Source organism: Lycium barbarum, chromosome 6, assembly GCF_019175385.1.
Source record: "Lycium barbarum isolate Lr01 chromosome 6, ASM1917538v2, whole genome shotgun sequence".
Classification (NCBI taxonomy): domain Eukaryota; kingdom Viridiplantae; phylum Streptophyta; class Magnoliopsida; order Solanales; family Solanaceae; genus Lycium; species Lycium barbarum.
The window spans coordinates 109,050,311-109,122,399 of NC_083342.1; the positions used below are offsets into that span (position 1 = coordinate 109,050,311).

A 72,089-nucleotide genomic window follows, 5' to 3' on the forward strand; every position below is an offset into this window, starting at 1 on the left:
TAATGAATGCTTACCTTCCTTCTTCACTTCCTTCAATAGTTAGGGTTTGCAATTGGGCACAACTAGTGGTTGGATGACCCAAACAACTCTTCCACGTTACTTAGGGACTTCTAAATAGTTGATTTATACCAAGGAAATAATTTTGGGGTGGCTTGATTTGGATTTGGTTTTTCTTGGTTTGTAGCCGAGAGGGGTGTTGAAGGTGGTCTTCAACTCCTTGATTTTTTTTTCTAAGTCTTGCAATGGGGAAAAGATGACTACTTGGTCATACTTTAGGCTCATATAGTTGTTGTCCAAGTGTCCTTGGCCCACACATGGAGTGGACCAATTAAAATTGGCCACATAATGTGTGGGACCAATTCCCATTTACATGGCCACCAAGGAATTTATTTTTTATTTTTTATTTTTTTGCACAACATTTTAATTCCAATTTATGAATTGTGGTCCCAAATTTTTCCTAAGTGTTCAATGCCAACAATTCCATATATAACTTATGCCTCGAAATAAAATCAAAGGTCAAAAGTCCCGACTTCGAATCCCGGAATAGTCTTGGCTCTAAATTATCATAATTAATCCGGGTTGTCCCAATGTATAAAAATACGGGGCGTAACATCCTCCCCCCCTTAAGAACATTCGTCCTCGAATGTTGAATTAGTTCTACGGATCTTACTCAAATCCGGGGGAGTTGCTTTTATAGCCATCATATACAAATCATTCATAAATCAACATAGTCAGACAAAGAATTTGAATTACCTGAAGGTACTGGGAATAAGTGAGGATACTTTTCCTTCATCTGCTCCTCAGCCTCCCAGGTCATTTCTTCGCGGTTATTATTCCGCCACAGCACTTTAACCGAAGCCACATCTTTATTCCGCAACTTTCTCACCTGACGATCCAATATGACTATAGGCTGCTCCTCGTAAGATAGCTCCTCTGTGACCTGTATCTCATCTGAAGGAAAAATTCTGGAAGGGTCACCAATACACTTACGAAGCATGGAAACATGGAATACCGGGTGAACCGCTCCCAAGTCAGCTGGCAAATCCAATTCGTAGGCCACCTTGCCTATTTTGCGAATAATCAGATAAGGCCCAATATATCTCGGATTGAGCTTTCCTTTCTTGCCAAATCGCATAACACCTTTCATCGGTGACACTTTCAGGAACACCCAATCGCCAATCGGAAACTCTAACGGTCGACGTCGCTTATCGGCATAAGATTTCTGTCGGCTCTGGGCTGCCAACAATCTTTCTCGAATACGTTTCACCTTATCCACGGCCTGCTGGACCACATCTGGGCCAATCAACTCAGTCTCCCCGACATCAAACCAACCGATCGGTGATCTACACTTCCTGCCATACAAAGCCTCATATGGTGCCATCTGAATACTGGAGTGGTAGCTGTTATTATACGCAAACTCAACAAGCGGTAAATGATCGTCCCAGCTACCCCTGAAATCAATAGCACAGGCACGCAACATATCTTCCAATGTCTGAATAGTGCGCTCGGCCTGTCCGTCGGACTGGGGATGGAAGGCTGTACTCAGGCTCACCTGGGTCCCCAATCCCTCCTGAAACGATCTCCAGAACTTAGCTGTAAACTGGGCACCTCTATCGGAAATAACAGACACAGGAACTCCATGAAGTCGTACAATCTCCCTGACATAAAGCCTGGCATAATCCTCAGCTGAATAGGTGGTCCGAACCGGAAGAAAATGGGCTGATTTCGTCAGCCGATCAACAATAACCCAAATAGAATCATACCTCCGTGGAGTGCGAGGTAGACCTGTAATAAAGTCCATATTAATGATCTCCCACTTCCACGTCGGTATCTCTATCTCCTGTAATAGCCCACCGGGCTTCTGGTGCTCAATCTTAACCTGTTGGCAATTTGGACACTGAGCAACGAACTCTGCTATATCTCTTTTCATACCGTCCTACCAATATAGGCATCTGATATCATGGTACATCTTCGTCGACCCTGGGTGAACAGAATATCGGGCGTAATGTGCCTCGCCCATAACCTGTCGCCGCAACCCTGCAACGTCAGGTACACACAATCTGCCTCTGTGAAATAACACTCCATTAGGTGAAATCTCAAACGGAGTCTTCTCCTGTGCCAGCGCTGCGTCTCTGTACTTTGCCAGAATAGGATCCTCATACTGATGCCGCTTAATATCTTCTGTAATAGAGGACTCAGCAATACCTCGAACAGAAACCCCAACATCTCCAGAATCAGCCAAGCGAACTCCAAGACTAGCCAACTGATGAATATCGCGAACCATTTCTTTACTCTCTGATGGCACGTCTGCTAGGCTGCCCATAGACTTGCGGCTGAGTGCATCCGCCACAACATTAGCTTTCCCAGGATGGTAGAGAATGTCAACATCATAATCTTTCAGCAACTCTAACCACCTCCGCTGCCGCAAGTTCAGCTCCTTTTGCCTAAAGATGTACTGAAGGCTCTTATGATCTGTATAAATGTCAACGTGAACCCCATATAAATAATGTCTCCACATCTTCAAAGCATGAATGACCGCGGCCAGCTCCAAATCGTGAGTAGGATAATTCTTTTCATGTTTTCTGAGCTGCCGGGAAGCATAAGCTATCACCCTGCCGTGCTGCATCAACACACATCCCAAACCAATACCAGAGGCATCACAATAAATCACATACCCATCTGGACCCTCCGGAAGAGTCAGGACTGGAGCCGTAGTCAACTTCTCTTTCAGCAACTGGAAGCTACGCTCGCAAGCATCTGACCACTGAAACTTAGCTCCCTTCTGAGTCAGCCTTGTCAAAGGCGCTGAAATGGAAGCAAACTTCTCCACGAATCTCCGATAATAACCAGCCAATCCCAGAAAGCTACGCACCTCTGTCGGCGTCGTAGGTCTAGGCCAATTCTTTACGGCCTCGATCTTCTGGGTATCCACCCGGACGCCATCAGCCCCAATAATATGTCCCAGAAATGCCACTGAAGATAACCAGAATTCACACTTAGAAAATTTAGCATATAATTCCTGGTGCCGAAGTGTGCCAAGTACCGTCCTCAAATGGTCTGCATGCTCTGCTTCTGACCGAGAATAAACCAGAATATCATCGATAAATACGATCACAAACATATCCAAGAACGGTCTGAATACCCGATTCATCAGGTCCATAAATACTGCTGGGGCATTTGTCAGCCCAAAAGACATAACTCTGAACTCATAGTGCCCATATCGGGTCCTGAATGCTGTCTTGGGAATATCAGCCTCTCGTACCCGTACCTGATGGTAACCCGATCGCAGGTCTATCTTCGAGAAGTACCTGGCACCCTGCAGCTGATCAAACAAATCATCAATCCTGGGGAGGGGATATTTATTCTTGATGGTTACCTTATTCAACTGCCGATAATCAATGCACATCCGCAGCGAGCCGTCTTTCTTCCTCACAAATAATACTGGAGCTCCCCAGGGTGACGCACTAGGCCGAATGAAACCCTTCTCCAATAAATCTCTCAGCTGCTCTTTCAATTCTTTTAATTCTGCAGGTGCCATTCTGTACGGAGGAATAGAGATAGGCTGAGTGTCTGGCAACAGATCAATAGCAAACTCTATCTCCCGTTCGGGAGGTAGACTCGGAAGCTCATCTGGGAATACATCTACAAATTCATTAACCACTGGGACTGACTGAAGAGTCGGTGCCTCTGCCTCTAAATCATGAACACGGACCAGATGATAAATATACCCCTTTCTGATCATTTTCTCAGCCTTGAGGTATGAAATAAACTTACCCCTCGGTGATACTGTATTACCTGCCCACTCTATAACTGGCTCCCCTGGGAATTGGAATCGGACTATCTTCTTTTGACAATCAACAGTAGCATAGCAAGAAGCTAGCCAATCCATACCCATAATCACGTCAAACTCGATCATATCTAACTCTACCAAATCCGCCTTAGTGCAGCGGCCACAGATAATCACGGAACAATCTCTATAAATCTGACTGGCTATAACAGAATCCCCTACTGGTGTAGCTACCTCAAAAGGCTCTATCGGTTCGGATTCTATCCCAATTTTATCAGCAACGAGTGGAGATATAAATGGTAATGTAGAACCAGGATCAATCAATGCATACACATCACGAGAGAAAACCAGTAATATACCTGTGACGACATTAGGCGAAGCCTCCTGGTCCTGTCTGCTGGCTAAGGCATAAATGCGGTTCGAAGGACCGCTAGAACCCGAAGCTCCGCCACGACCCCTGCCGCGGCCTGCTGGTGCTGGAGTACCTCGCCCCGCAGGGCGCATCGCCACCGAGGCTGAAGATGAACCACCGGCTGACCCGGTAGACTGAGTTGAACTGCCTGTACCACCTCTAGCCGGACAGTCTCTCATCTGATGGCCCTGACGGCCGCACACAAAGCATGCACCCGTAGCTCGGAAACACTCTCCCGGGTGCTGTCTCCCACAGTAGGAACACAAAGGTCTGGGTGGCCTCATCTGACTGCTGGAACCTCTGTTCAACTGTGAACCTGAAGCCCTGGAGCTCGGGCCTGCCCCTGAATATCCGACACCCTCAGATCTCCTGCCGGTAAACTGTGGGGGTGTACCCCGGCCTGACGGAGGAGGATGTCTGCCTGACTGCTGCTGCTGAGGCTGTCCGCCTCGAGAATCTCCAGAATAACCTGCGAATCTGGCCCTCTTGGGCGGCCTCCTGTCCCGATCTCTGCTAGAATAATCAGCTCTATGTCGGTCCTCCATACCTAGGGCATAAGCCTGTAGTCGGGCAATATCCATGTCTGCCTGCAATGCCACCGCCATACAGCCATCAATCAAATAGCGGTCTAACCCCATCACGTATCTGTGCATCCGATCGGCCATATCTGCTACTATGGCAGGTGCATACCGGGCCAAAGAATCAAACTCCATATTATACTCACGGACGCTCCGACCCCTCTGCTGCAGATGCAAAAATCGGTCAACCCGCGCTCGCCGTAACTCTGGGGGCAAAAAGTGGTGAGTGAAAGCAGTCACGAACTCGTCCCAAGTAGCTGGGGTAGCACCCTCACCCCTGGATAGCTCCCAGGACTCATACCAGTGAGCAGCAACATCCCGTAGTCTATGCGAAGCCAACTCAACAGACTCAGTCTCTGAAGCCCTGACCAAATCTAGTGAGCGCCGCATCCCCCGAATAAAGTCATGGGGGTCCTCGTCGGGCTTAGACCCGTAAAACTCTGGAGGGCCACATAATAGAAACTCTCGAACCCTCAGGCTGTCACGCCTATCGTCATCATCATCATCTCTCCGCCCGCGTCTGCGAGCCTGTCCCGCTACCAGAGTGGTCAATAACTGCACAGCCTCTCTCAGTGTCCTGTCCTCCGCCCCTTGCTGAGGAGCTGGAGGCGCGGGAGCTGAAGCCCCTGGAGCTAATGGTGAAGCTGCTCCAGACTCCTCTGACGATGAAGACGTAGCAGAGTCGGCTGGCCGGGACGTAATATCACGCATCATCTGAGCAAGGGTCCGAGTACCCTTCTGAGCCCGGCTGGTCTCTCCTACTACGCCCTTTTTCTTCTGGGCGGCCGTCGCCTTTTTCGGAGGCATCACTGAAAGAAAAACAACAACAGATCAAAACAGAATCATCCTAATAGCACAGTTCTATCGCACGATCTAAGATCAGAAGAAAAGACAACATCCTAAATGTCCTGTAGCCTCCTGTTTATAGATGTGGTGCACAACACACCGATAAACAAGACTCTACTAGACACGATCTGTGGACACTCCGAGGACAAACCGCTCTGATACCACTTCTGTCACGACCCAACCCCGTAGGCCGTGACTAGTGCCCGATCTGGGCACCCGAACCCATCTATTAAATATTATCTCAAATTCTATCAACTCATTCTAGTATATGGCGGAAGCCGACAAGGCTTTATTTCAAATTTAGGTAATTTCCAGAAAAATTTCGGCAGAGTTTCCTTTGTTTTACGGACTATCCAATATACCCTGCACGCAGAAAATACCAACGAAAGCCACACAGGGCTAACCAAGCAATATATATAAACATATGCGGACCGGCCGCCTCGGCGTATAGGGTCGCCCAAACAACATATGCGGACCGGCCGCCTCGGCGTATGGGATCGCCCAAACGACATGTACATACATTCATACAGAAAGACCCTAACCCACAAACATGTCCACAGACCTCTAAACAGACCGACAGAATCATATGACGGGACAGGGCCCCGCCGTACCCATGAACGAATATATACAAATGCACTAATAAATATATATACCAAAAGTATAAGCTCCGGAAAGAGAGGAGCACTCCGAATAGCAGAAAGGGTGTCCTAAACAGGTGGATCACCAGGCTGGGCGTCTGTACCTGCGGGCATGAAACGCAGCCCCCGGAGAAGGGGGTCAGTACGAAATATGTACTGAGTATGCAAAGCAGAAGGTACAGAAATAAATCTGAATAATAATCGAATCAGATATATAGAAAATAATACATATCAAAATGTTTATTCCCAAAGTATAAATTATGCATAGGGCACTGGAAAATGTGGTCGCCCGCCTGTCGATGGCGCCACAACACAGCATAACACCAGAAAGTTTCAAATCTCCGAATCCCCGTCACACATCACAACACAGCATAACGCCAAACACAGCATAACGCCAAACATAAGTGGAACCCGGCCCTCGAGCAAGGAGCACGGTGAACCATAAACACAGCATAACACCGGAATATATCAAAAAGCGCACGACAACAGAACCGGCCCGGGACTCGGCGAAGGGAATAACAAAATGCACGAATAGAGTCGTGAGTAGTCATATGCATAAAATCAATATCATAAATTCAAACATAAGCAAAACGATCATATTTGAAAATTGAATAATAGTCTTAACATATTCTTTCAAAATCTCCCGAATTTCATAAAAGGAAGTCGCGGGACCCACGGATGGGAATTTACCCAAGTCGGGCCTGCTTATGGAAAACATACTCGTTATACGTAATGCAAATTTTTATAAAAATATATTGGAGCAATCCGAGCATTTATGTGAAAGATATGACATTCGGATATTTCGAAGTTCCTTAAAGGGAAACCTTTTTGCGCAAAGTTCGAAAAGCGATTTTTCAAATACATAAAGGTTCATATTTCATCAGATCATACATAAGAGTGCCAAAGAACATATACGGATCATAACATGCTCGGATTTCGGATTTGAAAGTTTCCTTGAGGCTCTAATTTAGCCTATAAAAACTAAGACATGCCAAAAAGAAAGGAAGTTGCCTTACATACCTCAAACGCTCTCCAATATGATCCAACTCAAGCTAAGTCCAAACTATGATTCGGGCTGCCCAAGGTCTACAAACAAGCCATAAAATGCCAAACATTAGCTAAAGACTTTTTGGGCATTAAATTCCAATTTCGCCCTTAATTCTACAGAAATCCGGGCAGCATTTCCCCTGTAAATAGGCTACCCCGAGAATTTAACTCGCTCAAAATCAACAACAACAACCACAATAACCAACCTAGTAACATTGACAACCAATCCGAAAAGCAAAATAATAATGGTAGCTCTCTTTTACGCCATTTGACAACTTCCCAATTATTCAATTCCATGGCTTACTTTAAAGCCACAATATCGTTCGTACATTTGATTATTAACCCAAACCCATACTAACAACATTCAAGGGCATTCTAAGCAATTCATACCACATTTCCAACAACCCGATTTTTTTTTTTTCCAAGCTGGCCGAAAACAGCCCCAACCGAGACAGCCCTTTAAAAATTTTTTTCGTCATTTCCAAATCATGGTTTGTATCCTCAAATTACATTCTAACAATGCTATCTCATCAATATACCAATTACAATAAATATACAATAACCTCCAAAAAACAGTCCGCACATTAACAACATCATTTTGAGTCAACAAACATTCATTTCCAACATAAGATTCATAGCGACGGCGATTAAAACATTAAGCGACGTTCATTCGTTCATCGTCATATAATGTGACCCATTTCAATCAACACTATATATACACATATATGGAGGATTCTCAATTGTTCTTCACCTTACAATGATCCCAATCAACTAACTAAACATTAATTCATAATTTCAATCACAACACAACAACACCCATCACACGACCCACTCCCAATCATACTATATTTCATGATTTCCAACCACTATAAGATACTACAACATGAATATAACCTTCATAACACAAAAACATAATGAATGCTTACCTTCCTTCTTCACTTCCTTCAATAGTTAGGGTTTGCAATTGGGCACAACTAGTGGTTGGATGACCCAAACAACTCTTCCACGTTACTTAGGGACTTCTAAATAGTTGATTTATACCAAGGAAATAATTTTGGGGTGGCTTGATTTGGATTTGGTTTTTCTTGGTTTGTAGCCGAGAGGGGTGTTGAAGGTGGTCTTCAACTCCTTGATTTTTTTTTCTAAGTCTTGCAATGGGGAAAAGATGACTACTTGGTCATACTTTAGGCTCATATAGTTGTTGTCCAAGTGTCCTTGGCCCACACATGGAGTGGACCAATTAAAATTGGCCACATAATGTGTGGGACCAATTCCCATTTACATGGCCACCAAGGAATTTATTTTTTATTTTTTATTTTTTTGCACAACATTTTAATTCCAATTTATGAATTGTGGTCCCAAATTTTTCCTAAGTGTTCAATGCCAACAATTCCATATATAACTTATGCCTCGAAATAAAATCAAAGGTCAAAAGTCCCGACTTCGAATCCCGGAATAGTCTTGGCTCTAAATTATCATAATTAATCCGGGTTGTCCCAATGTATAAAAATACGGGGCGTAACAGGCTATTTCGGGTTCGGTTTTTTGAAGGTGGACACCGAACCAAACTAGTTCGGTTCGGTTCTTTCGGTTTTAGTTTTTTAAAGTTCGGTCCGGTTTCGGTTTTTTCAATTCGGTTTTTTTGATATAATATTAGAAGCGGTTCCATTGACACTAATTCTTATTCTCAAAAGCAATAAAATATAAAACTGATAAATTGAAATCAAAATCAAACAAACAGGATACACAAGAACAGAAAACTATAATCATAATATAGGATTACTAGGTGTTATATACATACCGTAAGAATAATTAAGAAAACACATAAAAGACATACATTAATCCTAAAGACACATACTAGTTACCTTTCTTTGTTAAGGATATTTAATTTTCTCAATTGAAGTAAAAAATTAGGGATATAAATGCAAAAGAGGATTTATTACAATTGGGTTTTTTATGCTTTAAACATAATGAGCCTGAACTATTTTAATTTTTTTTGGGTAATGTATTAAATTTCGTTGCATGTTCGGTTTTTCGGTTCGGTTTTATCAAACTTCGGTTCGGCTATTTCTGTTTCGGTTTTTTGACGGTGGACACCAAACACCGAACCAAACTAGTTCGGTTCGGTTTGTTAAAGTTTCGGTTCGATTTTTCGGTTTTCGGTATTTATGCTCAGTTCTAATTTTATCCTTAATTTGGAAGTGTTGGCGCGAATTCAAATTTAATCGGACTCCCGTACATGTATCTGTAACCGACTGTAGAAAAAAAAAGATCTCTTGGATTTTTTTTTGAAACTAACCATATTGCCAATTGACTGCTGATAAAAAAGATGTAATGATTGATGAGAAACAGGATGGAACAAAAAAATATTCATAAGAAGACAGGTAAAAACCTAAACGATGATTACAAGTCTAACACTTAAGCGGACCCAGAATTTTTAGTTTATGAGTTTGAATAATAGTAGTAACTTTTTTTAGTTACATAGATATAAATACAGGAGTTTGATTCAAAGTTACTGGTAACTCGAATGGCCCTTTAATTTTAAATGCTCGTCATGGCATCCGTCAGGCCTTCTGAATTCCTGTATATAAGTTTCTGATGAGTAGAAGCATTACATGAAAAGACAGAATAAGAAATAGAAAAAAAAAAAAAAACCAGAGTGGAATGCAAGCAGTGGCGATGGCAGCTCAACCAGTGATCAAGGTAGTTGGGCTCTGCGGTTCCCTCCGTGAAGCTTCCTGGAATCGGGGTCTCCTCAATGCCGGTACAATCTTATTTTCTCTGTTTCTTTTTAAAGAAAATTTGCATTTGGTGTTTTGAACTGGTACAGAGTAAATTTTCTTAAGTAATAAAACAGTAGAATTGGAATTCCGTGCTTGTAATTGCTACTCATGTTGTGTGATTGATGATTGTTGGATGTAGCAATGGAGATATGCAAGGATTCTATAAAAGGAATAGAGTTTGAGTACGTGGACATATCGCAGTTGCCGTTTACGAACGAGGACCTTGAGGTGAAGGGAACTTATCCCTCAGCTGTGGAGGCTTTTCGTAAAAAGATTGAAGAAGCTGATTGTTTCCTTTTTGCTTCTCCTGAGTACAATTACTCCGTCACTGGTATCCTTCTTTTTTTCTTTTCATTTGCTCTAATTGATGCTCCAATTAACTATCTTGAACCTAATTTAGACTTAAAATGATTCTTCTTTTTGAACATCTTACATTGTTACTCAACATTTGCGCAAAAAGTAGAGTAGTTTACAAGGTTCCTGGAATTAAGATTAGTTTAACTCTCTCCTCAGGGGAAGCAGAATATGAACATAGTTACTCGATTATTTACTCTGTTTTTATGTCTGCTGTAGCTCTGGCAATTCCAATCTTTAATCCGTTCTTTTATGGCAACTATTGATTGACTATGTGCTACAATTGGTCTGAGGTTTGATTACTTTAGCGCTATTTTAACTTTCTATGCACGGAGAATCTGAAAACATCAATAATCATGATTTATGATGCTTTATCTTTGGTGAGAAGTGAGAACAGAGCTTTCAGTAATTACAAAGGAATAAAGGGAAGAGAAGATTAAGAAGAAGAAAATTGAAAGCTGGCAAAGGGAAAATAATTGGTGTTCAATTGAGATTCTAAATGGTCATGGTGTGTATTAGGGCCTATGATCACTAATGCTAATTAAGCAAGCCACTTTATTCTGTACATCTTTAACTTTTGTTTAGTGGAGGTTGAACCAGAAAGATGCTTGAAATGGTTCTTTTGTAAAAAGTTATGGTATAAATAAGCTGTAAAAAAACTATATTTACTAAAGAAAAAGTTTCTCATTATCAGAACAATTAAAATGATATACTATGAGAAATATTCATTTATCTAAAATATTATCTCATTCAGATTATTTGTAGGATGATCTTCTTTCTTTCAAGAGATTAATAAGAGCAAACTTATGAACTTGAAAGGGATAATTAAATGTATTTGGTTGTAAAACAATGTGCGAATGAATGTTGTAATTAGATGGAACATAAGTCGTCTAACATCTGTGTGACATTTGAATACTCCAGAAGAACTGTTCAAGTTAACTGCTGGAAAGATATCTTATTAGCTCGTCTTTCAGGTTGATATGTTGAAAATTTAGTTTTCCCCTCTTCTGTTCGTTTAGGGGTTAACTTGGTTCATTTAATTGGAGGAGTGAGTGTTAAATGAGTTAATACCTTTGGGTTTTTACGTGTTTTTATTTAGTACTGCTAATTTGTTTAAGAAACCAATATCTATTAGTATCTGTTATGGTAATTAATAGGTGCGACTGTAAGAGTTGAAGTAAGCATAGCTTGTACGTCTTAATTCGAATTAATGATTTGATTGCCTTGTTTGGGTCCAAGCCCTTACCGTTTAAAGTATCATATGTTAAAGACTCTGGATATGCAGCCTTACCCCTCAGCCGCCCAATTGTCGTGGTACACAATGTTGACGTACTATGTTAATACGGGTGCAAATAGTGTGATGGATTTTCACTTCTTGCGATGATACATTTGGCACTGCTGACTATCCTTTCTTGCTCCTTGGATAGCACCCTTGAAAAATGCAATTGATTGGGCATCTCGACCTCCAAATGTTTGGGCTGATAAAGCAGCAGCAATTGTGAGTGCTGGAGGTAACTTCGGTGGAGGACGATCACAATATCACCTTCGACAGATAGGAATCTTCATTGATCTTCATTTCATTAACAAGCCTGAACTTTACGTTTGGGGCTTCGAGTCACCACCAAAGTTTGACAGTGATGGTGTGCTGATAGATGAAGAAACCAAGCAGAGACTCAAAGCTCTTCTTTTGGCTTTACAGGCATTTTCCTTGAGACTGATCAAAGGCAAGTCTGAGTAGCTTCTACTGGTAAATGTGATCCATTTGTTCATCCAATATGGGATGGTGAAAATTGTATCCAGTCAATATATCCAGCTCTCAGGAAAAAGGGGTTCTTGTACTTGTAGCCTTGAAGCATCTTTTCAGTTGATTTGTTAAGTTAGCAGGATTGAAAGTGTGTAAAAGTTTCATGTAGTTAGATGAATAATTGCTGGATAAGTAAAATCTCTACCTAAATTAGTAGTTGTATTAAGTTACTCGGACTTAATGTTCACTCTCGAATTTACTTTCCCGTGATTCTTTTCCGTTTGGCCCTGTTGTCCTTTTCAACTTCTATTAGGAATTTAATTTGTTTTTTCTCTTGAAAAAATTGTGATTGCAGTTGGCATCACCAAATCAGGAAGGCTTCAATGCCATGCTATTGCACGATCTGAGTTGGAAATGTGTAGTCGAATCCCTGTGTTACGTGTGCTAAAATGTCTGTTATCAATGGCAAATAGTAGCAGATTTTTTCTTTCACGTTTCCTTGTCTAGAGAGGTCCCTATATTTATAGCCCAGCCCAACTCTGTCGGTCGGTTGGCCCGCCAAAGCCTTCCATTTCGCCGGATTGAAAGAGATGCTTTATCCATTTGTATGTGGAAATTTAAATGGCCACATACGTAAGTGGTTCCTGAAAGTTGTCATTAATTTTCATTTATATACTTTTTTGTTCCTATTATACACTTCAAGATATGTTAAAATGTACCTATCAAACACACAAAAAGTGTTCTGCATTTCTTTTAGGTGCATGAATTGATAAAGAGAATAATGTTTTACTTTTTTCTTTCTTAAAAACTCACATTTTTTTTAATTCTCTAGGAGCAAGAACCCATTGTTGCACCTCATTTTTACCCGAGGTTAAACAAAGCACACTTATGGAGCTCCGAAATGATTAATTATGTACAGAGTCGCCACCTAGCATTTAAGGTATACTAGGGTACCTATAAATTATTAATATATGCAATTTAATATAGTCTACGAAAATAAGTGAGATTCTAGGTAAGGGTTCAAATTATTCCGAAGGGAAGGTACTAGGCATCCTTCAGAATCCACAAATGTGGTTCCCGGCTGGACCAATTTAAACTATACGAGGGATGTGTAAAAAGGCTTTATTATTTACAAAAATTAATAGAATTTAGACTAAAGAATAATATGAATATTCACATAAATAATCATGCAATACGTATTTTATACATATGTGATATAATAATTATTATAAAAAAAAGTTATGTGCAACTTAGAAGCTTGGGTATGTGACAAACGTATAAAAAATAGGTATGAAATTATTTTGCACTCGAAGTGAGTTAACTAATTTAACTAACTAAGTATGTACGCTTAATCAATTAATTATGAGAGTATATTCTAAAGCCTAAATATTGAGGCAAATCACCCTATTTATTTACTTAAGTGTGCTAAGCTATCGAATTAAAACTCTAGCAAAATATGATAACTATAAGAATATAAGCTACAAAAATAATAACTGTCTAATATTAATTTGTCTAAAACACATAAAATTTAAATCACCTAAGCAGATCATAAATAAATACCACTAACCTACACCCTAAAAAAAAGTAAAGTTTCACTATATTTTATGCTTGCATAATTTAAGAATGCAAAAAAAAAATATAAACAAAGAATTTAAGAAGCTATTTGAACTTCTTTTGAGTGTCATCTTCAAAAAAAAATATTCGGATACCTGCATGAGACTTAATAAAAATGTTAGTAAGAGAATAAATAATTATCGGATAAATTAAAAAATAATGAATAAACTTAAAATAAAAATCCGTCTTTGTACATGGAAGGCCTTGGAAATCGACGGAAATTTCTTCAATCGGCCAAAGTACTCACATTATCCCAAAAATTCAAATTCCAAAAAAAAGAGTATTAAAGAACAAGTTCCAATCTTTTTTTTTCACACCCTTCTGACCTAAACTTAACCACCTATGAGGATGAATCCTTGGTATAGCAATCAATGATATTATAATAAAAGGTGCTAGAGAAATAACCCCAAGTGCAACAGCAACATAACCGACAATTGTCAAATCAGTATAATTAACAAGTGACATAAACAAAGTTGATCCAAGAATTGCCAATTTTCTTGGAACCCCACTAGAGAGAACTGGAAAAATCTTTTCTAAATAACTAATACACAAAACTGGAAAAAAAAAAAAAAGCAATGTTTATAACACCAGTAAGGAACTTCCAAGTGCCCATTAAAGAACCCCAATACACCAAAAATTTATGAAAATTACACCAACTGAATTCCCAAGTTCCAGTCTTTGGAATCTTTACATCAAATTAACAAGTCCAATATGTCAATCAAAATTGCAGTGAAAACAGCGTGGACTTGAGCTTAGAACCACAGGAAATTTAATCAGATTTCAGATACTTAGCAAAAACTCAAGCTACTGCATTCAACAGCAGCTTTCCCCCCCTAAAATAGGTAAAAATAAAGTTCAGATGAGAAACTACAATGAAAACGAAAGCAGGGGGTCTCAATAAAATTAGTGTGCTTGAGCAGAAATTCTGGCGCTCAAATATAAACAAATTTTCAGAGCCAATTGTGACAAGTGACAGAGGAAAGTTGTAATAAGAGAGAGATGAGATCCCTGAGCTAAAAATGCAATTAGAAAATGTACTTTCTGGATGGGTTTATTTTTATTCTTTTGTACTCTGGTTTTTGCTTTACTCTTTCATTCGTTTGTTGAGCTGACGGTGTTATTGACGGAGAACAGTTAACTGCGGCGGCGCGTGGGATTCAATTGCTTTGTGTTGCTGCTGAAAATTGCTGTAGATTGTGGGTTTGATTGGGTTGTGGTGGGGATTCGTTGGAGCTCGGAGCTCCGGCGTGGAGGAGGCTGGCGGAGAGGCGGCTGGAAAGAGAGAGACGAGGCGGAGGGAGTAGAGGGAGACGACGAAGGAGGTGAGGGGGTTGTTTGGGGTGCGTCGCCTAGTGGTGGAGGTGAAGTTCACCGTCGGCGGCGATAAGGGTGGTGGTCGGTTGAGGGACGAGGAAGATGAAGTTGTGGGGCAGTGGGGATTCGCGACTGGTGGGTTGCGTCGGAGTTCGCCGGAGCTCCGGCGTGGAGGGAGGCGGCGTTGTTTAGAGAGAAGTGAGGAGAGGCAGAAAAATGTTTAGGGTTTTTTTAGAGAGAGAGAGAAAAAAATCTGATATGTGCTTGTGTGTGTAAGTGTGTGTTTGTGTAGAAGATTAAATCAACCCCCCTTTTCCTTATAATGTGAACAAACCTTCCTTTTTGTCCAAAAAATAATGAAAGTCATACCCCTTTGTCCCCAACCCATCACCTCAAAATGTCAACTTTTTTTAAAAAAATGTGACAAGACCTTGACTTGATCGAATTTTGCTCTGTATTTAAAAATTAATTGCTCTAATTTTCTCTGCATTGTCGGACTGCATTAAAATATAATTAATTAATACATGTATAAATATTAATGTGCAAGATACGAAAAATGTATTTCTATAAAATTAAGAAACAATTATTAATTGCACGAAAATGGTAGTATTATGCTATACATGTGCAAAATAATGATTCTTGAAAAAATGACAATAAATTGATAAAAATCCCAAAATAATAATAATCATCAATAAATTGTTGAAAAAGTGTAAAAAAGTGTACAAATGTATTTCGTGCTCTTTAACGAATCAGGAGCCCCAAAACGTTAATTTTAAGCACGTCGAGCCAAAATTAGGTGTCAACAACTTGTCCCTCTTCGACCGGAGATGATGAAAGAGTTTTCGGGCGAAGACGTTGACATGTAGCTTATTTTGGCTCGATAAAGAATTGCTAAAAGGATATGTACGGAGAAAGAGGCCAGACGTTGGTAGAGCTTTGACAATACTCTTAGTCCGTCGGCGGGGTTGCAATAAAAAGAAAAATGATAAACGGGAAGGATTGTTCAGGGCCGGGAAAAATAAAATAAAAAAATATTCGCATACCCACGTCGTCGCTTCCAAAATTGCCCAGTATCGAGTTACGAGATACTGGGAGGGTGCAAGATTTCATACTTGCTGGGAAAGAATGATTCTTATCCCAATGTGACCGAGCTCTGCATAGAGCTTCCTACATATCTCGTCAATCACGAGAATCAGGTCAATGTAGTTCGAAAGGTGATAACTAATGGACGTTTTTTTTTTTTTTTTTTTTTAAGGCATGATGCAATGCGTTTGAAGGGTATCTGAAAGTGATAATGCAATGCATGTGCAGTGTGTTTGCGAGCATTCGTAAAGTAATGATGCAATGTATGTGCAGTGTATTTGCGAGCATTCGCAAAGTAATGATGCAATGTATGTGCAGTGCATTTGCGAGCATTCGCAAAGTAATGATGCAATGTATGTGCAGTGCATCTGCGAGCATACGCAGGGCGTTTAAAACAAACAAATGCAGGTACGGTGCAATGCGTCTGCGAGCATACGCAGGGGCATTTGAAAACAATAAAACAATGCAGGTGCAGTGCAATGCGGCTGCGAGCATACGCAGGGGCATTAAGAAAATAATAATAAAACAAGGCAGATGCGGTGCGATGTCTTATGCAGAAATTTTCAAAGGGCGGTGCTCAGCCTTATGCAGAAATTACAAAAGGGCGGTGCGCAGCCTTATGCAGAAAATTGAAAGGGCGGTGCGCAGCCCAAGCAACATATGAAAGGCGGTGCTCAGCCTTATGCAGAAATTACAAAAGGGCGGTGCGCAGCCCATGCAACATGAAAGACGGTGCTCAGCCTTATGCAGAAATTACAAAGGGCGGTGCATGGCCCATGTAACATATGAAAGCGATGCAAAGGGCGGTGCGCAGCCCATGCATCATATGAAAGGCGGTGCTCAGCCTTATGCAGAAATTACAAAGGGCGGTGCATGGCCCATGTAACATATGAAAGCGATGCAAAGGGTGGTGCGCAGCCCATGCATCATATGAAAGGCGGTGCTCAGCCTTATGCAGAAATTACAAAGGGCGGTGCATGGCCCATGTAATATATGAAAGCGATGCAAAGGGCGGTGCGCAGCCCATGCATCATATGAAAGGCGGTGCTCAGCCTTATGAAGAAATTACAAAGGGCGGTGCATGGCCCATGTAATATATGAAAGGCGGTGCTCAGCCTTATGCAGAAATTACAAAGGGCGGTGCATGGCCCATGTAACATATGAAAGCGATGCGAAGGGCGGTGCGCAGCCCGTGCATCATATGAAAGGCGGTGCTCAGCCTTATGCAAAAATTACAAAGGGCGGTGCATGGCCCATGTAACATATGAAAGCGATGCGAAGGGCGGTGCGCAGCCCGTGCATCATATGAAAGGCGGTGCTCAGCCTTATGCAGAAATTACAAAGGGCGGTGCATGACCCATGTAACATATGAAAGCGATGCGAAGGGCGGTGCGCAGCCCGTGCATCGTATGAACGGCGGTGCTCAGCCTTATGCAGAAATTACAAGGGCGGTGCATGGCCCATGTAACATATGAAAGCGATGCAAAGGGCGGTGCGCAGCCCATGCATCATATAAAAGGCGGTGCACAGCCTTATGCGAAAATTTAAAAGGACGGTGCATGGCCCAGCAAATATATGAAAGCGATGCAACGGGCGGTGCGCAGCCCATGCATCATATAAAAGGCGGTGCACAGCCTTATGCGAAAAATTTAAAAAGGGCGGTGCATGACCCATGTAATATATGAAAGCGATGCAAAGGGTGGTGTGCAGCCCATGCATCATATGAAAGGCGGTGCACAGCCTTATGCAGAAATTTAAAAGGGCGGTGCATGGCCCAGGCAATATATGAAAGCGAACTAGCCTAAACTGTCCTATTAAAGGCGGACTAGCCTAAATGTTCAATTAAAGGCGGACTAGCCTAAAATGTCCAATTAAAGGCGGACAAGCCTAAAATGCGGTACTTTTGCGAACAATGATGTTGCCTCTGCATGGCATTTGAAAGTGATAATGTAACGCAGGTGTGGAAGATAACGCCTTTGCTTCGGCGCGAATGCAGTGCAGAAGGTAAGGTCCTTGGGCCATGAAATGGTGCCTTTTAGGCCATGAGAATGATGCCTTCAGACCATGATGCCCTCGGTGTCCTGTTTTGGGGATGGACGAGCCAATGCAGCGTCCTACTGTGGGGCTGGACGAGCCAATGCAGTGTCCTACTGTGGGGCTGGCTGAGCCTGTGCCTTTTCTCTCAAAATGTGCCATTGGTGGAATTTTTTAGGGCCCCCTCAAAAATTCTGTCCCAGTTTAGAAAACAAACAAAAATTTGCATACTTCCCGCGAAATGCGATGTGCACTTGCGTTTTTTTTTTTTTTTTTTAAGCTACTCAAAAATGTTCTCCCAATTTCATGCTTCAGCGGAGAAATACGAGGATCTTTCATGTAAGACCAGATGTCGATACCTCCTAGAGTTAGTAACAACACAACAACCTTGAACTATATTTACTGTGCAATAATAAAAAACAAAATAAAAAAAATAGCAAAATAGCAAAATCATGAGAGAAAAATCTAGCAAAAACAATTTTTTTTTTAATAACAATGATTGATATAACATTCCTCAACTTTAATTGGTACGAACAATTAGTATTGTGCATAAGAATTCACCATTATTTATCGTCCAACAAACCAAGATCGACTTATTGGTAATTCCAAAGCTTCAAGTGGTACCTCAGACATACCTAAGGATCGACAAGATTGGTTCATTGTGTTTCAAACAAAGATTTTGAACTATACCTATCCTCATGTTTCAAGTGCCCTCACCAGAAAGAAAGTCCCTTTTTCACACATATTCAATATTTTTTTTTTTTTAACTTTGGGATGTCTAGAGAAGTACACTCATACTCATAAAGATGTTCAATGCATGCAATTGTAATACCATAAGCTTGGTCGTCATGTAAGTATCCACTAATGAGAGAAACTTTAGCATAGGATCACGTAGGGCTTGTTATGGGGTTGTAATGTAGGCTTCGGAAAAGGGTAGGATATTATTTAGGTAAGGAGTGACTAATCCTTCCCTAAGCGTTGCACTGTGTCTGTGCTTAGTATCTGTGTGCTCTGACACTTTGTTTTATTGTCCCTTTCTTTTGTACTTGTGCGACCTTTTTTGCAAGTTAAAGCCCTTTTTTTCGGTTTTTTTTTTTTTTTTTTTTTTTAGTTTAGGGTTGCATGCCCGAAACTCTGTGGGGATTAAGAGAATTGACCTGGGTTGCACGCCCGAGGTCTTGATAGTAATTCCAGATTGTATGCCTGAGTGTAAAAAATAAAAATAAATAACGGGTTAGATGTCCGAGATCCCGAATGACTGAGTTTTTTTTTTTTTTTATGTGTGGGCTCCTTGCTTTGGAGGTCATTCTTAGCCTTTGTTTTGCTGGGACGGTCGAATCCCCTTTTTTTTTTTGAAGCTTCAGCTCAGATCTCTATCCGCAGTTGCACGTTTTTTTAGTACGCTCAGGAAGGTTGGGCCAAGAGAGAGATAGTGCATGTAAGCACTCAGAAATGGTATAGGCTTATGATGTGGTGGCCAAAGAAAAGGCTTTAGGCTCAAAGGGGGAATGCTAGGGATAATGTCATTTGGTAGGTTAGAAAGGCTCAAACAGGTCAAAGAAGGCCTACGATCCTTTTCTATGCTGAGTGTTACTCATAATTTCGCCTTAACAGACATTCAAGCCAAGTTCTAGATCACAATGCAATGCAATTGAACGCTATCTAAAGCTCACCACACAATGCACATGAAACAATGAGGTTGGTTTTGTTCTTGTCTTACAAGCATGCAAGAGAATTTTTCGAGTGTCACTTAAAGTGTGAATGAGAGGTACCAAAAGAATCTATAGTTTACCACGAAGTCAGTCCTCTCCATCATATTGATTGTTACTTGTTTCTTTCCTATGCACATTCTAACTGTGTTGGTACCACCAAGTTAAAGATATGAATCTAAAAAATATTTTTTTGTATTTTTTGAATAAGGGTACCGAACCCAAAAAGGGTTGCCTACGTATCTCATCTTTAATGAGAATCAGGTGCGCGTAGTTCGTTTAAATAAGATAGAAAGAAATAAAATATTTTTGTGATTTTTCAAAATAAAGGATTTTTTTTTTTTGTGATTTTTTTTTAATAATGAATAATGAATACCGAACCCAAAAGGGCTGCCTACGTATCTCATCAAAGAAGAGAATCAGGTGTGCGTAGTTCTTGCAGATAGGATAGAAAGAAATAAAATATTTTTGTGATTTTTCAAAATAAAGGATTTTTTTTTTGTGATTTTTTGAATAATGAATAATGAATAATGAATACCGAACCCAACTCTCCTAAAATTTGAATTCTACGAAAAAATTCGCGGGTGTGCAAAACACACCTCGCGTGTACGTGTGATAGTGTGAGTTTTCCAGAAGTGGAGGAAATATGAACGACATGCCATTTTATATAAACCGATAACACATATGAATATTAATATAAAACCACCAAAAGATAGCAATCAAAGAGAAACAGTAAAAGCAAGATGCATAATTTACAATAAAGTAAAAAAATGAGTATGGTAAATAAAACTTGCTAGTAAAAAAAAAGGCAATAATACAGTGTATGAAATTAAAAGCAGATGTGTACGTAAACAAATAAGGGAACAAGGGGAAGGATATACATGACGAATAAATACAGGCAAGTAAAATAAAGGAAAAATTCAAATAAAGATAACATACCTCGAATAACAAATTGAGTCCATATGGTTAGAACCTAAGTGTCCCCAGCAGAGTCGCCATGTTGTTGCACCTCATTTTTACCCGAGGTTAAACAAAGCACAACTTATGGAGCTCTGAAATGATTAATTATGTACAGAGTCGCCACCTAGCATTTAAGGTATACTAGGGTACCTATAAATTATTAATATATGCAATTTAATATAGTCTACGAAAATAAGTGAGATTCTAGGTAAGGGTTCATATTATTCCGAAGGGAAGGTACTAGGCATCCTTCAGAATCCACAAATGTGGTTCCCGGCTGGACCAATTTAAACTATACGAGGGATGTGTAAAAAGGCTTTATTATTTACAAAAATTAATAGAATTTAGACTAAAGAATAATATGAATATTCACATAAATAATCATGCAATACGTATTTTATACGTATGTGATATAATAATTATTATAAAAAAAAATTATGTGCAACTTAGAAGCTTGGGTATGTGACAAACGTATAAAAAATAGGTATGAAATTATTTTGCACTCGAAGTGAGTTAACTAATTTAACTAACTAAGTATGTACGCTTAATCAATTAATTATGAGAGTATATTCTAAAGCCTAAATATTGAGGCAAATCACCCTATTTATTTACTTAAGTGTGCTAAGCTATCGAATTAAAACTCTAGCAAAATATGATAACTATAAGAATATAAGCTACAAAAATAATAACTGTCTAATATTAATTTGTCTAAAACACATAAAATTTAAATCACCTAAGCAGATCATAAATAAATACCACTAACCTACACCCTAAAAAAAAGTAAAGTTTCACTATATTTTATGCTTGCATAATTTAAGAATGCAAAAAAAAATATAAACAAAGAATTTAAGAAGCTATTTGAACTTCTTTTGAGTGTCATCTTCAAAAAAAAAAAATCGGATACCTGCATGAGACTTAATAAAAATGTTAGTAAGAGAATAAATAATTATCGGATAAATTAAAAAATAATGAATAAACTTAAAATAAAAATCCGTCTTTGTACATGGAAGGCCTTAGAAATCGACAGAAATTTATTCATCGGCCAAAGTACTCACATTATCCCAAAAATTCAAATTCCAAAAAAAAGGGTATTAAAGAACAAGTTCCAATCTTTTTTTTCACACCCTTCTGACCTAAACTTAACCACCTATAAGGATGAATCCTTGGTATAGCAATCAATGATATTATAATAAAAGGTGCTAGAGAAATAACCCCAAGTGCAACAGCAACATAACCGACAATTGTCAAATCAGTATAATTAACAAGTGACATAAACAAAGTTGATCCAAGAATTGTCAATTTTCTTGGAACCCCACTAGAGCGAACTGAAAAAAAATCTTTTCTAAATAACTAATACACAAAACTGGAAAAAAAAAAGAAGCAATGTTTATAACACCAGTAAGGAACTTCCAAGTGCCCATTAAAGAACCCCAATACACCAAAAATTTATGAAAATTACACCAACTGAATTCCCAAGTTCCAATCTTTGGAATCTTTACATCAAATTAACAAGTCCAATATGTCAATCAAAATTGCAGTGAAAACAGCGTGGACTTGAGCTTAGAACCACAGGAAATTTAATCAGATTTCAGATACTTAGCAAAAACTCAAGCTACTGCATTCAACAGCAGCTTTCCCCCCCTAAAATAGGTAAAAATAAAGTTCAGATGAGAAACTACAATGAAAACGAAAGCAGGGGGTCTCAATAAAATTAGTGTGCTTGAGCAGAAATTCTGGCGCTCAAATATAAACAAATATTCAGAGCCAATTGTGACAAGTGACAGAGGAAAATTGTAATAAGAGAGAGATGAGATCCCTGAGCTAAAAATGCAATTAGAAAATGTACTTTCTGGATGGGTTTATTTTTATTCTTTTGTACTCTGGTTTTTGCTTTACTCTTCCATTCGTTTGTTGAGCTGACGGTGTTATTGACGGAGAACGGTTAACTGCGGCGGCGCGTGAGATGCAATTGCTTTGTGTTGCTGCTGAAAATTGCTGTAGATTGTGGGTTTGATTGGGTTGTGGTGGGGATTCGTCGGAGCTCCGGCGTGGAGGAGGCTGGCGGAGAGGCGGCTGGAAAGAGAGAGACGAGGCGGAGGGAGTAGAGGGAGACGACGAAGGAGGTGAGGGGGTTGTTTGGGGTGCGTCGCCTAGTGGTGGAGGTGAAGTTCACCGCCGGCGGCGATAAGGGTGGTGGTCGGTTGAGGGACGAGGAAGATGAAGTTGTGGGGCAGTAGGGATTCACAACTGGTGGGTTGCGTCGGAGTTCGCCGGAGCTCCGGCGTGGAGGGAGGCGGCGTTGTTTAGAGAGAAGTGAGGAGAGGCAGAAAAATGTTTAGGGTTTTTTAGAGAGAGAGAGAAAAAAATCTGATATGTGCTTATGTGTGTAAGTGTGTGTTTGTGTAGAAGATTAAATCAACCCCCCTTTTCCTTATAATGTGAACAAACCTTCCTTTTTGTCCAAAAAATAATGAAAGTCATACCCCTTTATCCCCAACTCATCACCTCGAAATGTCAACTTTTTTTTAAAAAATGTGACAAGACCTTGACTTGATCGAATTTTGCTCTGTATTTAAAAATTAATTGCTCTAATTTTCTCTGCACTGTCGGACTGCATTAAAATATAATTAATTAATACATGTATAAATATTAATGTGCAAGATACGAAAAATGTATTTCTATAAAATTAAGAAACAATTATTAATTGCACGAAAATGGTAGTATTATGCTATACATGTGCAAAATAATGATTCTTGAAAAAATGACAATAAATTGATAAAAATCTCAAAATAATAATAATCATCAATAAATTGTTGAAAAAGTGTAAAAAAGTGTAAAAATGTATTTCGTGCTCTTTAACGAATCAGGGGCCCCCAAAACGTTAATTTTAAGCACGTCGAGCCAAAATTAGGTGTCAACACCCATCACCCTCAAATAACCCATCAATCTCTAAATAGGCGTGATATATTAATTTTACTGGTTGAAAGTTTGTTGATTTTCTAAATTTTTTGGAAATAGTTATGTTCACATATCGAAATTGGTTAGCATGATATACTTTTACTGGTCTCATGATTGATTGTTTACTTCTGAAAACATTTCTAATGTGAAAAAGTTCTCTAACAAACTCTTCTAGAATACAAACTACTAGCAGATTTTTTCTTTGCATCTGATTATGTTAATGATCTGTAGCTTTTGAATCCATCAGCACCCCTATTTGGGCTTTGCTTAGCAATATAACATTGTCGTTGGGTAAGGAAGAAGATGGCGAGTGGAGGAGAAACCTGATAGTCCCTCTGTCCTAATTTACGTGGCCCAAAAACAATATTATTGTTTTATTATTATTTGAAACAATTTGATTTTAAAAAATTCTTTTTTACTCTTAATAAAATAATTTATAATCACATAAATGTCTAGGTTTAGTTTAGCTTACAAGTTTAAAAAAAAAAAGAGGGAAGATGGAGATGGTACATAGAGCATCTAGAGGGGAGGGTGATGATTGAAGGGAATGGCTTCTGATTAGAGAAGAAGCTTGGGGAAGAAGACCATAAGGATTTTTTATTTTTTTATTTTTTTGCGAAAAACCCATTTTTTGATTAATTTTGACTAAAAAGTCACGCGGTTGTTTTTCATTTGTTACTTTTTTCACGTCCCACCGTGTGAATTTCACGCATTATTTCCGTTCTACAAGTTAGTCGCTAGGTGTTTAGTAGACACACTTCGGATAGGAGAAAATTATATATACGGCCCACTCATGTAGTTTGCAATCGATATAATCCATCTGGTGTATTTGAAACAGTGACGTATTTTGTTGTATGTATTTGTGTATTTGAAAATAATGATCATCTGCGAATAAAAGGTAATATTCCTATAGAATGTATATGTTCTGTATAGCTGTATATAAACATTACATACACATTTATATATAATGTATGCTTGGTATAATCTATATATAATATAAAACAAGACATAGATAATGTGATGTGGCACCTCTTTATGGCCGGCATTTATATTTATCTTTTTTCTCCTTTTTTTTACTTTTCTATAATTTTTTTGATTTTGTTTTTCCTACTACTTTTATGTATTTTTGCAATAACATTAAATGGCTCAATAATTGATACTCCACTTTTCCTTCTCTTAAAGTGTCACTGATGACATTTAATAGCCCACTACACTCTCGGTTAATTTAGCCTTCCCCAAAAGTCACGTCTAATTGCATTTAATTCAGCCTTTCAAAAATAAATATCATCCGCATTTGGTTTATTTTGCATTTTTCTCTTCTTTCATTCACTATATTGAATAGCTCACTCCTTCTCCCTTTTAAAAGTAACTGGACAAGTCTTTATTTTCTCCTCAACATGAGTAACCTATTCTTTTCAGTTCGGACTAATTTATTTATCCATGAATTACAAAAATTTAAAAGACTCTTATTACTTAATTGGCCAGCTTTTGTATTTATCTTTTTTGTCAATTTTTTGCTTTTTTCCACTTTAAAATGATGAATAAAAATGTATTTTATTACATTTAAGCAAAAATTGAAGGGTCACTTCTTCCCTTATATTAAACCAGACCGACGTTATCTTAATTCCTCTTAATTAGGGATGTTTAGGTTTCCCCTTCTTCCTCCGTAGACTCTCATTAGTACTGATGCTATTTATCCATTCCAAAATTCATTTGGAAGCTTGTAAAGATCATGTTTGTTTGGCATTTTAGTGTGTATATATTGTTAGTTGGCAAGTAAATTTTTTTTTTTTTTTTTTGTTAAAATCAATTTGATAGTGTGTTAAACTCTTTTTAAAAAAAAAAACTTTTTACTTGTGCTTATGGATTGTAATTGTTTTACCGTATATAACCTTAAGATCCTCCATCAACTTTTTGGAGTTCTACTTCTTCTCCGTCCTCTTCAATTTCAGGTACGGAATAGAGCAGAACATTCAATAGTTTAGTTTCCCATGTTTATTGATTTTGGTTGCTATACTAACATTTTTCATGTGGTATTATATTTTTCTTTTTAGTTTTTTCAAGAAATTAGTTGTGTGCCTTTTCTATCTTGGTAAACGCTCTTTGATTTAGTTGATTTTTTTCCTTTAATGTGTTCTCGAAGACCACTTCGTGGAATTATAGTAGTCGATGTCGCACGAACGTAATTTCAGTCTAATTTTACTAAATAGTTGGTCATATGAGAACGTAATTTCAGTCTAATTGACGCATGCAATCAGAACAAGCAACTGAAAGACTTTAAATGCATGATTGTATTTCACTATCATGACACCTTGCAGTTTTGCATCATGAAGGATTCTCGGAATATTAAGACAATAGAAGTAATTATACATTGAAGAGTCGTGAAGAATCATTATTGTACACACATCAAACTATCAACATTGAAGCAGTCATGGTGGCAACAATAATACTTATTTAGTGAAGATTTTAGTTTTCTTAATTATATTTTTGCTGATATTATAAAAAAGGCGGAAGTTGACAATAAGTTCAGAAGAAAAATGAGAAGTAATCGAAATCATATTGTTGAATAATTTATAAAAGAATTTCCTAATACGGCAATGATTATTGTTCAAATATTGCATACAAGTCGAGTTTATGAAAAGCCATCGTGAATGGACAGTTATTCTAATGCAAATTTAATGGGACAAAAGAGTATCTGAATATTATGCACATAACACAGTCACAAGGCAAGTAGGCAACCAATGAGTAAATTGAACAAATTGTTTGCCTTTTTGGTTATACTTGTTTCTGTTCCTAAATTTAATTTCGATAGTCTTCCGAATTAAAGATCTAAAAGGCTGTCAGAGTGAAATAGATTTGTTTTCCCTTTTCTTTGTCAGTAAAGCGAATAAGTGTACTGAAAGATTTCGAAAATGGATGAGGAATAATGAAGATTATACGGGCAATAAACCAATAGTTGAGCTAAATATGGTAAAGAAGATGCCCGATTGATATTCATGGGTATTTATCTCCCTTGGATATACGTGAAAGTGTATAATAGGAATAAACTTTAGGTAAGATATTAAAATAAAAATGGGCAATTCGTAGGAATGTCCTTATTTTGGGATGGAATAACGAAGATTATACGGGCAATAAACCGATAGTTGAGCTAAATATGGTAAAGAAGATGCCCGAATGATATTCATGGGTATTTATCTCCCTTGGATATACATGAAAGTGTATAATAGGAACAAATTTTAGTTAAGGTATTAAAATAAAAATGGGCAATTCGCAGGAATGCCCTTATTTTGGGGTTATCTTTAATTTTTGTCCTTCGCCTAATACCATGGGATTTGGGGTTTGAATCCCGGCATAGTCCAAAAAAAAATGCAAGACAGAATTTTATAGCAAACTTAGGCCTATTAGGGCAAAAGTTAGGCCTGAAGGCAGAATTTTACCTTCAGCCAAAATTCTACCTTAAGTAAGCCTGGCAACCGGTTGCAACCGGAACCGGACCAGTAACCGGTTAGGGAACCGGCAGGTTCCGGTTAAAAAATCGGAACCGCTTAACCAGTTCCAGTTTAACCGGTTCCGGCTTACCGGTTTGAAACTCCAAACCGGAATCGGTCCGGTTTGGAGTGGTTAAAACTTTTTTTTTTTGTATTATATATATATTATAGTATTTATTAGTATATTGTAGGTATATTTACATATGTTATACAACTTTATAATTAAAGTTTAAATATTTACTCACTAACAGGCTAATAGCAAGTCAGCAATACAGAATAGTGCTTTTTGTATACATATATATGTATAACTTAATATACTTATATATATGTATAACTTAATATATATTATAAGTATATACTTATATATAAGCCTGGCAACCGGTTGCAACCGGAACCGCTTAACCGGTTCCGGTTTGGAGTGGTTAAAACCTTTTTTTTTTTTTGTATTATATATATATATATTATAGTATTTATTAGTATATTGTAGGTATATTTACATATGTTATACAACTTTATAATTAAAGTTTAAATATTTACTCACTAACAGGCTAATAGCAAGTCAGCAATACAGAATAGTGCTTTTCGTATACATATATATGTATAACTTAATATACTTATATATATGTATAACTTAATATATATTATAAGTATATACTTATATATATGTATAACTTAATATATATACTATATATAATTAATATATATACTATATATATTTATATACTATATATACTATATATACTTATATACTATATATACTTATATATATGTATAACTTAATATATATACTATATATACTTATATACTATATATACTATATATACTTATATACTATATATACTTATATATATGTATAACTTAATATATATACTATATATACTTATATACTATATATACTTAATATATATACTATATATATTTATATACTATATATACTTATATACTTATATACTATATATATATATATATATATATATATATACTAAGTATATTCTTAGTATATTTTAGGTATATTCCTAACTTAATAAAAGTAAAAATATGAACACAAGTAAATAGAAGAAAGCTCAATGAGCCATATATTTTATTCATTTTTGGATAACATTTATTTGCAAGTTGTAGTTTTTTTTAACTTGCAAATAATACATGAGTTGTATAAAAATAGTAGAATAATAAAATCACCAATTTTGAACCATTTCGTTAATTTTCCCCACATCATATTCGGTCATGGAAATATCTTCAAAGTCTTCCATTTGGTCCGGTCCACTAGCTATCAAATCTTCAATTTGTTCCTCTTCGCCTTCCTCCGCTTCTAAGTTTTGGTTGTGTCGCTCCGATCTAATCCAATCGCGAATGCACACTAGTACTTGCAAGCTAAAGCCGGATAATGAATGTCTATGGTCTCCAATTTGTTGTCTTCCTTGGCTAAATGCGCTCTCCGAAGCCACAGTTGATACTTGAACCGTAAGGATATCTCGAGCCATTCTTGAAAGTACCGGATAGCTTGCCTTGTACTTCTTCCACCATGCTAAGACGTCCAACTCATCCAGTTCCTTGATATCCACATTTGGCTGCATCAAATAAAAGTTATATTCATCAAAGTTTGCAGTAGAAGAAGAAGTTGGTTGTGAATGTAAAACTTTTAAACCCGACAAGCCCTTTTTGCTACTCTGAGAAGTAGTAGGGTGTGGAGTGACGGGTGTAGCACGTTCTTCCAAACTAGAATAATGAGTAAAAACTTTTCTAAACTCATCATCAATAGCGAGATCGGCTTCAGCTAAAGATGGTTGAACTCCCTCTTCAATTTCTAAAAATGTATAAATTTGACTAACCAAATTTTTAGTATAAGACACTTTTAAACAAGGATTTAAAAGGGAACTCAATATAAATAAAGTTGGGATGGGAAAAAAATACTTCTTAAATTTGATTATCATTTCAAAAATAGCCACTTGATAATCGAGTTTATATTTATACTCTCGTAAAACTCTAGCTATTTCCGCTAAGTAGGCTAAAATTCCGATTACCGTGGGATAAAATTGTCTATAAAAAACAAGAGTTGCATTATAAAAATTTTCTAAGAGGTCAACACATTCTTTAACATCTTCCCAATGCGAATAATTTAACCAATCATCACTATCAGTATTATATTTGTTGTGAACTTGTTGTATGGGAATCCTATACTCATATGCTTGTTGTATGGGAATCCTATACTCATATGCTTGTTGTAGCATAATGTAAGTGTAGTTCCACCTAGTCTCAGTTTCTACTTGAATTTTTCCTACGTCTAAGGTTATTTTCCACACAAGCATTCTTAAAATCTCTAATTCTTCCCCTATTAGCATTATAAAAAAGAAACGCAACATCATTTCTAACTTTTTGAACAGAATCATCAAATTCACAAGACCATCTTTAACAATTAAATTTAAAATGTGACAACTACATCTTACATGAAAAATATTTCTTAGAGGAGGGTTTAGTTCTCTTTTTATAAGACCTATCGCCTTTGTATTATTAGAAGCATTATCTAAAGCAATACAAAGTGTTTTTCTATAAATGTTAAAAAATCTCATAATAATAGACATTGAATCGGCTAAAAAATTTCCATCGTGACGACCTTTTCCTTCGTCATATAAAAAAGCTATAATTTTTTTTGCATAACCCAGTTATCATCATCCCAATGACATGTAATAGCAAAAAAATCTAAATGGTTAAAACTAAGACCCAAATCAGCGGTAAGACAAACATTACAATTTAAAGAATTAAATACATGGCGCAAATAAAATCTATATTTTTTAAACAAATCTATAACATTGGCTCTACAAGTACTTCTAGGAATACCCTCAAATAATGGATTATAACAACATTGAATGTAAGTAACAAACCCCAAACCCGAGGGAAAGGAAAATGGTAAACAATCATAAGCTACCTTTTAGCTATTTCTACGCGTTCTTTTTTCTTGTCATACTTAAAATTTCTACCGGTTCGTGGGTCTATCGTCATTTGAATCCCCCCCCCCCCCCACATTTGAACCCGTTTGCTCTCCCCAAATATCCATATGGTTGGTTCTCATATGAGCATTTAGTGTACCCGTTCCACCATCCTTACCAGTTCCTTGCTTAAAACTAAATACCTGTCCACATATGTTACACGCAGCTGATTGGTTTTCCCTATTCTTAGTCATAAATTTTCAAACTTTAGCTGTTGGCTTACGAGTTCTAGGCGGTTTGTCTTGTGTATGTGATTGTGCAGGACATGTATCTCCTATGGGATTTTCGGGGGGTTGTGTTTCATCATCATCATCTAAGTCTTCATTAAAAGTGTCGGTAAAATGTTGTTGCATTGCCTCATGACCTAAAAGTGGATTATTTCCACCAACATCAATACCAAAATTAGGTGTTTCTTCCACAAATGTTTCCTCATTAAGCGCACCTCTAACAATACGACTACTACTACCGGCACCACGTCTTAATCTCTTTGACATTATTAAATAGAATTAATTTAAATCACAATCAAATAAATCACAAGAAAATAAATTACAACAAATTAAATTGCTAGAATTAAATTGCGAAAAATAAATTGCTAGAATTAAATTGCGAAAAATAAAGATAGAGTTGGAACGAAGATACCAAATTGCCGGATTAATTTCCAACAAAGTGAAGGCGGCTAGAATTGCAAATCCACCAAAGCTACTTCGGATTGTTGCAAAATCACCAACTCCGCCAACAATATTATAATTGCAAAATTAATAATTGAAAGTTGAAACTATAATAAGACTTTGTGGCTAATTATTGCAAAGTAATTATAATTGAGAGATTGAGATTTGAGAGAAAGATGAAGAAGAGTGAATTGGTGTGAATTAAAATGAAAATGAAGAAGTTTATATAGGGGTGAAGATGAGTTAAAGTAGGGTTTATATAGGGGTGGGGATGAGTTAAAGTGTTAAAAAAAATTTGAGGGCCAAAAATTAACAAAATGACCTTTTGGCAACGACCATTTTTGCAAATGGACCGTTGCCAACGGTCCATTAACACACAGCAGTAAGCAGCCCAACGACTCTTTTTTTTTTTTTTTTTTTTTAATTTCACCGGTTAAACCGGTCCGGTTCCGGTTTCAAAAATATCGGAACCGGAATCGGTCCGGTTACCGGTTTTAACCGGTTAAACCGAACCGGTTAACAGGTATAACCTTAAGATAGAGTTTCGCAACAAAATTCTACCTTAAGGCAGAGTTTCGCAACAAAACTCTGCCTTGCGAATCCAAGTTCTACCTGGCGAATTTTTTTTAAAATTTTTAACCAATCGGGGGTTCAAACCTAATCTAGAAATTTTAGGCGACAGGCAAAAATTAAAGACCAACAATTTGAGGGGGAAAAAATTAAAGACCAGTGCATTTGAAAGGCACTACGCACAAAAAAAAAAAGAATAAAAATTGGTGACAACTTTAAGAGCTGCTCATTTATTTGGCCAAATTATATTTTACGCAACATGAATGTGGGGCTGCCATTTTATGGGCCGAAGGGCACGCGTTCCCAATTTCAGAATCACCATTTAAGCTATATTTGCATAGCGTGAAAATTTGCAAGTATATCAACTTCGAAACAACTTCAAACACCACAGTGTTTGAAGTTTCATATGGTTAAAGTTCATGCACATGTGATTGAAGTCTCAGTCATTTTTTTCCTGAACTTCACGCACGTAATGCTGAAATTCAGCCATCTTGGAGAAGCAAATCCGTAATTTGGAGGAGGAGGATGTGAGATTGGTAAAGGTAAAGCAAAAAATGATAAAAGGCCGAAGCAAACAAGACTATACTTATGGGCTAGCAGATCTGACGATAAAGGCCCAACTACAAAGTCATATTGGGCTGTAAACGAAAGAGGAAAACCGGTCCAAACTAATATTGCAGCTGCAGATTCCATGGAAGCTTCTTGAGATCTTTCTAAGTAATTTATACCAAACTGCATGTATACGTATACTTATACGTATACTTCCTCTTTGTTGGTTTGTTGGCATTTTATTCCTTTACGATTTTCCAGCAAAGAGTACATATATTAGCTGAGTACAGCTAATTCATTCAATGAGAAAAGAAAACTTTTCCAAATCTGTTAATATATGAAACTATTAATTGTCAATACCAATTAGGGAAATTCGCTCGAATGCCCTTATTTGGGGGTGATCTTTAATTTTTACCCCTCAAATTTGAAATCTTTAACTTTTGCCCTTCGCTAAAAATTCCTTGATTTATGGTTCGAATTCCCGCTCAGTCAAAAATAAAAATAAAAAATTCGTAAGGTAAAGTTTTAATTTGCAATAGGTAGAGTTTTGCATCAAAATTCTGTCTGCATGTAGAGTCATGCATGCAAAATTCTGCCTTGCGAATTCAAACCTGTGAATTTTTTTTTTACTGAGCTAGAATTCGAACCCAGAACCTTGAGTATTAAACAAACGTCAAAAATTAAAGACCACCAATTTGAGGGGCAAAAATTAAAGACCAATGCTTTAGAAGGGCAACCCGTGTAAAAAAAAGTACCAATTAATTACTAACCTCTTTTGCCAATTAATTACTAACCTCTTTTGATTTATGGAACATTATTGAGTTGAGAGTCGTCCTTGGGTTCTACTCTTTGTTTTTGCGCGGATTACCCTTCTTTTGGGGTGGTCTTTAATTTTTGTCTCTTAAATTGCTGGTTTTTAAGTTTTGGCCTTCGCTTAAAAAAGATGGCCGAAAATGCCTCAAGATTTTGGATTCGAGCTCCCGCTTAGAAAAAAATAATTTCGCAAGGCAACGCTTTGTAAAAAGTCTGCCTTATGCGGCAGACTTTGCCTTAAGGCATAACTAAAAGTCTGTCGCATAAGGCAGACTTATTGTAAAGTCTTGCCTTGCGAATTTTATTTTTATGACTAAGCCGGGATTCGAACCCAGAATTTCGGGGTATTATAGATAAGGCCAAAAATTAAAGACTAGCAATTTGAGGGGAAAAAAATAAAGACCACTCCCAACGAAGGGAAATCGTGCAAATTGCCCGATTTTACTAGCTCAGAGCCACAACTAATGTTATTTTCGTTCTATTTTTTTTTTTGCGCAGATTGCCCTTCTTTTGGGGTGGTCTTTAATTTTTGCCCCTCAAATTTTTGATCTTTAATTTTTGCTCTTTATTTAAAAAGGTGGCCTAAAATATTTTGAGGTTCTGGATTCGAATCCCCGCTCAGTCAAAAAAAAAAATTGCAAGGCAAAGCTTTACAAAAAGTCTGCCTTATGCGGTAGACTTTGGTTAAGGCATAACTAAAAGTTTGCCGCAGACAACAGACCTTGCCTTATAAGGCAAAACTAAAAGTCTGCCGTAGACGGCAGATTTTAGTTATGCCTTAACCAAAGTCTACCGCATAAAACAAACTTTTCCTTAAGGCATAATTAAAAGTTTGCCTTATAAAGCAAAATCTGCCGCATAAGGCAGACTCTTTGAAAAGCCTTGCCTTGCGATTTTTTTTTTTTAATGATCAAGCCGGAGTTCAAATCCATAACTTTGGAATATTTTAGGCGAAAGCTAAAAATTAAAGACCGACAATTTGAGGAACAAAAATTAAAGACCACCCCCATTGACGGACAATCGTGCAAATTGTCCGTGATGCTGGCAATCAGGGCCCACCCCATTATCAGCAACTTTAAAGCTTAAAAGGGAGGGATGGGAAGAATTCTTCTACGTAACAAATCCCCTAGAGAAACTAAGAAATCCATCCTTACTTATAAAGAATCTCAATATTTTTAGCCAATTGATTAAAAAAAAAATTCACCTTGTTAGTTGTGATTGTTTGTAGCCGTCGCTGATGCCTGATGTATACTCAGTGTATAACAAGTGTTTAATTAGTGTATACACACAAATTGCACACATACTGTCTCGAGTATATATATTGATTTACACTTCATTCTTGCTATAATTTATAAAAAATAAAGATTAAAGTTATTTTCTGTTGTGAGCATTGAGGTTAAACTTCCTCTGTCCCATTTTAACTGTTGTTTTAGCTCTTTTCACACCTATTAAAAAAGCAGGAGTAATAAATATAAGGTGTAGTTTACTAATTAAGTTACCCCTATTTATTAGATACCTTTTTAGAATTGAGCAATATTAAAAAGGACTACTTTGATAAGAGTATAGTTTGATATAATTGTCAATTTTGATCTTGAATTCTCAAAGTGACTGAAACTTATTATTGGATAATTTTTTAAAGCTAAAGCTAGACGGAGTGAGTAGTTAATGGTAGCTAGACAACGTGCTATTTGACATACGTCAAAATCCACCCGACGAACAGACATCCTCAATTAATAGGGCACACGTTTAAGACAAAATTGAGCAACACAAAGAGACAGAGTTGTAATTTGTAGAAAAAGTGCTATTCGGCTTTTTCCAAATTCGTATTGCCTCTCATCCATGCATGTCGACAATGCCAGCCCAATGCTCTTCATCATCTGTTACTATCACTCTTCAATTTGGTTTGAATGCGATTAGACATAGTAGGTTTCCTGCCCATATGGGCAATTTGTTGGTTCGGGAACAATCACATAAGATCTTATAGAAAAAAAGGAAGAAGGAATTTTAAACCATTTTTTCCTTTTTTTGATATCATCCTTTTGATAGATTAGGAAGAAAAAGGAGAAAGAGGTAATGAAATCAAACACGTATATATTTATTGTTTAGTAGATTTCATTGATGTTACTGGACTATAATCTCTGGTACACATTGTGTTTCAAAGTCATAATGTAACGTTTCGTAAATAAATTTGCTCTATAATCGCGGCCGTTTGTCATTGACTGATCAAACGAGCGTATTCCAACCATAAGAATAATTATCACAGGTTATTAGTCACAGAATACATATTAAAATTAATCACGCAATGAGGGTTTACATCCCCGTATGGTTTGCAGGCTATTACACAGTGGGGGATTTACCCAGTGCGCACAAAGTGCTCACCACAGAGTGCTCACCCGAAGGACAGATGCTGTGGCAGAGGTTGTAGCAGCTGCGGGTTATTCTTGGGGTTCCAAAATAAAAAAATTAATCACGCATTCTTAAAATTTAGAAGAAGTTTCTAGTGAGCAATTTCAAGGTCATTTGTAGACCGCAAAATAGGCAACTGAATTTGGTTTCTCTGTGTACTGCTGAAACGAAAATTACTTTTGTTCGTTAGGTTTGATTTTCATGTTATTGTTTATGAGCTTTTGGAGGAAGCATTTACAGCAAATGAATATATAAGGGAGTCACAGTAATTTCTAGAATTTCGACAAGGGTAGATGTGGAAGTAAATTGTCTTAATCATCAATACCTCATTAGTAAGTGACTTGTCTCCTTGACAAGGGTTGTGTCGGGCCCTTCAGATTATTGTTTTCAGCTTCAAATCATAAAGGAACGCACGATGGAGGGACCAATTAGGAAACATTTCAAATAGAAAGTATGTTCATTTTATTTTTCGTTTGGTCCTCCTAAATCGCATATTCGTATGATTACGGGTGTACATGAATCGGGTTGGTTCAAATTTTTTAAATATCAAATCAAACTAATTATGTTGGATTTTTATATTTATACATCAAATCAAATCAATAAAATTCGGGTTATTCGGTTTTTTTTAGTTTTTCTGATTTTTTCCGGAAAAGTCTTCATACAAAACATATAACTTTTACATACAAAACATATAACTTCTACTTCAAATATTTCTTAGTCCTAGTAAGATACAACTATATAAGTAAGGTATTTCTTAAGAAAATAACACAAAATGTGAGATAAGTGATGAAATTGTATTAAAATATTCAACAAAAAAGATAATAAAATCGGTTAAAATAAATATTGCTAATTAATCAGCTATAAAGAAAATGACCATAATCTAAAAATACTAAATTATGCTGAAATAAGTACAACTAATAAATATTAATTACATGACAAAGAAAAAAAAGTTACATATTTTCACTCTCTAAACGAATTATGCAAAACTAAAGAATAGATATTCAACATTAATGTCATTCCTAGTGGTAGAATTGAATTTCTTTTGTTAGCATTAGTGCTGAGTTGGTTTTGGTTTGAATTTTATTTGAGTTACTAACATCCATGGGACATAAACTTTAGACATTCAAAATTTTAATTTCAAGCTTTAAATAATATGATAAAAGACAAAAAACTACGAAAAAATTTAAGTAATATTTATAAATTACATTACAAATAAATATTTTTATGTATAAAATATTTTAAAAATTAAATACATGTAATGTCGGGTTGGTTTGGTTCGGTTTGACTTTTCTTAGCTTAAACCAAACCAAACCAATTATGGTCGGTTTTTTTTTTCCAACACCAAACCAAGTCAAACCAAACCATTAATCGGGTTTTTTTTTTTCCAGTTTGACTCGATTTATCGGTTTGGTGCGGTTTATCGGTTTACTTTGTACACCCCTACGTATGAGTATCAGGTTAATATTTTTGCACGAAAAAAAAAGAGTTTCTTTCAATTCTCAAGTTGAACTACCAACTAACTTTTTCGACTGTGATTAATCTAAGAATAAATGACCACCAACAATAAATGACCTAAAAGATGAAAGCATTAATTCAACTCTCGTTTATGATGTCTTTAATTCAATTTGGTGCAAGTTTGTTCGGTAGTTTCATGAAAAGTCTGAGCTAGAATTTTGAATTTTAGAAAAACATATCTTTTTCAATGTTGAATTAATTATTACATATTAAGTGCAATTTTTAACATAAATGTAGACTCTGAACGACCAAAGCTACAGGGTTTTGTTGAACCCGTAAGCAGAACTGTAGCTCCACCCATGAGTTTCACGATGTTTACTCAACTTTTATTTTATTGCATGAAAGTCAGTAAATTATCTTTTGTAATGGAAAAATCATTCTACTTTACCTGAGTACAGAAAGTCATTTAAATTATTTTTTTGCAACTAACAAGTCACTCAATTTAGCCTAGCAAAACTCTTTGCTTACCAAGAAAATGTTTAGTAACTTTCTATGTTCTTTAGACAAAATTCGGTGATATTTTGTTACAAAAATAGTTTAGTGACTTTTTGTAATACTCAGGCAAATTAGTGACTGTATATAGTGCAATTAAGTGAATGTTGAAGGGATATTTATGATATTAACCCAAATTTGTTGTCATCAATCTTTATGGCGTGACTTATAAGTCATATTAGCCATATAACCCAGTGGAGTAATGGAATTTTGGGTCTAGAAAATGACGAAAACCCGCAGTGCATTCTTATTATATTGTCAATTGTTCAAGTGGAGATGAGCACAACCTGCTTTGCATTTCTTCCGACAAAAGAAAGAACTTTTTTTTTTTTTTTTTTAATATGGATTATTAAATGGGATTAGGGTCGTAGATATTATTATAAGTTATAACCAATAAAGTATAGAAAATACTACTTATATTCCCTGCAAAACGTGGGGAAGGGATCGATGACAAAACTGCTTCACCACTCACCCTTATTTAGTTCATTACAAAAAGACCAAAAAATAGACTTCTTGTTATCTACTAGTAATATGTTTTCATTCTTGAGGATACTACTCAAATAATAATTGACGTAGGTTGTGTCAGATTCGTAATCTTAATGAAATTTCTTGCTATTTTCATGTAACCACATAGCATCTAATAATTGCAGCCTAAGTTTCAAATTAATGCTTAACTGGTTTCAGGTTCTTGTGGAGATATGGAGTTTGAAGAGGGGATAAACTAAAAAAGAAAGAAAAAAAAAAAAGAGAGGATAAACCAGAATTAAAGAAAGTATTACCACAAGATGTAGTATAGCTTAACTCAACCAATGTTGGATTTTCTCGTGATTTAGTACAAACTATTCCATGGAAGTACCAATCACAAGTAGGCAATCTTTAAACATATTTAACATGCACTAGGAAGCAAGAATATTTAGGTCCCATTTGGACATAAATATAGTAGTAGTATTTAATTACATGTTTGCTAATACTTGTTTGGTTATGAATTAAAAAAAAAAACTTGTTTTGGTTATGAATATTGTAAAAACTTATTTTGTCAGACAGTCAGTTATTGTTGTTGCCATGAATATTTGTAAATACTGAATTTTAATATTTGAACTTCAAGTGAATTATTGGTTTACAAATCTATTTAAACGTAATGAATTTCATGTTCAAACAACTTGTAACTCAAATATTGTCCAAACAATTTATGAAACGAATCTATAAGTTGATTTTGAACCTAGAAGTGTTGCAAGTTAAAAACTAGTTTCAGATATAGAAATTACACAAGATAATTTTCAAAATTATGGTAAAAAGGCTATTTAACTCCAAAAATAACATTTACGTTCAATTATAGATATTAAGTACTTATGATACTAGTGCATGTATGAATTTTGCCAAAAAATTAGCCAACACATAAATCATTCCATGTCTTTCATCCTTCCATTTGTCAGGTGTTTTAGTGGATTTAGGAGCCAAATTAGGGGACAAAGAGCAACCTGCTGTTCAACCTTTAGTTGACAACTTGACAATTGACATCCAATGAGAAAAATAATAATACACCAAACTAAATTAAAAATAAATGAAAAAGGTAAAAGATATCTAAATTACACAAAAAGAAAAAAGAAAAAGAAAAAGAAAAAAAAGAGCTTTAACTAAATAAAAAACCAGTCCTTAATTTGTTCTTTCTTTTTGCTATTCCATCAACGTAACAACTTCTGTTTCAAAGTTTCCAAATACATCAACTTCCTGAAAAGCTGAAAAAAAAAAGAGAAAAAAACAATCCAGTTCAGCAAATCAATCTAAAGAAACATAGAAAAAACTAAAACCATATTGTTGTTTTCTCATGTTAATTTGCAGACCACTCTTTTTTTCCTCAATACAACAGGTTCCCTTCAGTTTTCCATATCAGAAACCAAAGAAAATCCAGACCCTTTTCAGCAAATGAGCCAAAAACATAATATAGCAACAAAGACTGGATTTTTTTTGTGTTTGAAATGATTGTTAATGTTCATGTAAAGCTCACATTGGTGATTCAAATGAAGATTGATTTGGGTTAAGGAGGAAGGGGAAAAAAAGTGGTTTTATTATTTGGTGAGAGATGAGCAAAGAATTCAGTGGCATTGTGAAGGCCTGGGAGTTCACGGTAAAGAAAGCAACAGCAAAGAAAAGAGCCAAAAAAAACATCATTTTTGCAACAATGTCAGTGGCACATGTTGATGATGACCTTGATACCCCTGGTGAGGTCTATTATGCTGAGAAAGTATTAAACAATGGGGATATATATACAGGGCAATGGAGTGATAATTGCCCCAATGGCCATGGAAAATATTTGTGGTCAGATGGTTGTATGTATGTTGGTGATTGGGTTAAAGGGAAAACAATGGGAAAAGGAAAGTTTAGTTGGCCTTCTGGTGCAACCTATGAAGGGAAATTCAAGAATGGGTATATGGATGGTGAAGGGACTTATACAGGTTGTTCAAATGATACATATAGAGGTTCTTGGGTGATCAATATGAAACATGGTAAAGGCACAAGAGATTATGTGAATGGAGATCATTATGAAGGAGACTGGCGCCGCGGGCAGCCTGATGGACAAGGGAGGTATCAATGGATTAATGGGAATCAATATATTGGACAATGGAGAAATGGGAAAATGAATGGAAATGGTACAATGATTTGGGCTAATGGGAATAGGTATGATGGTTCTTGGGAAGATGGATTTCCTAAAGGGAATGGGACTTTTCGATGGGCAGATGGGAGTTTTTATGTTGGAATTTGGAGTAAGGATTCTAGGGAGCAGAGTGGGACTTATTATCCTTCAAGTTCGCGAACGGGTACTTTCGATTGGGATCCTCAGGATGTTTATTCGAACGATCTACTAGCATGTCAGATTAGTCCAGGTGAAAGAATATCAGTGTACCCTTCACAAAAGATGGTTAGTTGGCCATGTGAAGGGGAATTTCTGCAGAAGCAGCCAATAGCAAAGACTCCGAAAGGAAATAAGCGAAATTCTGTGGACGGGAGGTTGAGCAATGGAGATGGATACAGTTGGGGGTCAGAAGCTGATGCAGGTTCAAATAGTGTATATTCAGAGCAACAAAGAGAGTCAAGTGAAGGAATGAGAAGCTTTTCAACTGATGATCTAGATAATTCAAGAGGATTTACACCACATTGCATCAAAATTCAACCTAACAAGAAGCCAGGAACAACAATATCGAAAGGCCATAAGAACTATGAGCTCATGCTTAATTTGCAGCTGGGAATAAGGTATATGTTTGAATTGAATAGATTTTTTTTGTCTAAAGTTGTTGATTTTATTGATAACCACAGCTGTTCCTGTCTTTTTCTTGTGGCCCTTAATCGGAAAATTCCGCATATTAGAAGACCTTAATGTGTATTAGAAGCCTTCCTGCTTGTTTTGTTTATAGGGATGATAAAGAATAAAAGATCAAGTTGGTCAAGTCCTTAGTGATGGTTTTGCATTGGTACACATAGAAGTCCTTTTTGGGATCTTAACCTTATCTTAGTTTTGGTAGCATGGAATCTTTAATGGATGCACAAATATAATTATCTAAGAAGAACAACTTGGATTTTTCATGGTAGTACTTTTAGATCTTTATTACATCATTTTGAATATGTTGCTGTAGCTCATTTATAGTGCCATGTCAGACATTCTGTAGGAAGGCCTGCTCCAGCTACATCACTTGATCTTAGAGCTACAGCTTTTGACACCAAAGAAAAGATATGGACAAAGTTCCCTACAGAAGGATCCAAGCATACTCCTCCACACCAGTCGACTGAGTTCAAATGGAAGGATTACTGCCCGTTAGTTTTCAGGTTAAATTACTACGCCACATTCTGAAATAAATAGACTATATAACATGTATGTTTATTCAAAATGCATAACTGAAGCAAAGCTAGAATACTGCTTGGCTTAATGTGTTGTTGCAGGTACATAGCATGCACCTTAATTGAGACATCAAAACTTGCTACTTTATTTAATTAACATCCCAATTGTTTCGTAGATCAGGATAGCATTGAGAATCTCTCAGCATTATAACATCAACTTGGTCTAACAATAACTATGTTTTCAGGACCCTTAGGAAATTGTTTAAAGTAGATCCAGCTGATTACATGATATCTATATGTGGAAATGATGCACTTCGAGAGCTCTCATCCCCGGGAAAAAGCGGAAGCTTTTTTTACCTGACCAATGATGACAAGTACATGATAAAGACCTTAAAGAAGGCAGAAGTAAAAGTGAGTTAAATTTCTGCTCGTCGCTTCTTAAAGTGTAAACTTTGCATTCTGAATCTCTCTTTCAGTTTTATTCTGAATACTTGTATAGATTTGATAAAAATGTGAAACTGAAATTTCAAAGCCTACTTATAATACAATCTTAAGGTTCACATCACCAGACAGTTGTCTTTGATGCATGCTTTTTAATAAGTTTTTGATATTTCAAATAGATTTATTCAAGTTGGTAACAAAATAAAAATCATGCTTCTTCTCGCCAGACAATATAAATTACTTGCTCCGTATCATTGATATGCCTCCACTGATGCCTTAGTTCTTAGTAATCAAATTTCTTTTCAGTATCTTTGTGAATATTCTAAGCATACTTGTCATAAAAATTACAGTCCACCAGGCATATTGATGTCTTTCAAGTAACCAATCTAGCCAATTAACTTTATGATGGAATCATATCACATATTTTCTCAGTTTACTTAAACATCTATACAATTTAATGGGGCTTCATTCACACAACTGCAGGTTCTTCTAGGAATGCTTCCAGCTTATTACAATCATGTTCGAGCATTTGAGAACACTCTAGTTACTAAATTTTTTGGTCTTCATTGTGTGAAGTTGAATGGACCGGCTCAGAAGAAGGTACATGAGACAACTAGAACAATGGCTAGTATTTGACAAGTTCATGAATTTGTTCTGTCCTTTTTTATTAATGGAGTTTGTTGCAGGTTCGGTTTGTCATTATGGGGAACTTGTTCTGTACTGAGTATGCCATTCACAGACGTTTTGACTTGAAAGGTTCTTCCCATGGCCGTGTCACTGAGAAACCTGAATCTCAAATTGATCCCACTACTACACTCAAGGACCTGGATCTCAATTTTATATTCAGGCTCCAAAAAGTTTGGTTCCAAGAATTCTGCAGGTGTCTTCTCTTTCCTCTTTCTCTCCTGTAGTCGTAGACATGTAGCCTTTGTAGCCTAAGCCAGGGTCAAACTACACTCTAAATTTTACCTTCAGCTTTGCTTCTTTTCACAAACTATGCTAAACTTTCTGTTGCACAGGCAAGTGGACCGCGACTGTGATTTCCTTGAACAGGAGAGAATCATGGACTACAGTCTTTTGGTTGGAGTTCACTTTCGAGAAGTTTCAGGTTCCGGTGAACCAGTCACAACTGAGCCGCGTAGTTCTGGAGTTCGGACTCCTACTGGTATACATGTCTTCTGATATCATTTCTTCTTGGAATGCTAGATGAAGAAGGATTTTCATTTCTTATTTTGTTTCAGCTAATGCAGACCAGGGTGGTGATGTATCAACTCCTCGACTTTCCAGGGCTGACATGGATCTTCTTTTTGATCCTTCGGGGTAAAGCACACTCATGAGGATTATATCATTTGAAATTACTTGTCATTTTTCTGCTTTTGCTCTAGTAATTAACTTGAATGGATTTTTGGCAGGTGGGCTTCCATTAGATTGGGTATCAACATGCCAGCAAAGGCTGAATTAACAGTGAGAAGAGGTGATTTCGAGGCACAACTAGTGGGAGAGCCGACAGGGCAGTATTACGATGTCATCCTATTCTTTGGTATAATCGATATATTACAGAATTATGACATAAGCAAGAAGCTGGAGCATGCATATAAAGCATTCCAATATGACCCAACCTCAATCTCTGCAGTTGATCCCAAGCAGTACTCAAAACGTTTTAGGGATTTCGTATTGAAAGTTTTTGCAGAAGACACTTGAAATTTCAGCAAATGATGACACAGGGTTTTTCACTCCCAGCTAGTAAGCCTTCCATGTACAGTCGATATTCACTGAGGTAACCTTGCTAACCACACAACAATGATGAGAACTATATGGTCATGAAAGCTCGGATGCTTGCTCTTGGAACGACGGATTCTGGCTATGTTCCCTATCAAGACAAGCTGCCATGGCAAAAGAAGGGCACTGCACTTTCCTTTTCCTTTTATTTATATATATAGAGAGAAAGATTACAGGCATATAATCCAGAATTCAGCAAAGGCATAGAGTAGTTTTGTGAGTAAATGTCCAGCCATGTAATTTTTAAGCCTGCCTGCCCCAATTGTACATGAAAATAGAAGGGTGAAGCTGAGGTAGGGTGGATTTTTCTTGCAACACAATTTTTTGATCCAGAGTGACGACTCTCTGGTAATATGCTTATGGAATAAACATGTATAGCACGCCAAAGTGGGAAAAGAGGAAATTGGAAATCTCTTAATTTGGGCAAAACTTTCACTTGTCTAAAACATTATTTTGTAACATCTTCTACCACAAAACAAAGCGAGAGAGACCATGAACTATTGGTTCTAAGCCATCCCTCAGAATTAATCAACAATTCAAAGTCTTTTTCTTGCATATTCTTGATAAACTAGTATTTACATATAGATGCAGGAGGATTTATTTTGTGAAAACAATACAAGTCAAACGATCCCATCTTCATCTATCGGCTCATGGCCTCATGCTAGCATGCTCATCTGTGAGCTATGCTGAATCTAGAGTAAGGGAGGATGACAATATTGGATAAAATAAATAGTAGTAGTTCAAACGGAGTTAGGTACGAGCGCTATCGAGATCAAAACACTCTATTTGTCTTGAGGCATATTAAAGTTACCAATTCAAGGGAAAGATCCTCGTTGTTAACTATAGAGGGATGCACAAATGAACTCACTTCTGCATCTTATTTTTGGCAATAATCCTTAGCTTCGGGGTGTTCTCTCTTCTATGGCAGCAAAAGAATGATAATAGTAAGAGCAATCCGTCGAATGAGTTATTTTAATATCAAAAAAGCCTCTCAAGTATTTCGAATTAGTCCGACGGACTCGAATTGTTTTTGTGTCATCATATGAAGTCTCAAGAAAATGAATATAGCAGTTGTTACACCTCGGATTTTCGCACGTTAAAGTCGCATCATGAGTTATTCGACGTAAGTTCAAAAAGAAATTATGTTGAGGAAAAAAGGGATTGAGTTTATTAATAAAAATGGTTACAAAAGTCTATAAATAATATTGGTAAGTGGCGGAAGATTTGGAGGGTGAATGAATCAAAGAAGCATGAGTTTCGTCAAAAGTCGGCAAGTTGGGAATACAATAACTTTTACTATTGGGTGGGATTAGGAGTGCTCCACATGCTAAGCAAGTAATTATATGAAGTATTTGAATTGTATAATGGTCTCTTGTTAAGTTTGGAAGTCAAACAAGTTGTAATACGAAGGTCGACAAAGGGCGTCGCAAGTTAAGTTTGTAAATTTCACTGAAATTTGGGTCAAATGTCTCGGAGCTTTTCTCTCAATCTACTTTGAGTTACGGGGTGATCCGCCTACTAAATCGAAGATCTACGAGTCTAGTTTCCAGAGCATTTTACCGTTCATCGATACGACATCGGAGTATAGAGATATTCGCATTTCCATCCAGGGACATAAACTGTCTCGGGAACAGTGCTCTAGGTCGGTGGCAGCTTATTCCTTTTAATATAAAAGACCCACAAATCAGATTGGAACCTCGTTTCTCTTCAAAGAACAAACCCTAAACACTCCCTAAGCTCTCTCAAACATTTCTCCATCAATCATAAGCAAATCCAAAGGCTAATCAAGTAACTTTAACGTAAGGAATCACGTGGTAATCGTAGAATTGTCGTTTCGCTTTTTGGAAGAAATCTTCAACTTGAAGTAATCTTTGTTTTGTAGTGATTCTTGAAGTTTAAGGTATGTTCTACCCTTCTCATGGTCCTCTTAAGCTTCTACAAATATTTAACCTAGAAATTGGAGGAGAAATCCCATAGGACAAGTCTTTATTAACTCTAAGGAACTCTTATGGAGGAACTTGATTGTTTGGGGTTGTTTCTTGTGGTTTGAATGTATTATTTGGAGCAATGAAGTTATGAATGGATTTATAAGGAAGATTATAATTAAAAGAGAATAAAAAATGGTAGCCTTGAATGAAGAAATCAACTACAAATGATCCTACGAACTTACGCCCGCAAGTTGTTCGATGAAATGCCTCAATGAGTATTTCCATAAGCTATCAACTTGGAATTGATCCCACATTGATCGTATGATGTAGGTGATCGTTCGTAAGGCATTTAAGGTCTCGGGAAACATATATAACTCCATCGACGAGGCATGTAGGGCTTTCTATTATCTTTGTGGCATGACTAGATTTCAAAGACCTTTCATTGAAAAATTTGTTCCGTTAACTTGGATCGATCGCGTTCCATGATAATCGAGCTGACACATACTTTATCTATGACTTGTACCAAATTATGGTCCACATCTCCTTTTGGCTATCGATTAAAAGACTTTCCGTTCAACTTGTGTCGATTATGTCCAAAAATGGTTAAGCTTACCCTTTTCTCATGAATAGCTTGTATTGAAGTACCTTTCACATTTTGTATCCCTCTTGTTTATCGAATGAAGAATGATATTAGTTATGGTACTCTTCACATCAAAGTTGAGTTGATTATACTTCCTTTAATTGAGTTAATCCTTATATTCTTGTCTATTGCTCCAAGGTGACGAACCTCTCATTGGCTCACTCTTTCCGATAAAAGTTGTGTCAGTCATATTTCATAAGAGTTTGGCTAACTTTGGCTTCGTGAATAATTCATAACAAGATGTTTCCTTGTATTTTTACTTCTTTGGCCTAATGATCAAATAATGATAAACGTAGTGACACAAATGATAGTCGGAGGATAACGACGATAGGTCACTCCGACTCTTTTCATGATATTTCTTCTGAGGTCAGTCTTTCATTGCACTTATATATATGTATTTATTTTCATTACTGAGCCGCGCTATAGTCGGCCGGGTAGGCACTTATATGTGCACCTAGACATGTTTCTTTCTTTACCTAGTCGTGTTGTAGGCGGCCGGGTAGGCACGTAGCTGTGCACCTAGATGTATTTCTTTCTTTACCGAGCCGTGTTGTAGGCGGCCAGGTAGGCACGTAGCTGTGCATTGCCACCGATCAGTTGGGCAGAGATACCGATCGGTTGGGCACGTAGTTGTGCATTGCCACCGATGTTATGATGATGAGCTCACCCCACAGAGGGATTTATTATTGTTATATGATATGATATATGCCTGCACAGTGAGGAATGATTTTGCGGGCATGCATTTACATTTATGTCATGATTATGGTCGCCCTCAGTGGCCTCGTTCAGAGTTTCAGGTTGTCTCTACATCTTTTCCCAAGTTATCTGTACCTCTTATGCTTATGTTATGTTTATGCTTACTGCCTTACATACTCGGTACATCTTTCGTACTGACACATTTTATGCGCTGTGATCATGCCTACAGGTACGGTAGACGGATTGTTGTACCTTTCTCAGTAGGATACCAAAGTTCAGCAGAGATGTTTGCACTCCATTCTCCGGAGTTGCTGGTCAGAGTCATTAAATATGATGCATGCATATATATAGAGAGAGTATGGCTATGGGTACGTTGGGGCCACTGTCCCGACTAGTTGATGCATATTAGTGCTCTTAGAGGCTTATAGACTATCAGTCAGTGTACAAATATTGTGTTTGGCCTTGCCGGCCTTCTGACTAGTTGTCTTTCTTGGTTGTGGCCTTGTTGGCCCTTGTAATGCATATATGTGTTATTGCGCCTTTTCTACTTGCAGGTTGTTATGATATACTTCTTACTATTGTTATTCAACGGCCTCGTCGACCTATGATTCACGTTACAGAGTTTAGATATCACAGTTGATTCGCTCGGCCCTTCGGGTGCCGGCCACACCCCAAGGTTGGGGTGTGACAAACTTTGTATCAGAGCAGGTCTGTCCTAGGGATGTCTGTAAGCATGTCTAGTAGAGTCTTGATTATGGATGTGTAGTGCGCCACATTTATAATCAGGAGGCTATAGGGCATTTAGGTTGTTACCTTCCTTGAAATATAGATCGTGCTGTTAGAGCGGAGTCACAAGTATTTAAACTTCTATATCTCACCTTGATTTCCTTTTGATCTGAAAGAAAAGTACGGTTAAGAGAAACTGAACAGGGACGCCGAAGAAAGGTATTAGTCGATTTCTATCCTCTAATGTGAATCCAAGAGCTTCGGAGGTTACCTTATAGTGAAGTAAAGAGGTAAAGAGTTTGAACGAAGGCAGTCAAGGTATGATCTTTTGTCTATGATTTTCGATGAGCGAGTATGAGTATCTAAAGCATGTCCCCGGTAATAACTTACGAGGCAATGATCAGAATTCTTAAACCTGACTGTTGAAGTTGTTTGTACTGTATTTAGGCTGCATTGACTTGTCGAGATTTGAAAATTCGTATCTGACTGTTGATGAGATTACGTAATATTTTAAGATGTATATAGTTAATACAAGATGTAAGTTGAAGGAATAGATGACGATGTTGTGTTATAAACAGGTATTACATGAGAAGTTGACGGGTCGAACTTACTTTTGTTATTCAGAGTCGTAAGAAATATTGTTAGGTTGTGATTTGGTATTGTGAAAGATGTTCCAAGGTAAGATCTCATTTCCTCTTTATATGTGTGATTCGATGATGTCATAAATCTAAGATGGGAGAAACGGATACATGGTGTACTTGAACTGATAGTTGTATCATGTGTATATATGGAGCGAGTTTTGTTATATTGAGTGGTTGAAAATGTGACGTATATTTATTCATGCGTGGGTTGACAGTGTAAAACAAATTTTAAAAGGGAGTTAGAAGAGGTTAATTCCGTAAAACTATGTTAAAGCAGGCTCCCCGTTCGTCGGCTAGTTGATAGACTTTTATGTTGAGAATAGTATTGCTTCTCTGTGGTGGATTTGAATTATAAGGAATTACCCAGGGATGGAAGACATTATGGTAACAATAAATGTAGGAAGAATGAGAGAGAATGGCCAACGACTTGATGAAAGTGAGTGAAAGAGGAGCGATGCAGAATAAAGCCAATGACTCTATGAATATAAGGTAACGCTATTACCATAACGAGAATTTATAAGTCGGAATAGTTAAATTATTTCGGGAAATTTTCAGGTTTGTAGGAACATTGGAAGCAAGTTTCGACGGAAGTTCTGTATCGAAGCGCAGGCCGACACAACCTGCGACCACCAGAACACCACCTGCGAGACGCAGGCAGAACGTGCAGAGCCGCCGGTAGCGTCGCAGACCTTGACAGAGAGTAAAGGTCGGTGTTTTAATTTGGGGGCTTGTATGACGATCACTTAAGTTATACTTGGAGACCTGTGCTAATGCGCATGTGAAATTTGTAGATGATGCTTTCAATAAGAGTGGCGAGGAAAAGAAACAGGACTGGTGGGAGGAGATGTTATAACAAAAAAAATCATCAATTAATAGGAATACGAAAGAGACCATGACATGAAGGGATTATAAACATAGAGGAAATAGGTGATGATAGGGTGTTTGAACATGATTCCTAGAGTAAATAAAGGATTAAGGTTAATAGAAAGATAGGAAGGGAACGGGCTAGATATGATAAAATATAACGACAAGAAGTTGGACAAAAGGATGAAAACCATAAGAATCTAAATAGGAAGGTGACGAGCTACATAATCCTAATCGGCGGACTTGGAAGCCTGATGAGATGAGGATAGAAAACAAAGGAAGGAAGGTGAGCTTTATGGAAGAAAAATCAACATTTACAACGTACCTTGGGAAAAAATTAAAGCATGAGAGATTCTATAAAACGGATAAAACATTGATAGCTTGTAAACAGATGGCGAATAGCAACAAAGGAATAAGAAAAAGTGTGAATAATCCAAGACAATATTTTTTTCATGAAAGCTTAAGATAAAGGAGTATTTTGATAAGAAGGAATAAAAGCAAAAATGGAAGTGAAAGTTATCGTAAAGCGAATAATAGTCACCAACGGGTACGAGAGAAAATATATCAGTATATATATGAATATGGGGAGTGCTCGCAGTAGGAGGTTGGCTACGAAGGATAATTAACTGAGGACGAAACGTTAAAAGACATGGATGCTATCTCTACACGAAAGGGTAAAGCAAGAATTTCTTCGATACGAGGGATGTGGTGAAGGAAAGTAAGTTGACATACAAGAAATTGTTTTTTTGAAAGAATAAGACGATAGGAACATAAGTTATAATAAAGTAAAGTCTTTGTAAAATATTAAAGGGACGATTTCCCAATAAGGGGGGAAGCTATTCAAGGAAGTTTATTGTACTCGGTAATTCGGAGACGTCTGGAAAAGTATACGTGAATGAAAAATGGGACAGTCATCGAAAAGAAGACTAATGTAGAGGGAGTAGCGATAATTGCAAAGCAAGTTCAGTCGAGAAAACAAATAGCAATTTCAAACAAAGACCAAATAACTAAGATAAATAAAAGCAAATTGAGAAGAGACATAATTGTATTTAAGACATAGAGCACTGGGGAAGTGGAGGCCTGAATGCGATATGACCATTGCAAGGCAGATTCGTTATTCAAGCTAAGGACGTCGGTGCAATTAAGTCCCGAAGGAAAAGATAAGTAATGTTGCTAATAATAAGATGATACGGACCAGACCAAAGGGATTAGTAGATGAAAGGAACTAGAAGTGAAAATGGATATGACAACAAGATATGAAGAGTATCGACAAGGATTGAACCATTAGCCCATTATGTGCAAAGGCTAGGGATGAAATATGTCACTTAACTGCGCAACGAATCCACGAAATAAGCCCGACAAGTTGTTAGAAAAAGAAACCATTACACTCAGTTTGGGTTGGAATGTGTAAGCTATGATACCGTGTGTTATTTCAGTATTAGGCAACGTCCATCGCGAGTTTAATTCCCTTGAAAAACTGTGAGTGGAACTAGTTCTGGTCTGTTCAAACTACGCTCATGGTTGAAAGATTTTGCCCAATTAAACAGAAATAAAATGACTCAATCTTGTAGGATTCCAGTCTTTATCTTACCAGACTAAGATGCACAATTCTAGAGGCCCTTCCCAGAAGATATATGTGCTCATACTAAACTTACAAGTAACATAGGTGGTTTGAGTTCATCCGTAGTAAACGCCACCATCCGAGTATGTAACTCTTGGCAAGAAGATAGAGTTATGATTTGGTACAGCAAGTAGTAATAAGTAATGAAAAAGGGTGAAGGACTAAACATCCCCGTCTCCTTTAGACATCTTAGCGATATTGACAAGTTTCTCAAAGGAAGTCTATTTGGGTAACCGGCATCCCGACTTTGGAATTTCACTGGAATCACCACCCATGAAAGGCCTATTGAGACTCGTCGAGAAAGGTAGACTTATCTTGCATTGGGACCGGCTAAGTAGTTGATAAGTTTGATGTGCTTAAGGAATTTAAAATAGTTTATCCGGTGTTCTCCACATCTAAATATCATAAGTACCCCATCACTACCCATGATCCTCGAAATCATTAGTTACAAGCTGCAAAGTTGAAAAAAAAATGTGTTGCCAATAGGATAATGTGGAGGAACCGACATAAGGAGATAATGAAAGATGTGAAGGCTGGATAACCCCCCCCCCCCCATTTGTTTCAGACCTCAGATTTATGCCGACACTCGTGTGATAAGATACCTCCTTTCCAATTATACATACATATATATTAAATTTTTATATATCTTGTTTGATTTTATTGTTGAGACAGATATGACTAGTATGTTGCAGACTTCAGCAAAGGACGGTTGAGGTAAGTTATGGCTAACCTATTATAATTTTTGTATAAATAGATGGTCGTGAGGGGCCAAATTAATATTTTTATGCTGTTGTGTGGCCCTGTGTGGCTTTGGACATTTGTTTGGGCTGTTTGACATGTTTTGGATAGTCCTATTTATAGAGGAAACTCTATCGAAATTTTTAGAAATCCCAAGAGCTGGAATATCTCTCAACATTCGAGGACGAATGTTCTTAAGGGGGGAAGGATGTTACACCTCGAATTTTCGTACGTTAAAGTCGCATCATGAGTTATTCGACGTAAGTTCAAAAAGAAATTATGTTGAGGATAAAAGGGATTGAGTTTATTAAGAAAAATGGTTACAAGAGTCTATAAATAATATTAGTAAGTGGCGGAAGATTTGGAGGGTGAATGAATCAAAGAAGCATGAGTTTCGTCAAAAGTCGGCAAGTTGGGAATACGATAACTTTTACTATTGGGTGGGATTAGGAGTGCTGCACATGCTAAGTGTTATACCCCATTTAAACCGGGTCCAAATTGGAGTACAACATATTGGAGATTCCTCAATTGTTTTATTTTAAGGAGTCGCCACCTAATTGATTTTAAAGGTGAATTAGGACACCTAATTATTAACTAAGGTAAAGCTACCTAAATCTCCGTTAATGGTCTGCTTAATCAGTGTGATTCTAGGTAAGGGTTCTAATTATTCTAAAGGGAAGGGGTTAGGCATCCTCTAGGATCCGTTAATTACGGTTTACCGGCCAAACTTAGGTTAATTAATTAGGGCTAAATATAGTGCTTAAATTTTGAGAAAATGGCTTGTAAAGTTATTAAGGTTTTTAAAGGAAAATATAGTAATGCTATTTAAAATAAGAATTATAAATATTGTTAAGTCTTTAATTAAAAATGCTATTTAAAATAAGACTTGTAGAATAATTTGCATAAAAAGGAGACTTCAATACTTGTAGAAAATACAATAATTTGCCTATAAATAATAGCTTTTGAAGAGGAGATTTAGCGAACGTGAAATTTATACAAAATTATGTTATATGAATATTGCGATGTAGAAAAACTTAGACTTATTTTTTAAATAGGATGCAAAAGGAAGTGTGTTTTCTTTCTCTTTTTTATTAACTTTATTTAACTATATTCGGCTAAAACATGCATAATTTGGATGAACCTTAAAAAATGTTTACAAAGTATTCTTTAGTTCATATTTGCGTGTTAGTGGCGTTTTAAAATTCCTAAAATAATAAGAATAAAATATGATTCCTTTAACAAAAAAAAATATGAATTTGCGCTATTGAAAATCAATTATTCTAAAATTAAATATTATAGATACTATGAATAACTTTAATATAAAAAGAAGAAGAAGATGAAACTTATGGAATTAATTGTTGGTTTTCCTTAAATTAACTACTCATTACTAAAACTAAACCCCTTAATTTCACTAAGGTTCATCTAAATTAACAAAACAAAACAAAACAAAGAGTTAGTTGCATAATACAAATTAAATACACAAAATAAAATAAAATGAAGGAGCAAATAACATTAAATGGGCTCAGCCCATTTTGGGACTGCTGGGATCTGTTTGCAGTTGGGCTGCGGCCCAGTCATCTTTTATAGACTACTGCGATTGGGCTTTGGCCCAGAACTTTTTGTTTTCTATTCTCTTTGCTGCGGACAGAACTGGACAGGGAGGGAAATAATATTTCGTTGGGCCTTGGCCCAACATCGAATGCGGAAGAAGAACGAGTCCCTCAGACTCGTATGCGATGGCCATGCATAAAACGAAAGAAAAAGAATTAGTATCTAATCGATGAATAAGGTTAAGCATGTAAAAATACAAATTCAAAACAGGTCGGTAGGTTATGTAGATACTGCGTATATTTAAGTATACCTCAATATATACGTAATCAAACATGGTATATTGCAATGTAAGAGCATATAAAGTTTTAAGTAGACACAGAATCACCAAAAAAAAACACTCGTGAAACTTCCTGTAACATATTAATGGAGTGGAAGAGACTTCAATTTAGGCCAAATATTAGTGTAAAACTTAACACATGGGAAATTCAATGGCACAGTTGACCAAATGTGTATTGGACCGAATCATGACTCACTCATTTGATTAAAATTAATCCCAAATGTCTCTATCACTGTAATGGCATACAATGGTAATCTCACACATATTATATGACCCTTAACACGATTTATGTTAATCTTCAGTGACATTCTAACCATTAACATCAAGTGAAAATAAGTTATCAGAGAACTTATTAGTCATTTCTAAGGCAAGACATTCATTGAATGTTGTCCAGACTCTCAAGTAAAATGACTCATAACTACGATGTTCTGTTATGACTTGCGCATTTGACAAAGATTTATGCTTTCATTTGGGACATAATTACCGTAACATAGTACCAACAAAAATATATTGAAATCTGCACTAACACATACATATTCAGACAGAGGACTTCCTTAAGCAGATCTGATTTTACACTCTTAAAACTTTCACGAGATAGTTTAAGGGCAGGAAGACAGCAAACCAACATTCCGTAGGATACTTACTAAGTATAGCAATCTATGAGCAACTTAATGGCTTTAAATTAACACAGTGGACTGCCTCTGGTTAATATATCAACAGTTTCCAAACAAGCAAAAATGAATTGATATGTGCAAACTGGACAAAACTAAATAACATTCTTGACATGCAACTAATGTTTCAACATCAATCAGGCAATGACACACCCTTAAGACACACATAGAATTCCTTAAGATATGTTTCACGTAGACAGAATGCGGGATTTGAACGTACAGTCCCTCTTAAACTTGTTTAGAACAGGTGTTTATCAACTATTTTAACTGAACGACCATATGACCTTGTGCAGCTATCAACAATTGCATGACACCCTTAATAGGACAGACAAAATTCCAATGATATCCTGCTAAGCTAAATGGTCCACCTAGTAGTTCATACATGAACACATGATTTTGATGTAAGTAAAATGGATATGAGCCATATGCATAAGCTACCCTCATGAGACAACCCAATCCTATTAAATGATACTCTTAGCTAAACATACGACATATGATTTTGTTCAAATGAAATGTGCACAATATAGCCAAATAAGTTATAAATCTTTGAACATGCGTTATTAATCATTCAAGCCTACAAGTCAGCCTTAAACAAACATAGAGATGTACTTGATTTATAGAGAACTCTCCTAAGCTAACTTAAGCTTGACTAACCATAAAAGAAACTGAAATTTGTGAGCGGGTGGTCTAAACATGTGACTGATCCTTTACAAAAAGAACTTGCAACAACATCACTTTAATTTAGATTGAAAATGGCATGTATATAGCTAGGCAACGGTTGATTAGCAAACCAAACATTCGCATCAAATAGGCATAATTAATCTAAACTAAACATAATTGGCCAGTTACTGAAATGTAGACATGGTCATTTATATACTAACTAAACATGAGTGAAGATTTATTATAATGCAAACCACGAGACAACCAACCACAGGGGATTCATCTATATCAAGATGTTTAGTAGGATAAGAACCGAAATCAAACTAAACTAAGCTAACACCTTACGCTCAGTTAAAGTATATTAATCTAAACTAACTTATCAGGCATCTTTAACAAAAAATGGAAACTATACTAAGGCTAACATACAAATATATTTCACCATTAAAAATACCTATTTAAACAGGTTAAACCAATTTAACACGGGAACGTGTATAGTGCTACTGAACTACTATGCTGAAATTAAATCAACTGAAGCGGCAAACACATGAACACATAGACACCTAGCAATTACCGAAAACTGAAATTAAGGTAATTAAGGAAATGTTGTTTACCTTCTTCGAGTGCAGCGAAATGAGGCCTCGAGTCTTCTATCTACCTCGAAACACCATGAATCCCGAATTCGTATACACTCGAATCGAACAAATACCAAGGGCAAAAATAGAAAAAAATGATTTAGATTTTTTGACTGGATATTCAGAAATATTGCAACTACTGAGAATTAATATATTTTTTTAGGGAATTTTGGGTGGCTGAAAGGCTTCTTTCCAGGGGGGTTCCAGGCGGCTAAAAGACTTATCCCTAAACGAACCTAGAAACCATTATTTATAGGGGGAAAATCTAGGGTTTGCTAGGGTTTGAAAACTAACAAAAAAATTGGGCGGGATTTGATTCAAATCAACGTTCGGGTTTCAAATACCCGATCAGAAAAAGAAAGAAAATGGACAAAATCCATTAAGACATCGTACCCGAAAAATGAAAAAGCAACTGAGAGAGGGAACGATTACCTTCACAAAGAGATGAAACCCATTAAAATGCTTCAGATTGAAAGCAGAGGGCCAGAAAAAGAGAACAAAAATCAAACTTTCGAACGTTGACCCCTGAACCGGAAAATGCCGATTCATTAATTTCTTTCCCAAAATTTGCCATGCAAGGCCTGTTGGGAATGAAAGGAGCCTGTGGATGTTCTACTTGTGTCGACGAAGAGATAGGAGGAGAAGAGGAAGGGAGGAGAGAGAAAGGGGGGGGGGGGGGGTGCGGCTTTAATTTCTTTTAGGGTTAGTTGGATGAAATATGGTGGCTTGGGCCGGGTCGGACGGGTAATAGGTGTGGACTGGGTCCATTTTTTGGCTGGGTTGTGGACTTTAAAATGTGGGCTGGTTATAGGGTTGGTCATTAATGGACTGGTCCTAAAATGTATTTTCTTACACTGCTTTGGGCTTTTAAATAAAAGACCCCTTTTAATTAACTCTATATTATCGTGTGCTAAAATATTACCTAATATAAAATATGTAACTATTGGCGCTCGGATAAAAATGATGTCGTGATAGCCGTGCAATAATATTTGAAAGTCAACGGTAAATAAATGCGAAAATAAATGCGATGCGTGTGCATAAGATGGTAAAAAAATGCCGAGGCGATTATAATACGGATTATAATAATACCGGTAATAAAATAACAATAACAATAATAATAATAATAGTGAAAATAATAATTATATATAAATAGTTATTTCTTAAGTTGCCAAAAATAGATATTTTGAAGGAGAGGCGGGACAAAATTGGGTGTCAACACTAAGCAAGTAATGATATGAAGTATTTGAATTGTATAATGGTCTCTTGTTAAGTTTGGAAGTCAAACGAGTTGTAATACGAAGGTCGATAAAGGGCGTCGCAAGTTAAGTTTGTAAATTTCACTGAAATTTGAGTCAGATGTCTCGGAGCTTTTCTCTCAATCTACTTGGAGTTACGGGGTGATCCGCCTACTAAATCGAAGGTCTACGAGTCTAGTTTCCAGAGCATTTTACCGTTCATCGATACGACATCGGAGTATAGAGATATTCGCATTTCCATCCAGGGACATAAACTGTCTCGGGAGCAGTGCTCTAGGTCGGTGGCAGCTTATTCCTTTTTATATAAAAGACCCACAAATCAGATTGGAACCTCGTTTCTCTTCAAAGAACAAACCCTAAACACTCCCTAAGCTCTCTCAAACATTTCTCCATCAATCATAAGCAAATCCAAAGGCTAATCAAGTAACTTTAACGTAAGGAATCACGTGGTAATCGCAGAATTGTCGTTTCGCTTTTTGGAAGAAATCTTCAACTTGAAGTAATATTTGTTTTGGAGTGATTCTTGAAGTTTAAGGTATGTTCTACCCTTCTCATGGTCCTCTTAAGCTTCTACAAATATTTAACCTAGAAATTGGAGGAGAAATCCCATAGGACAAGTCTTTATTAACTCTAAGGAACTCTTATGGAGGAACTTGATTGTTTGGGGCTGTTTCTTGTGGTTTGAATGTATTATTTGGAGCAATGAAGTTATGAATGGATTGATAAGGAAGAGTATAATTAAAAGAGAATAAAAAATGGTAGCCTTGAATGAAGAAATCAACTACAAATGATCCTACGAACTTACGCCCGCAAGTTGTTCGATAAAATGCCTCAATGAGTATTTCCATAAGCTATCAACTTGGAATTGATCCCATATTGGCCGTATGATGTAGGTGATCGTTTGTAAGGCATTCAAGGACTCGGGAAATATATATAACTCCATCGACGAGGCATGTAGGGATTTTTATTCTCTTTTTGGCATGACTAGATTTCAAATGACCTTTTATTGAAAAATTCGTGAATAATTCATAACAAGATGTTTCCTTGTACTTTTACTTCTTTGGCCTAATGATCAAATAATGATAAATGATGTTCGGCCTAAAAATACATATATTTAGTCATTGTTGCCTCGCATTTTAGTACTTTTAATCGTCATTTGAATATTAATTATAATGGTTTGTGCTAATAGTATATTTTTATTATCTAGGAATAAAACAGTGTGAAGATGAAGAAATTTGGATCAAAATTGAACAAAAAAAAAGAAGAAAAAGAAAGGAGAAAGAGAGGGGAGACAAGTGGGAGACATCATGATCATGCAATGATTGCTTTGTGGATTAAAGAGTTGCAATGAAAAAAAATACAAAGTGAAACAGCAAAGAGAAAACGTTGCAATTGAAATTAGAATTAAAACCACGCCTGGCATCAGCATGCGTCGCACCACTGACGCGAAGATTTCAGCCTCTGAATCTTTTCTTTGCTGATCAGTCCGCGTTGCACCCGCGACGCGGGTGTGACGCGAGCCCGCTATTTTTTTCCTGGTCCGAGTTGGATTTGGTTTTTAAAAGCTCAGGCCTTTTGGTACCTTATAAATACATATCCTACACGGTTTTTACATAAATTTAGGATAACTTGGAATAGCTTGAAACCCTTAGTTCATAACTTTGGACAGCTTGAAACCCTTAGTTCAGAACTTTGGACTAGAGAGAGCTTGGAGCCGCCGTGGAGGTCGTAGTTACAGGGTTTTATCTTCTCTTCTCTGTAATACTTATTTTGACATTTTTATTCGGATGATTTGTTGTTTTTTCTCCATGTATATGTGGAGCTAAACTCTTTAGTTCTAGGGCTTTGACACAAATATGAAAGTTGACGTTTGATTATCGTTTCTATCTACTAAATTTCCATATTTTTGGATTGCTTATTTATTCTTGTGCTTAATTGTTTAATTACTTGATCACTAATTGAACACTATATGTGGTGCGTGAATTGGACTTGAGAAAGGAAATTCACATACGTAATAAGAATAAATAGAGTTTGTTCGATATTATCTTTTCGCTACTGAGGATAGAGATATACCCTTTAGCCCTACTTAGTTGAATACGGAGAAATAAATGCGTTCTTGTTACCTCGAACGACCATAGAGATATAGGCGTATAGTAGCATCTACAGGCTTGTGAGTAGTTCGAGAGAATATCATAAAGTTATAATTAACCCGTCCACTAGTAACCTATAGGTAGAACGATTTGAAGACTCAACTGGATTGTTAGTGGTCATAGCCCTAGATCTATCTCTTCTCCGATAAAAATCCGCTCTTTCTTGGTTGAAGTTTATTATTTGTTTATTTTATTTTTAGTTAGTTTATAAATATAAATTTGTATTTTATTTATTGTTTAAATAATTAGAATTAGTTTAATTTAGTAAATAGTTAATCATAAGTCCCTGTGGGTACGATATCTGGACTTTAAATCCTATATTACTTGTACGACCGCGTATACTTGTGTGTACGTTTGGGAGCAACAATAAACGTAGGGACAATAATGATAGACGGAGGATAACGACGATAAGTCACTCCGACTCTTTCCATGAGATTTCTTCTGAGGTCAGTCTTTCGTTGCACTTATATGTATATGTATTTATTTCCATTACCGGGCCGCGCTATAGTCGGTCGGGTAGGCACTTATATGGTGCACCTAGACATGTTTCTTTCTTTACCTAGCCGTGTTGTAGGCGGCCGGGTAGGCACGTAGTTGTGCACCTAGATGTGTTTCTTTCTTTACCGAGCCGTGTTGTAGGCGGTCGGGTAGGCACGTAGCTGTGCATTGCCACTGATGTTAGGCAGAGATGATGTTATGATGATGAGCTCACCCCACAGAGAGATTTATTATTGTTATATGGTATGATATATGCCTCCACAGTGAGGAATGATTTTGCGGGCATGCATTTACATTTATGTCATGATTATGGTCGCCCTCAGTGGCCTCGTTCAGAGTTTCAGGTTGTCTCTACATCTTTTCCCAAGTTATCTATACCTCTTATCCTTATGTTATGTCTTATGTTATGTTTATGCTTACTGTCTTACATACTCAGTACATCTTTCGTACTGACGCATTTTATGCGCTGTGATCATGCCCACAGGTACGGTAGACGGATTGTTGTACCTTTCTCAGTAGGATACCAAAGTTCAGCGGGGATGTTCGCACTCCATTCTCCGGAGTTGCTGGTCAGAGTCATTAAATCGGATGCATGCATATATATGGAGAGAGTATGGCTATGGGTACGTCGGGGCCACTGTCCCGACCAGTTGATGCATATTAGTACTCTTAGAGGCTTACAGACTATCAGTCAGTGTACAGGTATTGTGTTTGGCCTTGCCGGCCTTCTGACTAGTTGTCTTTCTTGGTTGTGGCCTTGTTGACCCTTGTAATGCATATATGTGTTATTGCGCCTTTTCTGCTTGCAGGTTGTTATGATATACTTCTTACTATTGTTATTCAGTGGCCTCGTCGGCCTATGATTCACGTTACAGAGTTTAGATATCACAGTTGGTTCGCTCGGCCCTTCGGGTGCCTGGTGCTGGACACACCCCAAGGTTGGGGTGTGACAGCAGTGATGCAATATTGTAGCTGAATTAGCATTTTATTAGTTGTATTGGTTAGTTGGCTAATGTGGCAGTGTTAGTTAGTATTGTTCAAGAAGTTAGTTAAAAGTCCCAAAGTTAGTTAAAGTCCAGAATTCAGTTACAGTGGTTAGCAAAGCAATTAACAGCTTAGTAGTTGATTAGATTCATTTCATATATACTTTGTAACTCATACAATCAATTCATTCATGAATATACATCTATTTCTCTCTTTCTCAGTATTTCTCTCTCTAGCTAAATCTCTCGGTTGAAACCTTGACTTAGCATTGCAGTTCTTCAAGTTTCACAACTTCTAGATCTGTTCTTCACCTTGATTGCACCGTGTGCATCAATTGGTATAGGAGTTGTTGATTCTTGGTAGTAAAACCATGACCAGAAGCAACTAAATTGTCACTAGAAGCAAGAATCAAGAAAAACCACCAGAGGAAATGGAAGATAAGCTGTCACAAATCCAAGATCAGTTGCAGAAATTAATGGAAGGAATGACTAGTATGAATAATCGTAATTTGCAAGCTGATAGGGAGTTGGTTGAATTGAGAACCACCATTAACAACATAAGAGGAAAGGAACAAGAAGTAGCCATAGCTGAATCTTCTTCAGTGGATAGGAACTGTCCAGCTGAAGCTCAAACTGAAATCAGACCTAAGGAGAATGGTCATACACATAATGGTAACTTCTTCACTAGATACTCTAGACTATAATTCCCAAAATTTTGGCCATGATTTGAGGACTTGGTTGTATAAAGTGGACCAGTTCTTTGCTATGGATGAGGTTCCATTCGATCAGAGGGTTAAAGTAACATCAATTCATTTAGAAGGAGAAGCAATTGCTTAGCATAGGTCATATGTGAGGTCTAGAAATTCAGTTCTGGAACCTACTTGGACTGAATATGTTCTAGTATTGAATGAAAGATTTGGAGAGGAGTTTGAAGATCATATGGAATCAATGAAGAATTTGACTCAAACTGGTAGTGTAAAGGAATACCAAGCTGAGTTTGATAGGTTGTTGACAATGATAAACCTGTCAAAAGAAAACACCATCAGTTGTTTCTTGGGTGGAATCAAACCTAAATTGAACAAAGTTGTTAAGATCCAATCCCCAAAAACTTTAATGCAAGCCTATAAGATTGCCAGGTTGCAGGAGGAAGTCTTTGAAGGTCAAGCTAAGACATAGGGACTGAAATCTGTAGTTAAACCTGCACTAGATCCTCTATTACCTACTCCAAACCATTTTAAAACCCAGAATTTCCAAAAATCATTTGTACCAAACTCTACAGTCAGGAAACCACATGAAGTACAACAAGGAAGGCATAACAGAATCCCAGGAAGGAGATTAACTGCTGCAGAGATGGATGAAAAGAGGGCCAAGGGTCTTTGTTTTTTCTGTGATGAAAAGTATGTACGAGGGCACAAATGTAATTCCAACTAGCAAATCTTTATGGTGGATATAGTCGAAGGGGATTCAGTTGATGTGCCGCGGATTTGTGGCACATTCGACGCCATTTTACTATGAATTTTGGTTGTTTTCAAGTAAGTCTGGTTCTCCTTAATATGTTTTGTTGTGTTTTAGGAAAACAATGGCCCAAAAGCAAAAAGCAAAGAACAAAGGAAAAATTGGCCAGAAATGAAGAATCGATGTTCCGTCGATCAACTGACGAACCGTCCTTTGAAGCGTCGATAAGTTTGATTTTCCAGTGATGACAAAGTTGAAGACGACAAAGGACGGAGGCATCGACGAAGCGTCGAACTGATCAACGTTTCGGCGTTTGTATCGTCAAGCAGGATCTCTCAACAAAAAGAGAGAAAGATGGAATACTCGACGGACCGTCGAACTGGTCGACGGCACCGTCGAATGGAACACATTGCTGAAGGTACAAAGGATGGAGAAATCGACAGAACGTCGAACGATCGACGGTCCGTCGATCTTGCTATCGGGGGGCAATTTTGTCAGTAGCTGATGTGCGTTTTTTGGAGCCTATTTAAAGAACATTTTAGGTTATTTTTGGGAGCCAGATATAGTTGTAACCACGTGAACAAAGTTCCATTGGTGGGTGAGCATTGAATACTCCCCTTTTAGAGCTTAGTGAAGACAACAAGATTCCATTATCCATCATCTTTATTACACTTTGTAAGCTTTATGTCTCATTTATTGCTTACTTCTTTTGAGACCATAATGTGTGAGTAGTTTCTTTAATCAAAGTTGTGGACCCAAATGATGGGTGTTATGTAATGGGTGTCTAACATTGCATATATATATATATAATGGGTTGTGATGTGTTTTATTATTTCTCGTATTCATTTTTCTTTAAGTGGTTGCAAACACTTGTTCATGCACAAACCCTAGTTTATTTGGAAAGATGAACTAGGGTGTGATTTGAAATAATATAACAAGGACTCGGGGCGCTAACCCTCGTTTAATGAACTCGCTTAGGGATAAGGTGAGTTCTACTTGGCATATTTAATCAACCTTATTTATAACTTTTCTGCATTTGGGAAAATCATGAAAAGAAATATTTTCTAACTATTGGAAAATATTAGAAAGTGTATTAGAGATTAAGTGCATACATAACCTCGACCCATTAGAAATATATCATATTGGCACCCATAACATAACATCTAATCATCGCGAGGACACAACTTTGGTTCTCCAAATCCAAACAAATTCCAAACATTTCAAAATAGCAAATACAAACCAAATCTCTTTTCAAAATATTCGGAATAGGATTAAAGCCTTTAAAGACTAGTATCGCATACAATTAGTACCCTTTTCTCTCCATATTCCCTTTGGGATTTGACCCCAACCTTGTTTGGGTTACTATATTTGACAACGTCCGCTTTACGCCATTAATAGGTGTAATTTGAGCGTATCATCAGTCCTAGAAGAATCAGTAGAGGAAGCTGGTCAAGAGTTCCTTGAAAAGCGATGAATCATGACCATCTCATTACGGGCTTTTTCTGGAGTAACAGGTTACCAAACTTGTTACACCTCGAAAAAAAATTCGTTGATGCACAGTGAATAGACTAACGAAGGGCACAAAGTATACGATATTTCAATAAGTAAGAAATATCATTTGATGATCCTAATTGAGACTTCAAAGACATTTGAGGTAAGAGAATAAAGTTTGCCAAGAAAGGCAAGGTATACGTTATGTATCGAAAAAGATTTACGAGTAACAAGTTAATGATGACCTAATGATGTCTTGGAGGAGAGTTATAATGTCCCTTAGATTGTTAATGAGGTGTTAAACAAGTGATAAGAAGGTTCCATAAGGATTGGAGATCAAACGAGTCGACGAGAACGAGTTTCGGAAAAGCTGGGCATTATACGGTCCAACATACTGGCCGTATAAAATATACTGGCCATATGTTAGGCCGTATATTCTGCCCAGAATGGCAGCCCTCACTGGACCTAATCTACGGCCACACATACGGTCCGTATAAATTATACGGACCGTATGTTGGTCTGTAGAACTGAGTCGGGACAGGTTTTAAAATTAATTTAAGGGACCCTAACCTCATTCAATTCATTTCATTTCTCACTCTACACCTCAAGAACTCTCTAGAAAGCTCTCCACACTTCTTCCACAAGAACTCAAGAGAAATTCATGATCAACTTCATCAAACCAAGAGAATCAAGTGTAAGAAACTCATTAGGGTTCATCCAAGGCAAGAAATCCCATTGGAAGTGAACTAGGGTTTTGGCTCAAGTGAAGTATTTCCACTCAAATATCATCCCCACACTATCTAAGGTAAGTTTTATGATCATTCCATAGTGTTTAGGATATTGAAGGGTTAAAAGACTTGGATTATGAAAGGGGATAGAAAATAGGTTACAAAGATGAGAATAATGAGATTTTGAGTAATAGCTTGGAATGAGTCATGATTCTTGATATGTTGTGATTATAAATATGTTATAAATGACATAAAGAACATGGGATAAACATTATATGTGAGTAAACGTAGTAGTGTACTATGACCATGATTATGGATGAATTGAAGTGAAATTGGGAAATGTGGATAATGTAGGTGAATGAAGATTGTTGGTTATAATATTGTGAATGTTATTATAGACATTTGGGAGTTGATATATGATATGGGGAAAGTTGTATAAACAAAGAAAATTCTGCCCAATTTTCTCTAGCTTTAGCTGAGCATGTTCATGTGATCGATTAGCTAATGTTAATATGCTAATACGAACTCTCTTGAAGGTAGAAACATGAGCACTCTTTAAGGTAGAAACGTGAGCATTGAAGGAGAACGATCAAGCGATAGAATAGTTAAATGAAAAGGTATGTAAGGCTAGTCCCTCCTTTCTCAGGCATGAATCTTATGACATGATTTTTCCTTATTCTCCATGACCTTCTTACATTCCGGAAATTATGAGTCTATGTTCATGAAGAGCCTTATATGAGATGAAGTAAGAGATACGTTATGAGTATGATAATGACGATGATGAGCCTAAGTCTAAAGAATCTAAAGTTCATGATATGATGTCTCTACAAAGCTAATGATCCAAATAATGAATGATTGATGTCGTACTTTGTGCCACACTCACCTTATATGCTAATTCCTTCAAGGTGAGGCAGAATGCTTATGAAACTCCATAATGGAAATCGGGGATTCACGACCTTATGTCACCCCAATAAAGCATAGTCGTTTTTGAGTTCCTATGCATGCATTACGATAAGTTTATGATAAGGTTACGATGAGCTTATGATAAGGTTATGATAAGCCTATGAGATGTATGTGATGATGCTATTACACCGCGCCTATATGGCCGGGCAGACACACTAAGACGGGTAGCGTACACGCCATGTCTAGATGGCATGGGCAGACACCACTAGTGGGCGGCATGATGTGGTTACCCCGGACGCAGGAGGCCTGGACGCGAGCTAATGATGATCACACCGTACCTATACGGTCGGGCAGCTTATATATATATATATATATATATATATATATATATATATATATATATATATATATATATGCATTCATGATATGATGATGTCTATGAAGTAAGTTAGCATGCATTATTTCTATCAAAATTTACAGTCAGTTACAGGTTGTTCTTCACTTGATGTCTCCTTATTTCATGGATGTATTGTTATTGTTTATGCCTTACATACTCAGTACAATGTTCGTACTGACGTCTTTTTTCTTTGGACGCTGTGTTCATGCCCACAGGTAGATAGGGAGGTGATCCGGATTCGTAGGAGCCATCAGCAGACTTTGAGAGCACTCCATTATTCCGGAGGTGCTACTTGATTTGTTGTTTTGTGTATATATATTTTGGGCACGATGGGGTCCTGTCCCGTCCATATGTCTAGTACTCTAGTAGAGGCTCATAGATACGTATGTGTGGGTAGTATGGTCTCACGATGTCCTCATTGTATGTATATTATTTTGATAGCCGGAGGGCTTATGTATATAAAAGTAAATATGTTTCAAAGTGAAAATGGTTTTCCTATGATTATAAGCATGAGAATAATGAATGAACCCAGGATGAGTAATAGAAGGAGTGGTGCTCGGTGGTTAGCTCCGGGTACCCTTCATGGCCCCTAGTCGGGCCGTGACAAAACTATCAGGGTAACTGGTTACCATGAAAAAAGACCTTTACAAGTCCTTATTGATACATGAAGCACGCATAATTTCATTGACCAAGATATGGCTAAGAAGTTGGGGTGTAAAGCAACTGCTATAATGGCACAGTCTGTCAGTGTTGTTGATGGAAGGAAGGTGCAAACAGCTTCAGTTTGCAGAAATCTTCAATGACTTCTGCAAGGTACCACATTTAGTTCTGACTTCTTGTTATTACCATTGAGCAATGTGGATATTGTCATAGGTGTACAATGGTTAAACACATTAGGGAGGATACTGTTTGATTTCAAGAATAGAACTATTGAATTTATGTATCAAGGCAAGAAACATGTCTTGAGGGGGGCTAGTAGTCAGCTGAAATCCACTAATGCTAAAGCAGTGAATAGAATTGAGGGAGGGAATACTCAGTTCTTTATGTTGACATTAACATCTGGGGAAAATGAGGACATCCAATGTCATAACATTCAGGCCGCTCAAGGTGATTCAATTGCTCATGAACTATCTGGTTTGATTGAACAATATGATAGTATTTTTGCAGTACTTACTACTCTACCACCCCACAGAGGTTCTTTTGATCATAGGATACCCTTGGTTAAAGCTGCAAATCCTGTAAACAAAAGACCTTACAGATATCCTGGTGTCAAGAAAGATATCATAGAGAAATTGGTACAAGAGATGCTTGATCAAGGTGTTATACAGCATAGTACCAGCCCTTATGCATCACCAGTTGTGTTGGTTGGTAAGAAGGATGGAAGTTGAAGGTTATGTGTTGACTATAGGGAATTGAACCAGTTGACCATAAAGGATAAGTTTCCTATACCTATTATAGAGGACTTGTTAGATGAATTAGGGGGTGCAGTGGTGTTCTCTAAGATTATCTTAGAGCCGTTTATCACCAGTTAAGAATGTCTGAAGAAGATTGTCATAAAACAGCTTTCAGTTACAGTGGTTAGCAAAGAAATTAACAGCTTAGTAGTTGATTAGATTCATTTCATATATACTTTGTAACTCATACAATCAATTCATTCATGAATATACATCTACTTCTCTCTTTCTCAATATTTCTCTCTCTAGTTAAATCTCTTGGTTGAAACCCTAATTTAGCATTGCAGTTCTTCAAGCTTCACAACTTCTAGATCTGTTCTTCACCTTGATTGTACTGTGTGCATCAAGTAGTTAATCTATTGCACGATTTTGAATAGAATATGGTAGGTCTTAACTAAGGAGAAATTGGTCGACTTCAAGTTTGAAACTGTATTAAAGGAACATGTATGCACGCCATATAGTTGTATGGAGTAGTGGGAGAGTGGGTTGCATTGAACTTTCATACTATCAATTTGATGTTTGAAAAGTTCTTTTTCTTAAAGAAAATAAATTGACTAAATCTTGTGAAGACTAAAGAAAAATTCAAAATTCAAAACAGGAGTACAAATTTTGCAAGTCTTGAAGTAGATAACTTTTTTCGATTTCTTTAACTTTTGAAAACTTCTTTCTAATTAAACACATAAGAGAAGGACTCTTCAATATTTATGAGAACTCTTCAATATTTATGAGAACTGCAAAAACAGCTTTAGTGTTGCTTATTAATTTTTACAAAAACTGAAATCTTTTCTCTAATGACGTTTGGGTCACTTTTACAAACCAAAAGATTGTAAAAATGCCATTTGTTGCCCGTATGTAACGGCTAGATGAATAGTAATTCCTCTTCTTTTTAAGTTTTAATGTACAATCAATATTGTTTGAATTGACTTTAATTTGAAATAGATGTTGTGTGCACATCTAATTAAGTATTTAATTGACGGAATCAATGTCTGAATCCATACTTTACCTCTCCTGTTACTTTTTTTGGGAACAGGTTTTCTCTCCTCTCACAGAACACCTCCTATTGCATTTCACTTCTGTGAATTTTCCTCTACTCCTTATCATAATTGAATAGTAGAAACTAGAGTGATTTGATGCAAAAACTCGTTGCTTGCAAGTCTTAATTGTTCACATGTGCTAGAGTTTAATAGTACTGCCGACAAGTTCGCTCCAGATCGATCTCTCAAGAAATTGGAACAAAGACATTTGTTTGTCGTCTTAATTTCTAAAGTTGACAGCCAAAAAAGACTTATAAATCTTAAAAAGTGCCAGAGCCAAGAGAAACGAAAAAAGAAAAAGGAAAAAGGAAAAGAAGAGGTATCAAAGTAATTAGAGATAGGTGACCACGACCGCATAAAAGGGGAGTTGGTAACCAAACAAAGGACTTGGCTAACTACTCCAAAGTCCAAAGCTAGAGATGAGAGCTTGACCTATTATAATTTATAAGGCATTTAAAATCGAAATTATAAGTTTCACCCCCCTTTATTATTTATCTACTTCATCATGTGACAACACTAGGCCAAAAGTTACAGATAGTCTATTAGGTGCAACACTTTCACAATTCATAAAATGTACAAGTTGTTATAAGGTGTAATCCCGTTAGTGGAACTTTTCACGATTCTATTAACTGAATTTGAAATTGAATAATACTAGAAGGCTATTTGAGTTCCTTTTTTCCTTCTCAGAAACAGGCTGGAAAGGAGAATATCTGAGCCCATTGTTTTACATTCATGATACAGCATTATAACAGAGATCATCTCGAGCAACATAATCACACCCTTAAAACTCAGTATTAACGAATTAAAAAAAAAAACTAAAATCCGTATATTAGTGAAGCTAGACTTAAAGAAACGATTGATAACAAATAAGGATTCTGGTGTACTTCATTTATTCTCGGAAGTCAGAACAATTAACCAGAAGTTCTTACTACTTACTAGAGAAGCTTATTAGCAACTACAGTTTCTGCTTGATTTTTGTCATCACAAACATATTATGCCATGAGGCATTCTATTCTTCCATTGGTTAATTAGCAATAGTGAAGAATATTTTTATGGGTTAAAGGACTATAGTATTTTCCTATACACGACGCTATGAATATTTTGTTACATTTAACCTATACTTTGATACATTAGTCCTTTGTATACAAATTTCTACAGAGGATCTATTCTAATTAGATCCTTCGGAGGGACAGATTCCACAAGCTTGTCCATACTTCAATTACAACCAAACCTGCTTATCACACGAAATGTTACAAGCATTACCAGGGCTCGGAGTTGTTGCGCAGGAAACCTTTGTTTTCTGTGGGGAGAGACCAACCTTCCTCCATCAAGATGAGGTTAAGGCGAATCATTAAGTTCTCCATAGCTGCTTCTTCCTCCATATTATCTATCAAACCAGACGATTCCTTCAGCATAATGCAATTCTGTAAAGTTAGTCAATGATAGAAATGAAAACGAAACAAATGCAAGAGTCACTAAACAGAGGAAGATTACCTTTCGGTCCTTGTATAACGTAAGGTACTGGAGTGCTTCCTTATAAAATCCACAATGGTAGAGTAGAACGCCATAATCTCTCAATTCCTTAGGATCAGTTTGCAAGAGGATAAGATGTTCACATGCTGCCAAGAGAATAAATATCATAACAGGCAAATATAGACCAGACAAATTGTATACCTAGAGCCCATTTGGATTAGCCGAAAAAAAGTGGCTTTTAATCATAAGTGCTTAAAGTACTTTTTAAGTGCCGAAAGTTATTTTATAAATAAGCAGTTAAGTGTTTGGATAAAAGTGCTTAAAGAGTTTTTAGAAGGGTAATATTGGAATTAACAGAAAATATAAGGGATAAAAGGGCAAAGTTGTTGGTCAAACCAAAATGTCTTTTAAGCCAAAAAAAAAATAAGTTGGGGTTGAGCAACTTCTTGATTTTGGCTTATTTTAAGCACTTTTTAACTTAATTTAAGTTGTTTTCAATTTTACCAAACACCCAAATAAGTAAAAAATGGCTTATAAGCTGGTTGGACCAACTTATAAGCCAATCCAAACGGGTTCCTAGTAATAAAAAGCCTCTGGGATAATATCAGAAGAAAGCACATTAAAACTTCAAACTGAAGATTGGGAAGCGTTTTATATCACTTTAAAGGAGGATGTCCCAAACTCTTTAGATTAGTCTGAAAAAACACATGAACCATCAAAAAAAAAAGGCTGGCACTGGTTTCCAGTCAACTCACCATAATTTCTTATCAGCACAAATTATAAAACGGAAGTGAAACATAGAAGTTCAGGCAGAAGTAATTGTCCTCCAGCCTATTTTTGGACCATAATAGCTTCCTAAGAAACAATGTTGAACGCCATCTTAGTACCCCTCCAATAAACCCTTTTTAGAAGATATAAATGAACCCAAATTCCCCAAGGAATATCAGTCATTAAACAGAATCAAAGTTTCTCGCTTTTACAGTTCATAAGTTTTTAAACAAGACAGTTCGTAGGGCTCATGTTCTGCTTCCTTTTATAGCAGTATAAATCCAAAATAATCACCGTCAGAGATCAGGAAGAAGCCTGCTCTACTGGAGTCATGAAGAAAAAAATCTGACAGCATATATCTGACTGTCATATACCTTCAACTATGCAATGTGGAATTTGGACAAATGAGCATGCACTGCGAGGGGAGGTGATACCGGAGAATATGGATGGAATCATGGAAATGGGTTGGAGGACTAAAAACATCACTGTCCTTGTTGGTGCGACCTGTGGAGGAACATTATGAAGGAACAGGAAGAGCTCAGCAGCAACATCACATGAGCAGGATCAGCTTTTGGGAGCACATATGGTGTGGCGATAATTTTTATTTTTTTTTGGTAATTTGTGGCGATAATTTTTTAGGCTAGTATTCCTAAATATTTACACAGCCTCGTGTCAAAAGTAGAAGACAGTCCAACAGGTATGAAAGGCTACAGAAGGGGTGTTCCTTGGGCCTAAAAGTAAGGAGAAACCTTTAGGCTATGGAGGTAGCGGAATTCTAAAACTTACTGAAATGCTCAAAGAACATAACACATCATTCGGGAACCAGGCTCGTGGAAGTGGGGGAAGGCAGCAGTGGATCTTTCTTTGTAATGTCCTATTACAATGAGCTTTTAATCAGGGAGGATTTAGGATTCTCGCACCTCTCAATATGGATAACCAGGGCTCCAAGAATACTTTTTCGCTTGGTAATATGGATAACCAGGGCGCCAAGAATACTTTTTCGCTTGGTTAGTGGCATGAGGAGTGATCCCAACAGCTGAAAACTTGAGGAAAAGAAGAATCAGTTATGTTAGTTGGTGCTTAATGTGCAATCAGGCAAAGATGTGAACCACCTCCTTCTGTTTTGCCGACTAGCTATGCACTTATGGTGGGAGTAGGTGGGAGTCATGAGATGGTTCAGAATACAACGAACGATGTTAGGGAATGTGAAGGAGGCATTGTTTAGCTGGACTTGTAGAAGACGGAAGAGAAGACGTAGGGCGTCAGAACATCGCCATGAGCACTTATATGGGCCATTAGGAAAGAGAAAAATAGGAGCACTTTTGATGGAAAATAGACTGAATTTGTACATTTGAGGAATAACCACTAATTTATAGTTTCCTTTTAGTTCATCCATGAGGTTTATTGGAGTGCCATCACATGTACAATTATTACTTATCAAAATTGAAATGTACAAGAGTTATGCCTTAATGGAGCCGATAATAATTCTTAAGAATATAACCTTACTTTTTCATGGGGAAGAGGGAAAAACTTGAATGCACATACCAGAGAGTGCACGTCTCATGTCCCCAAAACGAACATTGGTCCAAACACCACGCTCTAGCCGATGCAGAGAAGCCTTGACAGATGCAAGCTCGAATGCACTGCATGGAAAATGATACAAAAAGGATGGGTTGCAAAATCAAAACATTGATATAGAAGGATGGACAAACAAGTGGAGTCTTATATTATAAGCAGGGAATTTAAGGATGGATTTCGCAACTGCTGGAACACCTTTCTTCTGAATTGTTGGTACTTTCCAAACAGTTGGCAGCTCGTGCTGCTCTCAGGAAAGGACTCTTAGTATGATCAAGCTGAAATGGCCAGAAAGCATCCTTCAAATCTTTCAGCATCTGTAGACAGACATGGAGCAACTATAAGCAGAATAAAACAAATCGAAGCACATCCAATTTTAAGTTAATTGACAATCAGATGGAGAGCTTTTGGAAATATGACAGCAAGAAAATGCAACTACATGAAGGCCCATTGCAAAAATGAAGAGTAGTTGTATTGTCCGAAAGTAGCTTTAGCAGGTTTCTCTTCAGAATATCCTCTCAGATTCTGGAAACGGAACGAATCAGTAGTAGCAGTATACCTCTTTCGTAAGTAAATTAACTGTCCAAAACGGGGCCCAGCCTTAGCACAAAAGGTGTCAGCAGCATAAAAGCAAAGCAACCAGATACACAGCCAATAAGAGTGTGATACAGTAAAACCGATATCTACCTCTTTCAATCAGTTATTCAATCAGGTCAAATAACTAATTAATAGAGTTGTCGAATTTATATATGGAATGAAAGAAAGTCAAATGTGAATAGATTCAATCACTCTCTGAGGAAAATTTACCTCCTCTAGCAACGA

General features: G+C 37.0%; 3 protein-coding genes across 7 annotated transcripts in view; 2 read left to right on the forward strand and 1 right to left on the reverse strand.

Annotated features, from left to right (window-relative positions):
• The first annotated feature begins 9,698 nt into the window (after positions 1-9,698).
• LOC132645380 (NAD(P)H:quinone oxidoreductase-like) lies at positions 9,699-12,454 on the forward strand. Its single transcript, XM_060362338.1, has 3 exons — positions 9,699-10,072; positions 10,231-10,422; positions 11,873-12,454. Exons 1-3 carry the CDS (start codon positions 9,973-9,975, stop codon positions 12,181-12,183), a joined length of 603 nt encoding a protein of 200 aa, XP_060218321.1. The 5' UTR covers positions 9,699-9,972; the 3' UTR covers positions 12,184-12,454.
• Positions 12,455-38,994: 26,540 nt separating this feature from the next.
• Positions 38,995-43,824, forward strand: LOC132645381 (phosphatidylinositol 4-phosphate 5-kinase 6-like). Of its 2 annotated transcripts, none has more exons than XM_060362340.1 (8): positions 38,995-40,595; positions 40,998-41,165; positions 41,423-41,588; positions 42,102-42,218; positions 42,305-42,498; positions 42,638-42,783; positions 42,869-42,938; positions 43,031-43,824. In XM_060362340.1, exons 1-8 carry the CDS (start codon positions 39,427-39,429, stop codon positions 43,317-43,319), a joined length of 2,319 nt encoding a protein of 772 aa, XP_060218323.1. In that variant the 5' UTR covers positions 38,995-39,426; the 3' UTR covers positions 43,320-43,824. The 2 variants fall into 2 exon arrangements, with proteins under 2 accessions (XP_060218323.1, XP_060218322.1); XM_060362339.1 differs by having other exon boundaries at positions 38,996-40,595; positions 42,860-42,938.
• Positions 43,825-68,307: 24,483 nt separating this feature from the next.
• Positions 68,308-72,089, reverse strand: part of LOC132645382 (uncharacterized) — a 6,257-nt gene continuing 2,475 nt past the window's right edge. For 2 of the 4 annotated variants that reach the window (XM_060362344.1, XM_060362341.1), the window contains 5 exons: positions 72,075-72,089; positions 71,466-71,584; positions 71,238-71,335; positions 68,946-69,070; positions 68,308-68,857 (listed from right to left, as the gene is read on the reverse strand). The exon at positions 72,075-72,089 is cut by the window's right edge and continues 195 nt beyond it. In XM_060362344.1, the coding sequence (XP_060218327.1) occupies positions 68,711-68,857; positions 68,946-69,070; positions 71,238-71,335; positions 71,466-71,584; positions 72,075-72,089 (504 nt within the window). In that variant the 3' untranslated portion in view covers positions 68,308-68,710. Of the gene's footprint in view, positions 68,858-68,945; positions 69,780-71,237; positions 71,336-71,465; positions 71,585-72,074 lie in introns of those variants that run through there. The other 2 variants (XM_060362342.1, XM_060362343.1) reach the window with 2 other exon arrangements.

Bases quoted from the DNA above. Each gene is read 5' to 3' on its own strand.
- LOC132645380 (XM_060362338.1), top strand. From the start codon at position 9,973: ATGCAAGCAGTGGCGATGGCAGCTCAACCAGTGATCAAGGTAGTTGGG. The intron at 10,073-10,230 runs GTACAATCTTAT...TGTTGGATGTAG, and splicing joins TCGGGGTCTCCTCAATGCCG to CAATGGAGATATGCAAGGAT. The intron at 10,423-11,872 runs GTATCCTTCTTT...CTCCTTGGATAG, and splicing joins GTACAATTACTCCGTCACTG to CACCCTTGAAAAATGCAATT.
- LOC132645381 (XM_060362339.1), top strand. From the start codon at position 39,427: ATGAGCAAAGAATTCAGTGGCATTGTGAAGGCCTGGGAGTTCACGGTA. The intron at 41,589-42,101 runs GTGAGTTAAATT...ACACAACTGCAG, and splicing joins TAAAGAAGGCAGAAGTAAAA to GTTCTTCTAGGAATGCTTCC. The intron at 42,219-42,304 runs GTACATGAGACA...AGTTTGTTGCAG, and splicing joins ATGGACCGGCTCAGAAGAAG to GTTCGGTTTGTCATTATGGG.